This window comes from Lygodium microphyllum, chromosome 15 (genome assembly GCF_053477565.2).
Source record: "Lygodium microphyllum isolate KBCC chromosome 15, Lygodium_microphyllum_v1.1.10, whole genome shotgun sequence".
Classification (NCBI taxonomy): Eukaryota; Viridiplantae; Streptophyta; class Polypodiopsida; order Schizaeales; family Lygodiaceae; genus Lygodium; species Lygodium microphyllum.
Window position 1 is genome coordinate 110,051,068 of NC_141149.1, and position 72,089 is coordinate 110,123,156.

Here is a 72,089-nt window from a genome sequence, read left to right on the forward strand (position 1 = left end):
GTTTCTGAGAGCACATCGGTAAAGATGAGAATCTTCGACGTTCTAAGGGTGTTATAAAGGGTCGGGACTAATCACGTGGTGGAAAGATAAAGCTCCCATTTTATTCTCACACTTCTACCGCTCGCTCGTCACGGGTGCAATAAGAAATTTTCATTGTCTCGACTCTCGCCCTTCGAATCTGGCATGTTCAATGATGAATCGTATAAAGCGAGTATGATGAGTACATTTTAACGAACCAGTAGCATTCAAGAGCCAAGCACTAGCCCTTACGCCCATAAAAGTTGGAATTTGGATAGGAGGGTTGAAAAAACGCACCCCCTCGAGAAAAATTGAGCTTTCGGACCAGGAGAGCCGAAATTTTTGATTTGAAGGGCTTTCCTAAAAGTTAAAACCTTAGTTTGAAGAGTGGAAGGGTACACTTCTCTTATTATCATTAGTATATCCTTCCTTTGAAGGGCAGATTTATTTCTATCCTTCTCGTGAAGGAGAAATTCCCCCTTGGAAAATTATTGTGGAATGTTTAGAGCAGCCATCTAGACATCTATGTGGGTTGCTTGAGAAGCTAGGTTCAATTCCCGAGGATGGACTAGCATATTCAAGCGCTACCTGTATGATGGGGCATGGTGAGGGTATCTAATAACATACCAAAAATGGCATGGTGAGGGTATCTAATAACATACCAAAAATGGCATGGTGAGGGTATCTAATAACATACCAAAAATGGCATCGCATTAAAAAACTTTCAAATCTAAGCCATGCTTTGGAAGCTTGTGTGCAATATGGAGGACAAGAGGATGGTGGAGATGTAGGCTGCCCCAGGGGTGCTAGGAAGCACGAATTTTCAAGCTTGCAAAGGATATTGATTCGATGGTTTCAACTTTCAAATCCATGTGCCTTGACATGTCAAAGACAAAAGCTTTGATGTTTAGGTTGTCAATTAAGCCCATGGCAGGATTTACATATAAAAGATTATAGCCTCAAGGAGAGAAGCTATAGTGTCCTCTCCCTGGAAGTCCGAAGAGAGTTTTAGAAGCAACTATCTATCTACCTATTAAATCTTTGTGTGCTAGATATTATGGCTTTGGTATTGTGGCATTGTTGCTCTCTTTCATGGGGTGCTTCTTGAGGAAAACAGAATTCAAAGAATTGGAAAGTTGCAATCTATGAGGCTCGCTATGGTTTGGTGGATTACAAATTCATTGGAATGGGATTCTTTGAGGTGAGGATGAGACAATCTACATAACAAAAATAAAGTGTGGTTGATAATAAGGACGAGCCGAGTGATCAAGCAACCTCTACAACATGAAGATGTGAAGAAAAAGGACTTTCATGATTTTACAAAACAAAGAAAACATTTATCTATTGCTAAGTTTTCCAAGGAAAATATTCCTCTTGATGGGGCTTCTTCTTCCACAAATGACAGTGAAGTAGGAACAATCAAGCTCCCTCTAAAATAAACTTCATAGGAAATCTTAAGGTTTTACCAGCTTCATTGGGAAACTTCTTTTCTTCATTGAGAAGGGATTGTATAACACTTGGAAAGGTGAGATTTGGAACATTCTTCAATGTAGTTACAAGGGTGGGGTAAACATTTTTTTATAGCTTTAACTACGATTGCTATCGAATCTTCTTCATTAACTGCACCATTTACCAAAGTAAGTTGTACCATTAACCCCTTCATATATGATATGAACGCACTAAGAGAAGTCCCTTTTTCATAGTCAAGATTGAATAACTCTATCTTTAAGGAGATCTTTGAGTTCTTTCCTTCTGCATCATACAATCTAGTGAGTTCTTCCCACTTAGCTTTGGCACTTGAGAGTTTATCCACAAGCTTAGATAATGATGATTTTTGTGACTACTTTCAACATTTAAAAACACTATTTTTATACATTTTTAAACCTAGAGAAGGGTGTCATATAAAGGATTCACTTACAAATTGAATTTTAAAGTGTTGTTTTTTATTCAAGAAAAACTCACAAATTTAATTGCCTCCTTATACCATGTGCATCCAAAAACTTGCTAAAGTTATTTGAGATGAATTCATCCCTACCATTTGATGTCAAACATTTGATCTATTACCTATTTCATTCTCCACAAGCCCCTCGAAGCACTTAAAGTTTTCAAATATTTAACTTTTTGATTTCATGAAATACATCTAACATCTACACTTTTCTACTATGAATAAATATCATTTAGTAATTTTGGCATGCAATCTATACTAATATGTCTCTATACATCAAAATGCACCAAGTCACACATTTTATTGTCATGGAAATGCATGTATTGATTGCTTTCTATATTTGACATGCACTACACAATATTAAATTTCATGAACGTTCGAATATGATAGACCTATGGCAATATTCTTTGAATGCATCTTTTCTAGTTATTGTGCATTTACATGACTAGTGTGTTATACCAAATATCCATGTTTGTAATCAATTTGTGGCACTTTCATACATTGGAAAATATTTTAGTACATATGCACATCTAATGTGAACATTTTTTTAATAGTTTTGCATTTTTCTACAATTCTTTGTAATTGTTGATGCTTGTAATACATTCGCTATATACTTTGACTTCCTATCATGTATGGACAAGAAAACTTTGACAATATGTGTAATAGGATGGATTGAATTGTCCCCTATTTTCACATAGCTTGGTTCTTTGGGCCCATGCATCTTATTTAACCAAATTTTAAAGGGAAATTTGAGCTAAAAAGAGGCATGTAAGGATGTGGATTAAATATTTAATCACATATCAACTAGATTAAAATAGACAAGGAAGGACACTTCATTAATTGCTTGATTTTTGCTATTTAAGGATTGAATTCATGTTAAGGGCGGCAACTCTCTCTTTTCTTTCTCTTAATTTTACTTTCATGTTTAATAATCTAACTCCCCAAGATTTCCTCGAAAACAACATCTCATCTCCTAATAAATTTGACTATGACCTCTAGATGCCGACTTGAATTCTAATCACCTTTTGATTTTCATCTTAACTTTCTCAAATCTCTATTTTCTAACTTCCTTTTTTTTTGCTTTTCTCTCTTCTTCATTCTCTTTCTATGTGTTCTATGCATATATTATCATTAGAAGAAGCCTTCTTTATCTTACAGTTGCACCATGGAAAAAGCTTGAGGTACTACTTTTATTGCAAGTGGCAAAAATTTGCCATGGTATTTCTTTCAATACCAAGAGCACACATGATTTTTTTTATTGGCATTTGAAAGAGATTTTAGAAATTTTTGCATTCTATGTATTTATGTTTGTCTTTTATTTTTCTTACCCAATTGCTATTATTCTTTTGATGTACTTGTATGCCCTACTAGAAAGAGCTTGCATTTCAAACAAGAATCTTGTCAAGGGTAATTAAAATGTTAATTAAAAAAATTTCATCGTCTTTGTATATGGATGCATTAGCTTGTCAAGAATATGCTCTAGAATGCTTTTTCTCCTTTCTTTCTCATTATTACACTTTCTTCTTCTACATATCAATTTATGCAATGGAAAGAAACTTGGCACATTGGTTTAAGTTAATTACTATGATAATGCCTAAATCTTCCATTGTATTTACACTTGCATTAGTTTGAGAAGTCACTTATAAAAATAAGTTTGAATGTTGTATGTCATTCTTTATCTCTCTTTTCATTTCAAGAAATGTGGGTTAAGCTCCAACAAACAAAAAGAGTCATATCCTTATAGTGGTGGAAGAACCTTATTTGACATGGAGAGGAATGAATCACAAAATCATTAACAACCCAATTGAAGCCAAAAGGTTAAGAGAAAAAAGCAAGAATCACATTGAATCATGGATAAATGGAGGGTTTTATTGCAACAAACCCATAAGTAGGTCAACCACCTAGATTTCAGACACTCTATAATACAATTAGGTTTATTGGGGATGGATAAAATGGGTTATTAGGATATTGCAATTGTTTGCATTTTAATCATGAAGACCATGTTCATAGTATGAGGCAAATGATTCATTAACAACCACTATTCATGAGAGGAAAAATAACAAGCAAATACATTGGCTAAGGTAAATGTGAAGTTGAAATCAGTGAAGATGACATTGGAGAAGCTAAAAGAGGAGAATCAATTGCAACAGGAATAAGTAGGTAAATTGAAAGTACCATTGATGTCTATAGGTATTAGATTTTTAAAAAGGTAAATTAAAAGACTTCATAATTTAGCACCAAAGAGTATGGGCTTCAAGTGATGAATGAAAAAGAACATATTGAAGTTCTCAAAAAGATGTTACTTTGAGAGGTGTAACAGTACACAAAAATAGAAAATACATTATCAACTTATTTAAGGATTCAACTTCAAAGTCTCTATGTAGAGATGTGTGAAATAAGTAATAACTATCAAAATATAGTTCATCTTGTTGGTGTAAAGACCAATGGCCAATAACCGGCACCCCTTGTATATATACACATTCTATAGTGACATATAAGTGAAGAGAACAAAGAATAAGGGTATCATTCATTCTATACCGACATAACTCTCTTGTGCTCTTCTCTTTCTCAACCCTCTTTCACTCCATAACTTCCACCTCACATTCCACCATTGCTTCTCTCTCAACCGATACTAGAGTGTTATTCGACATTCTTGAGAACTCATGCTTAGAGTGAGGAGCACAAGGAGTAAAGCTTTATCTACGAAGGTTAAGGATTCAATCTTCTTTGATATTGATGCTTGATGAAGTCCCCCCTGTTGCCACCAATTGCATCAAGAAATGGAGCATGAGGTTAATGTGACCCTTCTTAGGCAATGGCAAGATGAAGGCATTGGGCCATTGCCTGGGGAGTCTACCTATAAGAAGTCATCTATATAACGTGCGTTCAAAGGATATTAAGAAATACCCTTTCTTTACATGCTATAAGGCCTTAAAATGACCCCTTTTACTTTACTAAACTTACGGATTTTTTTCAAATTGTAATTAAAAAAAACCATTTTTATCAATATAATCCTATAAATTTTATTAAATATAATACCCTTTCTTTTGAACTCACGTGGTATCTTACATGTTCTATAAGGTGAACTCCCCGGGGACCATTGCTTGCAAGCTAGTGAATTGGCATAGGATATGTCATCCATGCTATTCCAAGCTTCTCTTTATCTATTACGCACTCCCCTCTTTATCTCTCATCATCATCATCATTTTCTTCTTCTTCTTCTTTATTCCAAGCTTCTCTTTATCTATTACACACTCCCCTCTTTATACCTCCTCCTCCTCCTCCTCTTGTGTGTATGTGTGTGTGTGTGTGTGTGTGTGGGCACAATAAATGGCATGTGGTGCACACAAAATGAGTTGCAAAATTATGTCACCAGACTCATCATGAGTCTTTTGTTTGAATGCCACAAAAGAGACTTGTGACTCATCTTTCAAACTTCGAATAACACCTGGAGGCTGGTGATCACAACTTTTACAATGCACCATTGTTTCTAGAAAGTTGGAATCCTTATTCATGTTACCTCTTATCACCCAGTGGAAATTTTTAACATATTAACTAGGTGAGGCATGACATTCCCTTGAACAGTTGAAGCAACACATCCATTCCCCCATACAGTTGAAGCAAGATATCCATTCCAAAGTAAATTTCCCCCAAATAGTTGAAGTAATACATCCATTCCAAAGCATATGCTTTAGGGATTTAGGTTCATTGCAACTACATCTCCCATTATACATACCTACTTTTTCTAGTTTAACTCATGTCAAGAAACTATAAGGCTCAATGAAGCTTTTACTTGGTTTGACAACACACAAGGAGGGGAGGAGGAGACTCAATAGCACATAGATTTTCAAAAGGGGCGAGGGGGGGGGGGGGAGACAAGATGACATGCCTTCACCAAGCCAAGTGCCTTAACCAAGCTTCATGTAACAAATCAAGAAATGATCATGTTTACATATTATAGCCCATATATCACTCTTTTAATTGCCTTGTCAATGAAAATATCTTGTCTTGATGTAGTGTTGAAATGCCAATGATGCAAGGAAAATCCTCCATGACTAGAACAACATTTCAAACTCTTTTCTTTCAAATTTACTTTTTATAAATCACCCTCCAAACCATTGTTCGTACCCTAGGGCCTAATAACTCAAGTAAGAGGAGATTTGCCCCATGCAATAATCCAAGATTTGGTGTAGCATGCTACTAGTCATATCTTGACCTATGAAACCACTATCATAATCATCCTTTAGCATTCACAACAAACCCACACTACCAAAAATTTTTACCAAAACTAAGCACATTTGTTAATTGCACAAGAGTTTCCATGTAATCTCAAATCGTACTTAATCATAAGCCATTCATTCCCTAACCTGGAGAAATCTCTACCTAATTATTAGATGTAGAGTTATCCATTGTGATCTTATCTTACTAATTATAGTGCACACCATATGTTTCTCACCTAAGTTTGGTCTTTGTTCAAAGTTCTTCTTATAACTACTCATAAGGAGCCCATGGAAACAAGTCAAAGCATCATCATCTCCCAACTATTTAAGTGATTCTCATTGTCCTTAAATAAGAACTGTTCTGAATATCAACCATTTTTTGAGCCTATCATCCAATCTTTAACCAAGGAGGATGATTTAGTACCAATTGAGGAAGATCTGAATCAATTTCTCACAAAAATGGTGCCATCCATGCAAAACAAAGGGTAAGAGGTAAATATTTTTAACTTTTTTTTTTGCTTCTCTATTGTGGATATGATAGGATTTGTTTTGACTACCAAATAGTTTTAAGGGGACATTCTTACAAGAAAAGGATAAATAGTCTTAAGGGGATACACAAAAAAAGTCCAAGCAAGGTACATTCGCTATTGATGGGCACAACAACATACTACAACTACAATGACTTTACATGTTTCCCTTTTTCCATGGAAGTAGACTTCCTAGATAGGAAAGAGCTAAAGAAAATTGTTATTTATTTAAAATGTCTACAAAAGCTCCTATTTCAAGGGTGTACTTGGCTAATCTCATCTGACATATAAGCACAGGAGGGGATCTATGAATTTCTTGGGTACACTAATCAAACTCACAATGTATGTGGTTGGGGCAGCAATGTCATGCTCAATATATGATCATTCATGAGTATCCCTCATGACACTTTGGCTAGCACATTTGCGGAGCTAGTATTTCATCCTATGAACTAATTTATAATTATTTGTAGCATGAGAGCATTGCAGATAATAGCTATATGTGAGACAAAAGAGGAGGATTATAAATCTCGTGTTATTTTGGAAGAATCTAAACAAATGCGGCATGACCCTCCCAGACTTTTCTAGTTTCATGGAGGATGAGGTAGGAAAAAGTTGGTTGGCTATAAGGATGGTGTATAGTGGGGGGGCTCATAGTGTAATGGAAGGGAGAGAATAGTCTTGGCCTTTTCACTATATTTTTCATTGGGAGCAAAGCCTTCAAAAACATGCCAAGAAATTAGTCCCTTTAGATAAGTGGAGACATCATATAGACTTGTGCAAAGCATCTAGGTATGCAAAGACCACTCAACAAACTACTTAATAGGAAAATGAAATAAAAAACTAGTGGGTTAGTAATGCAAGTTTGGAAATCTTGAAACCCCTACAAAGATGCTTAAAATGGTGGGAGCAACAATTTGCATATTGGGTGGGGAGGCATTGATTTGGATATAGGTTTGTGTGTTAAGATTTCATGTTATATTCAATGTGCAAAGTGGTTGGGGTGCATGACACGGAGGTTTATTGAATTCATTCCTTCTATGGAGTCAATACTATCTAGGGCAAGTAGGCGGAAAACATTAAGCCCTACCAGTTTTGCAAGGGCCATGCAAGGATTGGTTGGCAGGAACCACAATGTATGATGAGCCAATTATGCATGGAGATAAGGAGACCATGCAAAGGAATAAAAGAGGTTATGTAGAAGCTTTGAGTTCGCCGAATGAAGTAGAGGGTCAATCAACATGGAGACTAGTGTAGAAAGAGGGAAAACAACACAATGTGTGGAAGAGGTCCCCATGACCAATTGACACTATGCAAGATGCTGGTGTTAGAGTGCAATGAATGTGGAAGCATATGGACAAGACTGAAAGAAAATGAACATGAGAGAAAGGGAATGAGAAAAGAGCTAGAGAAATGAAAAAATCTATAGTCAATGAATGATGAAATAAAGAGGATCTATATACAGGGGTTGTTGACATATCTCTTTGAGTTGTAACTCTCCCACACCAGCACCCTAAAAAGAAATTGAAGAGGGCAAATTGCCAACTAGGCCTATATATGAGGAAATAATGCAGATGGCCAAGAAAACTAGTTGAACTAATAAAAAATCTATCGATTGTTGCACAAATGAATAAAATAATCAGTGGTTAGTCCTCTAGCTACCATGTGGCATCATCTTCACCTGCTTGAAAAACTATCCATACATTGTAACTACAGGTGGGCATACCCACAAACTAACAGAGGTAATGAATAATGCCATCTGAGAGTACCTCAGAGAGAATTGACTACACCAACGGTAACTTGAGAATGCCAGTGTAGGGGATAATTAATCTCTGACACCCCCCTCTTAGATCCTGGGGGCATAGTATAAGGCTCAAGGATCTAGAGTGCTATAAAAAAAAAAGCTGAGAAAGTGCCTTTGTAAACAAGTCTACAAGATTATCCTCCATCTTGCACTAAACCACATCAATGGTCTCATCCAAGATCTTCTCCCAGATGAAATAGTACCATTGTGCTTCGACACCTTGCATGAAACATTGGGTCTTGTGCCAAAGCAATGAAACTCTCATTGTCATAATCAAGTGTCGTAGGACCTATTTGAGGATAGCCAAGCTCTCCTAGTAACCTCTAAAGCCATACCATCTCATAGCTAGTAGTAGAAGATGCTGCTCAATACTCTGTAATATTTCGTTGCAGTACGTCGTCCCCCCCGTTTTATCCTGTCACCATCACTGTCATTTCCCCCCCCCCTTATATATATATATATATATCTAAACAAAATTTTTCATCGCACGCGACCTGGTGGGTGGAGGGAGGGGGAGTTCAACTGCACATTGATGAGGGTGAGGGAGGAGGCACCTATGAGATGACCAGAGATGGCGGCAGCAATGATGAAAAGACAATGAACGGCGATAGGGAGGGATGGGGCTCCGTGTCAATACCCCTCCATGATACCCTTCCTCCCTCCCTATAAAAATCCCCCCTTCCCTTAACAAGGGGAATAATCATCTTCCTTTCAACCCCTTAATCATCACCATCCCTCCTTAAATCATTTTCCTCCCCTTTTCTTTTAGGAGACCCGTTATCCTTCTTTCCCCCCCCCCCCTTCCCCTTTTTGCCACCAAGATTGTGAGAAAGAGAAGGAGAGGGAGAGGTAGTGAAGGAGAGAATGAGAGATAGAGGAGAGGGAAGGGAAATCTAGAGTAAAGGAGAGTAAGAGAGGGAGAGAATTGGTTCAAGAATAACTCCCTTATTGCGCAAAGGCTCAAGTACCTCTTCTCCTCACTACAAGTCCCGTAGTCACTCCATTGACTGCCTCTAGACTGTGAAAGTCAAGGCAAGTATAGGGAACTCCAGCACCAAGGAATTCTTCAAAAGAAGTAAAGGTCACTTTCCAACTCCAAAATGGCCCCAAAGCGTAATCTCTCCTAAGTAACCGGAAAAGCCGCGACTACGGGAGAAGGATCGGGCAAAGACGTCACCATCAACAAGAACGGTTTATTAGGCGAGAACGCTAACTTGACACTCCAAAACTAGATGTAGAAACAAATAGAAGAGTTTCTTTTAGTACTTGTTATCGTATCTAGAAAATTGAAATCGAATATTTAAGCATGGGCATCATTAGGGAAAAATTCATACCTTGCATCGGGTAATTTGCATGTTTTGAAAGGTAGCTGAAAAGGGTTTAATAATCATGAGTTGTCAGAAATAGATTGAGTATCTACGGTTATAGTGAAAAAAAATCAAGTATTAGGATCTAACTTTCGCAGATGCATCATTAATTGCCGGGGTACATAAATAGTCCGTATGGGTCAATTGCACTCTGTAGACCATCGTAGAGAGTTAACTTGCATTTACAAGGAATGCATGTACACTCGCATTTGAATAATTAGGTCATGCCTTTTGAGTTGCATAAATGTACTAGAAGGGACTTTCTTATGAACAGGGTTATCGCATTGCATCGACAACTCAGGGAAGACTTGCATTGAGAATTGCATGGCATCATGAATAGCCTCAATTCCACCACATAATGGGATATGCATTTTAAAAAAAGGTAGATTAAGATGCACATGTGAAATGTCAAGCTTAATTGAAAGGAATGGTTTAGTAAATGAAGTCCTGGTCGATAAGCGAAGCTAAGTTTTAGCTCCACCCAACTAGGAGCTTAGTCGCAAATAGATCTATTTGTCCTTACGACCATATTTTGACCTGGAGTCAACATGCTCTTTGGTCTCTACCCCAATAGCCAACCGCAATGGATCTAAAAACACTCTTAGTTATATCATTTTCAAGATATGAAACATCTTGAAGCTAACACAAGGAAGCTTGAATGTAGTACCCACAAGGAGAATGACTATTCGCCAAACTACATTCGATGCTCGTAACCATTTCGGAATAGTAAATAGACTTGGTTTATGCTTGACTTGCAAGAGGAGTAAATACAAGTTCATGTTATCTTGAAGGGAGGAGACCCTAGGGTGAACTTAGAATTCGATAGAGTTCTAAGATGGAGAAGATGATTACCATTTGACGAAACAAAACCCTAGACACTAAGATCTTAAGATAGGGACCAAAGGAGAGTAACCCAAGGGAGCTGTCACCTGAAACTATAGTGAAATTGCTCTACCCTAGTACATAGTAGTGTGGTCAGAAAGAGGGTATTCTCTATCCCTTGGGAAATAATGGAAAATGATGCCTAGGCAGGAAAGACCAAGAAGGGTGATGCCAGCGTCAAAGATGAGGATTTCATCTTAGCAGATGTCATGAGTACTCGCCTTCATTGATTGTTTGTGCTTGTAAATCTAGACTCAATGTCTGCAAAAGGAATATATGACTCAAGCTCACAAAAGAAAATTTGATTAATGATTTAGGTTGAATTCAAGGAGGGCACACCAAGCTATCCCGAGTTGGCCGCTGACCCTAGCCAAGGGCGGGGGGTTTTGGTCATAAATTCCTTGCCTCCGGGTCCTACTCAAATGATCTACGTGACTCCAGATGGATTCTCGAGGCCCTATTACTAGTACAAGGGTGGATACTTGGAGGAAATAAGATGCATCCCCACGGATTGTGGAATCCGTCCTTTTTGGATGGGACTTGTATTTCAGTTATGATGATAACATAAAGTTCACTTCCAAAGAACTTGCCTGGATTGTTTTTGTGTTAGTGCCATAAGTTACGCAAACGAAACCTATTTCCTAAAAGGCTTAAGCAAGGAAGCTGCTTTTAAATGTCCCATATAAATGTGATAGGACCTAATTAGGTAACTTAAGAACGCCATTGAGGGAAGTGGGTGGGCGGAGCCCCTCACGGGTCCGTCCTATGGCAAGGTGGTCCGAGAGGACTGGGAGGCTTCTCATAAGATTCTACCGGCATTCGACCTTTAGGAATCGTTAAGTTAGAACTTGATTCACGCCGTTTTATGGTACCGGAATGGGACTGTGCCCTACGGGCAGAGAGGTTGAGCAACGCATCCCTCTCGTTCCCATTCTCTTTGAACCAAGTGCGACATGGGCCTTCTTTGGCTTGGGTATCTCTGTGTAAAGCAAGGTGTCCCCAGGGTACGACACTAGAATGCTATTGGGAGACCTTGGCCTCTAGGAACCTAGATTTCAGGTTGATCCTAGTGGGTTCGGTCGCGAACGTTCCACTGCGAAGAGGACTCAGGGAACCCTAGGCGACAAACCCCAGAACATCCCATGGGAGTGCCGAGAAACGATGCATAGATTCGTTTCTCGATGGGCCACTAAAATCGTGCCTAGACATAGGCGGGCACATTACAGTTGGTATCAGAGCCAACCAATGAATAAAACAATCTGGATATGGATAAATTGGGAAGGGAGAAGTGATGTTTTCATTAGAAAAATAATTTTTTCTATTACTCATTTGTGGATTGTTGCTACTTCTAGACTTACGAGGCATGGAGCAAGTTCCTCGTATTTCACATCACGTTCAAGATGGCTATGAACTCTTCAAGTTATTGCTGACGATCTGACATGATGGGGATCCTGGATCAACTATACAACCCTTTGCCGCTATATGTGGAAAGCATTGGATTTGGAGCGCGAGATACTGCTATATAGATGCCAACCAACTCGCCTATCTGTCACTAAATTTATTCCTTATTATGCATTCTCTATTTAATAAATTCATGTCAATAAATTAATGACTCACTTTTCTTTAAGTGTTGATGATGATCTAGCATGGCCATGAGACCATTTAGAAACCAGTATTCCTAGTGCATCACTTAATGGGGTGATTAGAGCAATGTAACGAGGATATCTGGTACATGAAGTACAAGTTATGAAGGGGGAAAGAAGTGTCTACCAAGTGTAAGAGTGTACACAAGAACCAAGGAGGACATAAATGAAAATGGATTGAGTTCTAAGAAGAGGAAGTGCATTAGCATCGAGTATATGTATTTATGTGTGCATCCAAGGACGCTTGGGAATGTTTACTTGTGTGTAATGAGCATTTCATTCATTTGGGGTCATCCTCTTCCCTAAAAGTCAAGATTTAGGGTCTTTTCTTTCATTAAGAAAGACAAGAGATGGAATTCTCTCACTAAGAAAGACGAGAGACGTGATCCTTTGGAAGTGAGGAGAGAAGTGATTTCCTCTTTCTAAGGTCTAAAATGACACAAGCTTTTATGCGGAATTCAATATTAAGGTTGAGGCCCAAGGCAATCTAATGAAATCTCCTTATCTATGACTCAAGATGGTTGCATAGACCACAAGTTAAGAGTATATTTTAAAAAGTTGTTTTTTGGAAAATCCATTTTTAAAGTATCTCGCAATAGAAAAACGATCTCTACAAATAGGCTGCGTGGGTTATCGAAAACAACCAGATCTACAACTTTCGTATTGGACGTTTTTTCATCCAAGCAACGCACAAAGAGATATCTCAAAATTAGTGCTGCAGAGTGGAACAACCACATCTTGCATGAAGATCAACTCAACTCTCTCTCCAAGAAGAGAAGATCTTGAAAGCTTATAAAAGAGGAGGCTCTCCTTGGGTGTAAGGGAGAGGTGAAGGAAGCATCATTTTGCATGTATCCAAGAGGAGAAGAGAAGGTGCAAGTGTTGCCGAAGCCCTGCTGAAATCAAGTGTTGCAGAAGCTCTGCTGAAATCAAGTTCCAAGAGGAGAAGAGAAGGCGCAAGTGCTATGGAAGCTCTACCAAAATCAAGTTCCAAGAAGAGAAAAAAAGGTGCAAGAGCTATAGAAGCTCCAAGCGCCAAGAGGAGAGCCCTACACATATTATGTAGAAGAGAAGGAGACTCAATAAGGATCAAAAGGTGCCAACTTCCAAGTTGTGCAAGTGTTAGCCGGTTGTATACCATGCAAGGAACTGTGATCTTGTTTCCAAGATCTATAAGTAAGAACTGGCTTATGTGTAATGGAGGAGCTTGCTCCTTGTCAATAATATAACTCCACAAGGGGGGGGACTGGCCCATCTTCTAGTCCCTAGTGTGTTGTCAATCTCTCTATCTCTCTCTCTCTCTCTACATCTTTCTTCTCTCTCATATGTTCTCTCTCTATGCTGGTATAATATTTACCATATATCTTTTAAGTATATAAGAAAGTCGAGCGTGTATCTCAGATTCTATAAAAACAGTGGTATCGGAGCAGGTCTCTTTGCTTTTCTCAAAGTAAAGGCGATCCTTGCAACAAGAAGGTAAAGATGGCAACTGAAGAAACACCTACAAGTGAGGCATTACAGGCTCAATTGACAGAGTATCATAGCTTGTTGGAGATTCCCGAAGTACATCAATTGATTGGCAGCTTAAGGGCAAGGAAAGAAGCTACTTATGAAGGGCGGAATCCTCCAAAAGATGGTGATACTGGAGGAAACACCATTGCACCAATTGATAGTGAAGATGCAAAGCATCGAATTACTGAGAAGCTTCCTAGAAGGAAGAAGGATTCTCCAGTCAAGAAGAGTAAAAAGACCTCACCTTGAGTGAGGCGGATAAGGAGGGAGTCATCTCCCTCAGCAACCAGCTACTCCCTTGATTACTCAAGTTCCTCCTCCTCCTCATCATCTTCTAGTTTCTACTCTCTTGGTTCTAAGTCTCGTGCAATCCACAAATAGACAAAGAGGGACCATAAGAGGAGAAAGCTTAAGAAGACTAAGACTTTCAAGTCTGGGGATAAGGACATAAAGTTTGAATCTTACTCCGGTAAGAGAGATCCTACTAAGGTGTTAGCCTTTGTCAAGCAATTTGAAGTTGCTTTCTCTGATCGTGGTTTCTCATAATAGTCCAAGCTCAGGCATGTAGGCATGCACTTGAAAGACACTGCTAGCAATTGGCGGTTAACTCTCATTTTGGAGGGAAGGAAACCTACGACTTGGGAAAAGTTCAAGAAGAAGTTTTATGCTCAGTTCTTGCCTCCTGATTTTGAAAATGATGTCAAGAAGGAGTGGGATTGGCTAGGCCAGAAAGAGCATGAAAAGGTCACTAGTTATGTGGACAAGTTTTGGTCTACTCTTCTCAAGGTTACTCCTTTTATGGAGATCAGCGATGAAGAGAAGAAAAGGAAGTTTGAAGCTAGCGTACTACCTCATTTACATAGAACCATGAAGGTTTATCCACATGAAACCTTATCTCGCATGATGGAGTCTGCCATCATAGCTGAGAGTTTGCATACACCTAGTACATCTCGAAAGTTGGAGATGAGTTCTTATAGAGCTAGACAAGAGCAGCTCTATGATCAACCAAGAGACATGACTAATCGAAGAAGACCTACCTTTACCCATGACCAATATTCAAAGCTAGAGGGTAGCAAGAAGAAGCGCAAGTATCTCTCACCCTCTGAGATACAAAAGTACAAAGAGGAAGGGAGCTGCTTTCTTTGTGGTGAGTTAGGGCATATGAAGCCTGATTGTCCTCACCAAATGAAGGAAGTAAATGTGGGTAAAGATTCTCCTATGCCATCCTCAAATTCTGTTTCGGATGTGCAAGCTAACACTCATTCAAATGAGAAGAAAAGACAACTCTTAAAGGGTTGGGGGACACTCCAACAATCAAGAGTTTTGATACTCTTTGATCTAGGGTCCACAGATAATTGTGTCAGCAGATACTATTGAAAGGCTACAAATTCCACTGGATCTATTGGGAACACCAATTGGATCAGGTTCGGCATTTGAAGGACTTACAACCAATTCTACTCATATTCAAGGGAAGTTGAATCTTAGAATTGGGGATTACCGCGACGAAGAATCTTTTCTACTTGCACCCATAGGTAACTGTGATGTTATCTTAGGCATGCCTTGGCATTACAAGATTAGAACTCTTCTTGATTTTGTTAAGAAGACCCTTGCATTTCAATTCAAGGTTTGGAACATAGTATGCATTGCTGATGCTAGAGATTGGCCTGTGCCAATGGTTAGTCATGTTAGCATTTCTAAAGAAATGAAGAAAGCTATTTCGGTATGCATGATTTTTGTGAGAGAGTCAAAATAAACTAATGATTCAAGGGCACTTGGTGCCTCTAACGAACACACAATACCAACTAATGCTTCGAAGTGTCAGACTTTAAAAGAACCCCTCTCTTTAATTGATCACGCTAGATATGATTTTGTTAAACAATATGAAGATTGTTTTAGTGATTCACTCCCAGGAGAGTTACCTCCTAAGTGCCCGGAAGATCACACAATTGATCTTATCCCAGGTAGTTCACCACCTAACCAACCACCTTACCGAGTAAGTGCAAGTCAAGAAGAGAAGATCCTAACACAAGTAAATGAAATGTTGGAAAAAGGGTTAGTTCAATCTAGCTCTTCTCCATATTGCTCTCTAGTCTTACTTGTTCAAAAGAAAGACGGTTCTTTCCATATGTGCATAGACTACATATCTTTGAACAAGATCACAATCAAGAATCGTTTTCCTATCCCAAGGATAGATTATATCTTGGATAAGTTGCAAGGGGCTAGTATCTTTAGTCGCATTGATCTCAAGAGCGGCAATCACCAGATACGGATAGCACCTGAAGATGTTCATAAGATAGCTTTTCGTACAACATTTGGACTATATGAGTTCTTAGTCATGCCATTTGGTTTGACTAATGCACCCACCACATTCAATCGAATGATGGAGAGAATTTTCATACCTCACTCAAAGTTCACAGGTGTCTACTTTGATGACATTCTAATATTTTCACGGTCTGAAGAAGAGCATAGAAAACATATATTTATTTATTTTAAGAGCTTCGCAAGCATAGACTACAGGTCAATGCTAAGAAGAGTGAAATTTTCATTTCACAAATTCATTACTTAGGCCATAATATTTGTCCAATTTGGTGAGAGTGGATCGAGAGAAGATTCGAGCCATTGTTGAATGCCCTACACCTACTTCTGTTCATGAAGTTAGAAGTTTCTTGGGCCTATGTTTATACTATAGAAGGTTCATACGAGGTTTTGCGTATGTTGCATCTCCTCTACATGACCTTACTAAGAAGCGAATGTCTTTTTGCTGGGGATCAAGGCAACTACAAGCCTTTGAAAGAATTAAGTTTCTTTTGACTCAAGAACTAGTTCTCATAGTTCCGGATCTTCAAAAACCTTTTGAAGTTCACTATGATGCTTCTGGTGATTGCATTGGAGCTGTGCTTAACCAAGAGCATCATGCAATAGCATTTGAGAGCCGACGCCTTAAGGACCATGAGCTACATGCTCTAGTGTATGAGAAAGATCTTATGGCGGTGGTACATGCTCTTCAAGTATGGAAACACTATTTACTTGGTGCAAATTTTGTTATTAAAACAAATCACCAAAGTCTAAGATACTTCCTCACTCAGAAGGATGGTTATTTGTATCATACTCAAGCAATTTGTGTAGCATTACCATTGCGACACAAGGTAATGGATGAAGCATATGCATCTCCATATGCTGGACATAGGGGTATTCTACCCACTACTCAAGCATTGGAAAGATATTTCTTTTGGCCTACTCTTAGAGCTGACATTGAAAGATATGTCTGTGAGTGCAAGATATGCCAAAAAGTAAAGTATGACAAGCATTAACCACCTGGTCTACTAAAGCCATTACCTATTCCCAGTGAGCCTTGGGAAAGTATAGCCATGGACTTTATCATGGAGCTTCCTCGCAGACAAGCATGCAATGATGCAATCTGGACTATCATTGATAGATTCAATAAGCAAGCTCACTTTATACCTATGCGAAAGACAATCAAAGCCAATCATATGGCTAAGATATTCATTGCTCATATTTTCAAGCATCATGGCATGCCTAAGTCCATTATAAGTGATCGAGATCCCCACATGACCAGCCTCTTTTGGCAAGCTCTCTTCGAGAACCTCGAGACAAAGATAAAGTTTTCATCCTCAAATGGATGTGCAGAGTGAAAGTGCTAATTCTAGTGTTTTTGAACCTTTTGAAATCCTATGTCTCTGATAATCAAAGAGAATGGAAAAAGTATTTGCCTTTAGTAGAGTTTGCATAGAATAATACAGTGCACTCTAGTACTGGGAAGGCACCCTTTGAGATCATCTATGGTAAGCCTCATTTACCACCCATTCTTCTTACGAAGGATAAGATATTTGCAGTAGATGAGTTTGTTAGAGACATTGATACAACTTTCACTCAAGTAAAAGCTGCTATCCAAAGGACATAAGAGAAGCATTAACGTGAAGCAAATAAGCATCGATCTCAAGTTGGGATAGTATGTTCTTCTTAAGTTTGAGAAGGCTCACTTGAAAAGTAGAAAGGTCAAAAGGGTAAAGTGGTTAATCTTTCTAATCACTGTTATGGCCCTTTCAAGATCACAGATAAGATAAATGATGTGACTTTTTGTTTGGATCTACCAAGTCATTGGAACATTCATAATGCTTTCCATATAAGTTTGCTATGTCCCTATATTGGAGAACCTCCAATGGAACCAATCAAGGAAGATTTATCTGACATAGAAGAAACAGAAGAGTTCCTTGTGCCTGAAAGAATTTTACACCATCAGGACAATACTCTAAGGTCAGGTAAGGTATTAAGGAATTATATGGTTAAGTTTAAGAATTATTTCCCATTGGATGCTCAGTTTATGATTGAGAGAGAACTACAAGACTTTTCAGATCTTCTTAAGGACTATGTATCCCCTCTACAATTGAGTTCAACTGTTTAGAAGCCAGAGGGATGTCATTAAATTGATTGCTTATTACACATTCTCTATTTAATAAATTCATGTCAATAAATTAATGACTCACTTTTCTTTAAGTGTTGATGATGATCTAGCATGGCCATGAGACGGGGATATCTAGTACAGGAAGTACAAGTTATGTTGATAAATACAACATATCCTAAGACATACCCTATGGATGTATGTATCTAAAATAGAAGCATATGTAAAGTGTCCTTAAGTTGGGGGTATCTATCTTTGGAGGATACCACTTGTGGTAGTTGACTTTGAGAATGAAGAAGAATAGAGGAGAAGATAACATGTAGCTCCTGACCTCTGATTTGCTCCATCTCTTGGACTCCCTCCACTTTAGTTTATCATTTGGTATCAGAGCATTATAGAGAAGTACCATCTAGGAAAAGAGCTCGGCAGGGGTGAATTTGGCATCATGTATCTCTTGGAAGGTGTGTATGAAGATGACAATGCAGTACATCTAGTGATGGAGCTCTATGAGAGAGGATATATTTTTTGATCGAATTGTAGCTCTAAGAGAGCTTAGTATGTACAATGACACGGGGAACGCCTGCAGAGTCGTTGTCATTGCGATTCCTGGGAATCAGAGGGGCCTCTTTTATGAGTTTGATCCCTTCTGATCCACAGCAATTTCCCATGGTTCAATGTTGGCAATCATTAACGACCTCCGGACAAGCAGAAAAAGTCTATTGGTGAAGGCAATTGTGGCATAGGTAGTAGCCACTCCCAAGGGATCTGATGTGTTGACTATTGCGATGTTGTTTACTGATGCCATCGCTCCATAGTAGAGATGCAGCGGCTCCTATTCTAACACTGACAATGATTCACAGAATCAAGCCCTTCTCTCTCTAGGAAAGAGGTCTCATGGGGTTTTTTGAGGAAGTTACTAGTTCAGAAAATCTTAACTCAAAAGCAAATAAGGCTGCCACTGCTCAACGTGATATATCAACTTGCAGGGCCAATAGATGGCATCCTACTATTCATATTAACAAAGGTGCTCGAGGGCATGAGAGTATACAGTCTGATGGAGTTGGAAAAAAGTCCATGAAATGTTTTCACCTTGGCACAAACAAATCTGAAAGTGGCAATGTTTGTGGACTGGCCGATATGGGGACAGGTACCAAAACTGAGAAGAATGCATTTTCTCAACAACTGAATAAGAAGGGGCAGATTTTGGAATACATAAATGCACACTCTACAAAGAAACTTCCTAGTGTAGCAACCATGGCCATTGTGGGAACAGCTGCAAGACAATCCTACTCAACACAGTCTCAATGGAAGGGCCTTCAGTGTTCTTGGGTGTTTGCAGCATTGTACAGGGTTATGTTTTGCTCAAGGGAAGTTGTACTGCATTACTATCTTGCAGAGTTGAACTAGTTATTTGGAGGCCGTTTTTTGCTCAAAAAATTATGGGAAATTTTATCTAGCTTCATTTTGATATGTACTTCCAGTTTGGCACAAAAAAAACTGCAGAAAATTTGCAGGAAGATGGTCAATTTTAGACCCATGTTTTGATGCATTTTGGGTCATACAGACATCGTTTGGGATCCGAATTGGATGTTTCTTGTTGGGAACTGAATGTATGACTTGTGGGCATCATGGATGGATGTATATGATATTTTTTGGACACATGTATGACAATCATATTGCTGGAAGCTATTTTTACATGCATTTTTGGACTATTTTTTATGCTTTTTGGTCTTAGATTGGACCATTGATGTTTCGGATTGGGGCATGCTGCTAAATATCATTTGTGGATAGTTTGTATTGCTATTTTTTTGTAAATTTGCAGCAGCCATAATGTATAACATGGCACAGATCACTCAAATTGTGGGAGACAAATTGATCAAAGACAATTATAGTGTTTGGTCTTACAAGATAGAGAAATTTTTTATGGGTAGAGGTCTATGGGACCTCATAACAGGTGATGATGAATGTCCAGAAGTTCTTGAACATCCAACTGAAGAGCAAAAGAAAGCGTACAAGGATTGGACAGGGAAGAACAGGAAGATTTTACATTGGATCTCCATATGTATTTCAGAAACATTGATTCCTCGTATAAAAAAGGCAAGTACTTGTAAGGAGGCATGGGAAATCATAGAAAAAATGTATGGAACATGTATAGAGGCTCGTAAGATACAACTCAAGTAGAGATTACATGGTGCATGGAGAGGCAATCGCAGTATCAGTGACTATGTGGCAAAAATCAAGCAAATTGCAGAAGACCTTGCATCCATTAATGCACCTGTTGATGATGATGATCTAGTGTCAGTAACACTAAATGGACTTGGACCATCTTTCAAATCTTTGGATGCCTCTATTTCAGAGGAGGCTCTATGCCTGACTTTGAGGAGCTTATTGGATTGCTACTTATGGAAGAAATCAAGTTGGGATTGAATGCATCTAGCAGTGGCAAAAATGCAGGAGGAGATAGTGTTTTCTATCACCAGAGAGGTCGTGGCAGCTCATCTAAAGGTAGAGGCTCTTCACTTGGTCGTGGTAATTATGGTTTTTCTTGTGGAAGAGGTAACTTTGGTCGTGGTGACTACATGCATAGAGGCAAGGGGAGATCTTTCCCCTAGAGATACAGGACGGTCTAGTCCTTCTTCACATAGAGATGGCACTTGTCATTATTGTGGGCAGTTTGGTCACTTTGAGAGAGATTGTTATCAGAAATAGAATGCCATGTCTAGGGATCGTGGAAGGACCCAATATGGTCACTATGCAGGCACTTATGGTGGTATAGGTTATGGACCTAGAGGTGGATCGCCTAGAGGTCACCTATTTGCTATGGAGCATGTGCTTGGGAGCATGACTCACCCTCTTTGTGAGAATGACTAGTTTTTGGATTCAGGAGCTACAAACCACATGACTCATCATGCTAAGTGGTTTGATAGCAAGGAGCAAATGCAGAATGAGGAATATGTTGCCACTAATGATGATACTTTACATAAAATTACTCATATTGGTAGTGTGCCACTTGTTACTAAAGATGGGATTGAGAACAATTTTGGTGATGTACTTTATGTGCCCACAATAACTAAGAACTTAGCATTAGTTGGTCAAATGACAACAAGGATTGCAGGTGAGATTCAATAAGTTTGGATGTTTCATTGAGGAGTTCCATAATGGAAGAACTGGCAGGGTAATTGCTCTTGGTAGAAAGAAAGGGAGATTATTTGCTTTGGATGCAGGTACTCCAGTGATTCAAAACTCTATGTATGTTGAGAGAGGACATGGGCAAGATAAGGAAGTGCAATTATGGCATATAAGGATTGGTCATATCAATTTGCAAAGATTGAAGCAAATGCAATTGAGATAGATAGTCCGTGGTCTATCAGATTTTGGATATGTGAATTTTGATAATGTATATGAGGCTTGTCAATTTGGCAAGCAGTCCAAATTGCCATTTCCAAAGAGGGGGAGAATAAGCAGCTATCCTTTGGAAATAATACACTCAGATATTTGGGGCCCATGTTGGAATGTTTCCATGAGCACAAGATGTAGATTCTATATCACTTTCATTGATGATTTTAGCAGAATGACTTGGGTGTACTTTATGCAGCATAAAAGTGAAGCATTTGAAAAGTTCTTGGAATTTAAATCTATGACTGAAAAGTAATTTGGATGCTACATAAAATGTTTGAGGTCAGATAATGGTGGAGAGTACATGTCATATGAGTTTTGTGACTTCTTGAGAGATCATGGTATCAAAAGAAAATTGACATGCAGGTACACACCTCAGCAAAATGGTGTGGCTGAAAGGAAGAATCGGATTATTATAGAGGTTGCAAGGGCAATGATGAACCAAATGAACATGCCATTGTCATATTGGGCAGAAGCAGTGCATACTGCAGTTCACATTATGAATAGAACACCTACAGCCTTGACTCATAATATGTCACCATATGAGAGAATGTATGGCAGGACACCCACCGTTGCATACCTTAGAGTCTTTAGATGCGTTTGTTATGTTCATGTTCCAGATGATTTGAGAAAGAAGATGGAACAAAAGGCTATAAAATGCATTTTCCTTGGATAATACCCTGCGTACTTCTTCCATTTCAAAAATCTTTCTTTCGTATCATTCATAAAACTTTTAGTATTATCTTCTCAATCGTGGGTATGATCGAAAATCGATCCTAATGAGAAGAAGGGATAAAATGCTATGATCTAGTGAGTAAGGAAGTATACATAAGCAGGGATGTCAGATTCAGTGAATACGAATCATGGTACAAGCCCAAAATTGCAGTGGATGTTGATTCCTATGAAAGCAATGATGATGATGTCTATGAAAGGAAAATTTCATCAAACAACAAGGCTGAAAATCAGCATGTGAAAGATGCTTCACGACCTCAAGAGAATGTGGAAAGCAGTGGCAGCTACAGTCCATGGAGTGGTAGATTGAGAAATGCACAAAGGAGTGCAGAAGTTGCAAAAGGAAAGAGACCTCTGAAAGTTCAGAAGATGAATCTATAGATGACGAGTATGGCATTCTGCATGTTAAAACACCTAGCACTAGAAGTGCATGAAAGTATGTTCCACTACATGCTAGATCAGATGAGACACATGGTAGTGCACCTCAATTGAGAAGGTCAGAAAGGGTAAGGTATTCGGTTGATAGATTGACTTATAATGGGTTCATGAAGATGCATTATGCATACATGGTTTCTTATGTATAACATGTGGAGCCTACTTGCTTTGAAGAAGCAATAGAGACAAAGAGTGGAGACAAGCAATGGATGAAGAGATGGATGCACTAAGGAAAAACAAGACTTGGGATTTGGTGAAATCACCTCATGGCAAGAAATCCATTGGATGTAAATGGGTTTATAAGGTCAAATGTAAGTTGAATGGCTCTCTTGAGAGGTATAAAGCAAGGCTAGTCGCAAAAGGATATGCACAAACTTATGGTTTGGACTATGAAGAAACATTCAGTCCAGTAGCTAAAATGATGACAATGAGATCAGTAATTGCTTTGGCTTCTATCTATGGTTGGAAGCTTTATCAAATGGGTGTGAAAAATGCATTTTTGAATGGCAACTTAGAAGAGAAAGTGTACATGGATCAACCAGAGGGCTATGTAGATCCAAAATACCCACATTATGTATGCAAGTTGAAGAAGGCTTTATATGGACTAAAGCAAGCACCAAGTGCATGGTGTGATAGGATCAGCAAATTCTTATGCAGTATGGGATTCAGCAAAGCAAAGCTGACTATTCACTTTATGTGAGGCATACAAAAGATGGTATGCTTGTTGTTGTCATCTATGTTGATGACCTCATTACTACACGTACATTTGAGAAGGAGATTGTTGAGATCAAGCATGGGTTACATAAAGAGTTTGATATAAATGACCTTGGTTTGTTGAGATACTTCTTGGGTATTGAGGTTATTGACGCACCTCATGGTATATGGCTGATACAAAGGAAATATGCATTGGAGATGTTGGAAAAATATGGCATGACAGGATGCAAACCGGTTGATACATCATTGGATCAAAATGTTAAGTTGATGGATGATGGATCTTATGTTGAGGATGTCACTATGTTCAGAAAGATGGTTGGCAGTCTTATCTACTTGACCATTACAAGACCAGACTTGAGTTATGATGTTGGATTGATAAGTCAATTTATGCAGAAACTATGCAAATCACATTTGGATGTAGTGAGAAGAGTTCTTAGGTATGTGAAGAAGACAGCTAGATTTGGCTTGTTTTATGAAAAATGAATCAAGCCTACATTGTTTGGATACTCAGATGCATACTGGGCAGGTAGCTCTATAGATAGAAGATCTACTAGTGGCTATGCATTCTCATTTGGATTAGCCATGGTAAGTTAGAGCATTAAGAAGCAACCTATAGTTGCTCTATCAAGCACTGAAGCAAAGTATAGAGGCATTGCATTGGCAGCATGTGAGTAGACATGGCTAAGATTGATCTTATATGACATGGGTATAGAGATTGATGGTGGAGTCATTATGTATTGTGACAATGTTAGCAGTATTATGTTGGCAAAGAACCCAATCTACCATGCAAGGACAAAACACATAGAAGTGCACTATCATTTCATTAGAGAAAAAGTCATTGATGGAGAGATTGACTTGGTCTATGTGAAAATAAATGACAAGTTACTGATATCTTTACCAAAGCATTAGGTATAAAGATAAGTTTGAGTACTTCAGGAGTGCACTTGGAGTCTTATGTGTGCAAGCTCATTCTGAGCTTGAGGGGGAGTGTTGATAAATACGACATATCCTAAGCCATACCCTATGGATGTATGTATCTAAAATAGAAGCATATGTAAAGTGTCCTTAAGTTGGGGATATCTATCTTCGAAGGATACCACTTGTGGTAGTTGACTCTCAGAATGATCTCTGATTTGCTCCATCTCTCGGACTCCCTCCACTTCAGTTTATCAAGTTATGAAGGGGGAAAGAAGTGTTTGCCAAGTGTAAGAGTAGGAGTTACACATAAATGAAAATGGATTGAGTTCTAAGAAGAGGAAGTGCATTAGCATTGAGTATATGTATTTATGTGTGCATCCAAGGATGCTTGGGAATGTTTACTTGTGTGTAATGAGAATTTCATTCATTTGGGGTCATCCTTTTCCCTACAAGTCAAGATTTAGGGTCTTTTCTTTCATTAAGAAAGACGAGAGATGGAATTCTCTCACTAAGAAAGACGAGAGACGTGATTCTTTGGAAGTGAGGAGAGAAGTGATTTTCTCTTTCTAAGGTCTAAAATGACACAAGCTTTTGTGTGGAATTCAATATCAAGGTTGAGGCCCAAGGCAATCTAATGAACTCTCCTTATCTATGACTCAAGGTGGTTGCATGGACTAAGAGTACAATTTAAAAAGCTATTTTTTGGAAAATCCATTTTTAAAGTGTCTTGCAATAGAAAAATGATCTCTAAAAACGAGCCGCATGGGTTATCAAAAACAACAAGATCTACAACTTTTGTGTTGGACGTTTTTTCATCCAAACAACGCACAAAGAGATATCTCGAAATTAATGCTGTAGAGTGGAACAACCACATCTTGCATGAAGATCAACTCAACTCTCTCTCCAAGAAGAGAAGCTCTTGAAAGCCTATAAAAGAGGAGGCTCTCCTTGGGTGTAAGGGAGAGGTGAAGGAAGCATCACTTTGCATGTATCCAAGAGGAGAAGAGAAGGTGCAAGTGCTGCGAAAGCCCTACTGAAATCAAGTGCTACAGAAGCTCTGCTGAAATCAAGTCCCAAGAGGAGAAGAGAATGTGTAAGTGCTATGGAAGCTCTGCCGAAATCAAGTTCCAAGAGGAGAAGAGAAGGTGCAAGTGCTGCGGAAGCTTTGCTAAAATCAAGCGCCAAGAGGAGAGCCCTACACATATTATGTAGGAGAGAAGGAGACTCAAGAAGGATCAAAAGGTGCCAACTTCCAAGTTGTGCAAGTGTTAGCCGGTTGTATACCGTGCAAGGAACCGTGATCTTGTTTCCAAGATCTACAAGTAAGAGCTAGCTTATGTATAATGGAGGAGCTTGCTCCTTGTCAATAATATAACTCCACAAGGGGGGGGGACTGACCCATCTTCTAGTCCCTAGTGTGTTGTCAATATCTCTATCTCTCTCTCTCTCTCTCTACATCTTTCTTTTCTCTCATATGTTCTCTCTCTGTGCTGGTATAATATTTACCATATATCTTTTGAAGTGTATAAGAAAGTCGAGCGTGTATCTTGGATTCTATAACACTGTCTTCAAAACAATCTAAAGAGGCTAAAATCGTTGGAGGACTTGAAGGTCATCAAGTTATTTATCTTCCATGATGCCCATGTAAATTCAATCCTACACATCAGATGCCAGCAAGTAGAACAAAATCGCTATATCTATGACGAGGTCATCAAAAGCTGACAGAATTAAAGTAATGGGGTGAAACGAATGTCATGGCTACCAAAAATGGGGACTTTCTAAGCTTTCCATGACTTACCGCTTTCTGAGAATCCGTTCTCCCAATCCATTTTACTATTTTGTCCATGTAGCTGAATCCAATAGGGAATATTAACTTGGCGTTGATGTATCTATTGAAAAAAAAAATCATTCTAGTCAATGTCTATCTATTCTCGAATAATTGTACTCGATGCTTATGCTTCTTTATGAACAAATAAGAATTTTATGTTCATTTGAATTGTTGTATAGTATCGATGAAAAATAATTTTGCGCATTGATTCAAGAGGTGTAGAGAAATGTAAATGTTATCTTAACATGAAGGTTTTAATATAAAACCAGACACAACCCCAAGCGCAGAACCAGAGCCTTGTGTCCACACTAAGCCCAGCAGAGGCACAATAGAAAAAGTTTCTTCTCAAAAAGATTAAACCACCAGAAATCGACAAAAAGGGGAAGACTATTGAAGCTGATGCTGAAGTATGGATTGAACCCATGGAAGATTACTTCAGTGCAGCAAGAATAACACTTGTGAACCAGGCCATGATTGCCAAGCTCAAACTTACCGAAGAAGCTAGGCTTTGGTGGAAGCAAAGCTGTAAGGACCAAATAGTCTCTGAAAACATGATAACTTGGGATAAGCTAAAGGAGGCCGTTCAAGAAAGATACATGCCATCTGCATACAAAACTCAGAAGATGAACGAGTTCTTCAAATTGAAACAATTGGGCCTATCACTAGAGGCGTACTACTCGAGATTTGTCTCCTTGCTAAAATACGCTCCGTCCCAACAAGTTTCGAAGTTCTGTGATGGGCAGAACCCACCATTGAACAATCGGTTGGAATCAATGCGTCCTTCGGATTTGCAAGATGCATTGATAAGAGCAGGACCTATTGCCCAAGAAGTCCCAGGAATAATAGACCATGGTCTTACAAGGACCAGAATCGAGGAATGTTGAAAGCTCAATTTTAAGAGGGCTCAAGGAAAAAGTCAAGGCCAACAGAAGAAGCCAAGGGCAAATCCAATCAGTAACTTTGTCCCCACTCAAAGAAGCGTTCAAAGCATGTGATGTTTCCATTGTAATGAACCTGGACAATTCAAAAGGGAATGTCCCAAACTTGGCAGAGAGCATCGCCAAGGGAAATTCAGTGGCTAAGCCAGAGCTCCCGTGGCTGCGACTATGCATCAATGCGAAGGGCAAAACCTTCCAATATCTCCACTAAGGGAATCAATGAAGAAGAAGACCCGTCCATGGAAGCTGATATTGAGAGGGCATCCATTCATGCTGCTCTCCATAAAAAGGGCCCAAACTACCAATTCTCAGTGATCCAAACACCATCAAATTACCAAGGTAAGAAATTCAAAACCCTCATTGATTGTGGCAGCGCTCATTGTTTCATTTCACCAGCTTCTACTAGAAGATTAGGAATGGCCACTATAGCTACACCTACCTTGCTTATTGAACTAGCAAATGGGTGAGAAATCACTTGCACTAGACAAACTGCTAAGGTGGAATTCCTACTCAGAGACGAGCCCACATATGTTAAATTCAAGGTAATGAGTTTAGGAGTCCATGAGTGCCTACTTGGGATGGATTGGCTAATCCCCAATGATGCCCACATTCATTGTGGAAAAGGACAAGTCTCCTTTCGTAATCCTAAAGGTGAGCAGGTGATAACACAGGGAGAAGCATATAAACCAAAAATCCAACTAGCTAAGGCAACACGAATAGTTCAGGGGATAAGGAAAGGATTACCCATCTACCTGATCAAGCTTAAAAAATCAGAATAGGTAGAGGACACCAATGAAGAACCATCTTGGCTAAAAGAGTATGTGGATGGGTTTCCAGAAGAGTTGACTGAATTACCACCACCTAAGGAAGTAGATCATGAGATTAAGCTAACACCAAGAGCTGCACCGGTCATAAAAAGGCCCTATAAGATGTCCATTCTTTAAGCTATTGAGTTAAAGAAACAATTCAAATAACTATTGGACCAAGGGTACATACGGCCCAACAAATCTCCTTGGGGAGCTCCAGTCCTGTTCCAAAAGAAGAAGGATGGTACACTTCGCCTTTGCATCGATTATAGAGGCCTAAACCAAGTAACCATCAAAAATAAATATCCTATCCCAAGGATAGATGAGTTACTTGATCGATTAACAGGGAGCAAAAATATTCTCCAAGATTGATTTGAGGTCAGGATACTACTAGATCCGTGTCAAGGAAGAAGATATTCCCAAGATGACATTCAACACAAGATATGGTCATTTTGAATTCACAGTGATGTCCTTTGGATTGATTAATGCCCCTGCCGCCTTTAACAAGCTAATGCAAGACATTTTTAGACCATATCTTGATGATTTTGTGCTTGTCTTCTTTGATGATACCTTGATTTATTCCAAGGAAGAGAAGGACCATGAATCCCAAGTTTGCATCGTCCTTGAGACCATGAGAACTCATAAGCTCTATGCTAAGAAGAAAAAGTGTGCCTTCCTCAAGAGGTAGATTGAATACCTTGGATTTATTGTGTCAAATGAGGGAATCTCTATAGATCCTACAAAGGTCAAGGATGTCCAAGAGTGGCCTCCACCAACTACTATTAAAGAAGTGCGTAGCTTTCTTGGATTAACAGGTTGGTACAGGATCTTCATTAAGGACTATGCCTTAATCGCAGAACCCCTTACAAATTTGTTGAAGAAGCAGGTTTCCATAGCGTGGATGCCAACTGAACAATCGAGTTTTGATCAGCTCAAGCATAGCTTAGTGATAGCGCCGATTCTAAATCTCCCTGACTTGAGCAAGGAATTTGAAGTTGTCACGGATGCTAGTTCACTTGCATTAGGCTGTGTACTAATGCAAGAAGGTCATCCTATAGCATATTCTTTGAGGAAGCTTAAAACCCATGAAAGGAATTATGCTACCCATGACCTGGAGCTATTAGTAGTTATTCATGCTCTCAAGCTTTGGTGGCCCTATTTTCTTGGTAACAAGTTCTCTTTGGTCACATACCATAAGAGCCTTAAATGGATCTTCACCTAGACTGACCTCAATATGAGGCAATGACGTTGGACTGTGGTTCTGCAGGAATATGATTTTGAGATCGGGTATCAACCTATCAAGGAGAATGTAGTTGTTGATGCCTTAAGTCGCAAAGCATTCCTCAACTCTCTTATTGTGAAGGAACCCTCAATGGTAGAATCACTAGCAACTATGGTATCAATGCCTAGCAACCCTATCATTAAATTAGAAAAGGGGGAAGCTAGCCATGACCCAAAAAATCTAAAGATGATGAAAGAGATTTTGAAAAAGGACCAAAACCCCAAATTTAAGGTCAAGTATCAAGAATTTTCTATCAATGAGGGACTTGTCTACTTTAGGACAAGATTATGCATACCCTCAAGCATGAAACTCAAACAGAGAATCCTTTGGGAAGCACATGATTCCCCCTTTATAGGTCTTCTTGGATATGTCAAGACCCTCAACATGGTCATAAAGAGCTACTATTGGGAAAGGATTAAGGGAGATGTGCTCAAATATGTCACGGAATGTTTATCTTGCTAGCACATTAAAGCAGAACATGTCAAGATGCCTGGAAAGTTGCAACCTCTTGACATTCCCCAAATGAAGTGGGAATTTATCAACATGGACTTTGTTGTTGGATTGCCTTCAGTCCAAGATGGTTATAGTAGACATGCTCACCAAGGTTGCACACCTCATTCCAGTCAAGACAAACTATAAAGCTTTAGACATTGTTAGATTGTTCATCAAGGAGATATTCAAACTCCATGGGTTACCTAGAAGGATCGTTAATGACTGTGATTCCCTCTTCACATCTCACTTTTGGAGAGGGATATTTGAGGCCATTGGGAATCAACTTTGCTTCAGTACAACCTATCACCCTCAAACTAATGGCCAAATGGAGAGAGTCAACCAAGTCATTGAAGACATTCTTAGGGCATATTGCTGTCACGAACCCAGGAAGTGGATCCAATATCTACCATTGGTAGAGTTCACCTATAATGCTTCTTACCAATAAAGCATTCAAATGACACCTTTTCAAGCATTGTATGGACATGATTGTTGTATCCCATTGAACTTTTCAGACCCTACCATGAGAGTAGAGGCTTCCAAGAAAATGCTTGAGGAGATGGATGAGCAAGTCAAGGCCATCAAACAAGACAATAGAGCTACCACAAGGATAGGTAGAAAGCCTATGTGGATCTAAATAGACAAGAGAGACTCTTCAAGGAAGGAGATATGGTTTTTATTTGTGTACGACCCAAGGAGATTTCCCTATCATTGGGAGAATTAAAAAAACTGACTCCAAGGTATTGCGGACCCTACAAGATCCTCAAGTGTCTAGGGCCCAATGCTTAAAAACTCCAACTCCCTGAGAATGTAAAGGTTCACAATGCATTCCATGTTAGTCTACTAAAGAAATATGTACCCAATCCTAGTCACGTACTCAATGATCAATAAGTTGTAATGCCAAGCCAAAGAGTCATTGAGCTCTGGCCAGATAGAATCTAGATACTCAGGAAAAGAGATTGAGGAGTAGAACCCTCAAAGAGGACCTAATCCAGTGGAAGGACTATCCAGAAGAAGATGACACATGGGTTGACGAGAGTACTCTCAACCTAAAATACCCCCAATTCCTTTTGAGATGAGGACATCTCAATTCCTTAAGGGGGGAAGGATATAATATTTTTCCGCAATACGTCGTCCCCCCCTTTTATCCTATCGTCATCGCCCTCATTTTCTAGCCATTTTATTTTATTATATATATATATATATATATACATACATATATATATATATATATATATATATATATATATATATATTCATATATATATATATTCATATATATATATATATAAACTAAACAAATTTTTTCGTCACCTCTCCCTATCGATGCCACCTGATGGGCGAAGGGAGGGGGAGTTCAACTACACATCGATAAGGGAGGGGGAGCTAAACTTGCAATAGACGAGGGTGTGGGAGGAGGCGTCTATGAGATGACCAGAGATGGCAGCAGCAACGATGAAAAGATGACAAAGGACAATAGGGAGGGAGGGTGCCCCGTGTCAATACCCCTCCCATGATACCCTTTCTCCCTCCCTATGAAAATCCCCCCCCTTTAACACAGGGGATAATCCTCTTCCTTTCAACCCCTTAATCATCACCATCCCTCCTTAAATCATTTTCCTCCCCTTTTCTTTCAGGAGACCCATTATCCTTCTCCCTCCCCCCTTTTTGCCACCAAGATTGTGAGAAAGAGAAGGAGAGGGAGAGGTATTGAAGGAGAGAATGAGAGATAGAGGAGAGGGAAGGGAAATCTAGAGTAAAGGAGAGTAAGAGAGGGAGAGAAGTGGTTCAAGAATAACTCCCTTATTGGGCAAAGGCTTGAGTACTGCTTCTCCCCACTACAAGTCCCGTAGTCACTCCATCGACTGCCTCTAGACCACAAAAGTCAAGGCGAGCACAGGGAACTCTAGCACCAAGGAGTCCTTCAAAGGAAGTGAAGGTTGCTTTCCAACTCCAAAATGGCCTCAATTCCACCACATAATTGGATATGAATTTAAAAAAAAGGTAGATTAAGATGCACATGTGAAATGTTGAGCTTAATTGAAAGGAATGGTTTGGTAAATGAAGTCTTGGCCGATAAGCGAAGCTAAGTTTTAGCTCGCGACCTAGCTAGGACCTTAGTCACAAATACATCGATTTGTCCTTATTACGACCATATTTTGACTTGGAGTCAACACGCTCTTTGATCTCTATCCCAATAGCCAACTGCAATGGATCTAAAAACACTTAGTTATATCATTTTCAAGATATGAAATAACCCAAAGCTAACACAAGGAAGCTCGAATGTAGTACCCACAAGGAGAATGACTATTCGTCGCCAAACTATATTCGATGCTTGTAACTATTTCGGAATAGTAAATAGACTTGGTTTATGCTTGACTTGCAAGAGGAATAAATACAAGTTCATGTTATCTTGAAGGGAGGAGACCCTAGGGTGAACTTAGAATTCGATAGAGTTCTAAGATGGAAAAGATGATTACCATTTGATGAAACAAAACCCTAGACACCAAGATCTTAAGATAGGGACCAAAGGAGAGTAACCCAGGGGAGCCGTCACTTGAAACTATAGTGAAATTGCTCTACCCTAGTACATAGTAGTGAGGTCAAAAAGAGGGTATTCTCTATCCCTCGAGAAATAATGGAAAATGACGCCTAGGCAGGAAAGACCAAGAAGGGTGACGCCAACGTCAAAGATGAGGATTTCACCTTACCAGATGTCATGAGTACTTGCCTTCATTGATTGTTTGTGCTTGTAAATCTAGACTCAATGTCTGCAAAAGGAATATATGACTCAAGCTCACAAAAGAAAATTTGATTAATGATTCAGGTTGAATTCAAGGAGGGTATGCCAAGCTATCCCGAGCTGGTTGTCGACCCTAGCCAAGGGGGTTCTAAATAACTATGACTGGAATGTAGACCTAACCCGCCACGAGAGGTCTCTCCATGGGTTAGTTTGAATGTAGGAGGATGCTTGGATGCCAGGGGGCTCTGGCCGTAAATTCCCTATCTCCGAGTCCTACTTAAACGATCTATGTGACTCGATGTGGATTCTTGAGGTCCTATTACTAGTGCAAGGGCGGAAACTTGGAGGAAATAAAAATCATCCCCATGGATTGCGAAATCCGTCCTTTTTGGATGGGACTTGTATTTAAGTTAAGATGATAATATAAAGTTTACTTCCAAAGAACTTGCCTGGATTGTTTTTGTGTCAGTGCCATAAGTTACGCAAACGAAACCTATTTTCTAAAAGGCTTAATTAGGGAAGTTGTTTTTAAATGTCCCACATAAATGTGATAGGACCTAATTAGGTAACTAAAGAACACCATTGAGGGAAGCAAGTGGGTGGAGCCCTTGACGGGTCCGTACGGTAGGGTGGCGCCAAAGGACTGGGAGGCTTGTCACAGGATTCTACCGGCATTTGACCTTTAAGAATAGTTAAGTTAAAACCCGACTCACACCGTTTTTGGGGATCAGAATGGGACTGTGCCCTACGGACAGAGAGGTTGAGCAATGCATCCCTCTTGTTTCCCATTCTCTTTGAACCAAGTGCGGCATGGGCCTGCTTCAGCTTGGGTATCTCTGCGTAAAGCAGGGTGTCCAGGGTCCTGGATGCTAGAATGTTGTTAAGAGACCTTGGCCTCTAGGAACCCAAATTTTAGGTTGATCCTAGTGGGTTCGATCGCGAATGTTCCACTGCGAAGCGGACTCCGGGAACACTAGGCGACAAACCTCGGAACATCCCATGGGAGTGTCGGGTAGCGATGCTTAGATTCATTTCTCAATGGACTGCTAAAAACGTGTCTAGACAGCCGTTAGGCAGGCACGTTACATACTCTCTCTCTATGGAAGAAAGAGAAATAGTGGATTTTTTCTTGCTACTCCATGAGATAACACCTATACCCAAAGTAAAACAATATCTTATCATTGACCTCCGATGGTCAACATCTCCCACCCAATCTGAATCTATCTAGCCTATAAGGACCAAAGATGAATCTCAAGTACCTATTGTATAATGAATACCCTGATCAAGAATCCCCCAAAGAAACCACAAAATCCTCATAGTAGCTTGCCAATGTATCATCTTGGGTGCACTCATGAACTCGGCCAATAGACCTACAGGAAAACACAAATCAACCCAAGTGTTAAGAAGCCAAATCAAGGACCCAATCAACTACCTATAGTAGGTAGCACGGCACCGTAAAAAATCTGCATGGATCATAGCCTTCCAGTTCAAATCCATAGGAGTAGAAATTCCCTTACATCCCTCTATCTCAAACATGGCCAAAAGCTCTTGCACATACCACTGTTGGGAGATGAAAATTCCCCTCAAATTCCGATAAATCTTGTGGCCTAAAAAGAAATGAAGAAGGCCCATATCCATCATCTCAAGCATCTTTTCTAGTGCTGCCTTAGACTCCTTGACCTTTTGGGAATAGTCACCTGCCAAAATAAGAACATCCACATAAAGCACAAACAACACATGCCCTCTAGCAAAGGTGCACTCATACAAGTGGAAGTTAGAAGAGAAATGGTGATATCCTAGCTTCCCTTGGAGCAACAAGTCTATCTTCTCATTCTAAGGACATGGAGCCTATTTGAGGTCGTAAAGATCCTTCTTCAACATCTACAGCTATCCATCTGATGAGGAAAAGCCAAGAGGCTACTCAACATAGATCTCCTCTTCAAATCACCATTGAGGAATGCAAACTTCACATCAAGCTAATAAATTGACCATCTCCTTTGACTGGCTAAGGCAAGAATAGTTCTGATGGTAGCCATTTGAGATATAAGTGCAAAGGTGTCATGGAAATCCACCCTTGGCTGCTATGTGAAGCCCTTTGTAAGGAGCCATGCCTTGTGCTTATCTAGAGCACCATCAATGTGACATTTAGTCTTGAAGACCCATTTCATACCAATCACCTTCCTATGAGGCACAAGATCCCAAGTGTTGTTTTGCTCAATACCATCCAACTCTTGCTCCATAGCCTTCTTCCAATGCTATGAATACAAAGCCTCCTTCATAGAGGTGGGCTTCCTATCCTATATGGCACAAGTCATCAAACAATAGTTAGTGCAAACAAGCTTGATAGCATGTGTCTAGTTCCTTCAAGACCATTGTGGACTATCGCTGCCATGCCTCAGAGACTTTCTCAATCCCTGAATCACATAGTGTGTCTCGAGCCCAAGGAGGAGGAGGCTAGATCTCTCCTCAACATGCACCATCTAATAAAGTCTATAACATCCATTAGTGGTGGCTCAATTAGGGAAGTTGGTAGGGAAGTAGTACCCTCATCCAAAGAGGGAGTATCTCCATGAGGTGTAGGCTCCAAGTGTACAGTCGCGCTGATGCCCAACTATCTCTTGGATCTCTAAGCATAGGTTGCTCCTTACCCCCCTCTAAGGTAGAAACTCCATGAACCAAACATCTTGACTTGCGTAGACATCCCACTTAATGGGACCATACGATCAATAACATGTCATTGAGAAGTCACATCAAATTTATCATGTTGTGTCTTCAAGATATGGATATAGGTGTTACACCTAAAAACCTTGAAATAAGAAACATCAGGCTTAGACCCAAAAGACACCTCGTAGGGTGCCATACCAAAAACGACCAAAGTGGGGGATCAATTAAGGATATGGATTGTAGTAGCCATAGCCTTGACCCAAAGACATTGAGGTGTCTGTCTTTGCTCCATCATGGTGCGAGCCATCTCAATCACACTTGGGTTCTTCCACTCCAATATGCCATTTTCTTGAGGTGTGTTGGTGTTTGCAAACTTCTGGTGGATAAGTCTACACAGATCTATAGAAACAAGCTCCAAGGGTGTTGAAGACTACCTTGAAGACTTGCTAGGAATGGCATCACGATGCTATTTTCCACAAATGCAAGATACACATGACTACTAGCTAATCACAATGTCTAGCATACCTCAAACATGTTGTCCCTTAGAAGCCTTCCAAAGGTAATCATAATTTAGGTGGCCAAACTGAGCATGCCAAAGCTTAAATAGTGTTTGAGAGGTAAGAAGAAGATAGATCAAGGTAGTAGGAGAGCATAACTTGTAGACTTCATTCTCCTCATTACCAAAAGTAAGCACCTATCTCGATCTATGATCAAGAATCCAAAAGGAATCCTCGTCAAACTCAACCAAGAGGCCAAGGGCACAAATTTTGTGTATATGAGTACCACCCTACCCATCTGGAATAAGTTGCATACTACCCCTGCTGTGAATAGGGACAAAAGAGCTATTGCCAATGAGAATTTGTCCATGCGAAGGCTACAAATGTGCAACACCTACTACAAAAGGAGTCATGTGCCAAGAGGCACCACTGTCAACAATCCACTCAAGAGGGCGTGGGGACATCAATGCAACATCAAAAGCCCTAGGGGTCAATGCCTCAATCACCTCCAAGTGGAGGAAGGTAGTTGATAGGGAGTAGCCATTGCTCTTGAATCCTTTGAAGAATTCTCCTTCTTCTCCTTGTTGGGGCAATCCTTCTTCTAGTGACTTGTCTTGCCACAAATGTGACAGCTGGAATCATTCTCTTTGTCCTTCTTTGATTTCTCCTCCTTCTTCTTTGGTCCTTCCACTTCTTCTGGGAGGACTGACCTATCAATGCCTTTGATTTGGAAGCATTCTATCCTTTCAATTGCTCCTCTTGGTCCAAAACCATAGGAACCAACTCTTCCCAACAAAGAGTCTTTGACTACCCTGAAGCAATCAAGGTGGATTAAAATGCATTGAATTGGGGCATTAATTGAGAGAGAAGAGCTATCACCATGTCCTCTAAAGTAATTGCCTTCCGTGTGTTTTGGACCTGCATTTGCAATCACCAAATCTTATTGACATGCTTCCACATAGAAGAAGACTTGTTAGGACTTAAAATCCTCATTTCAGACTCCAAAGACACCCACTTTATCATAGTCATCCAATAGTACATTTGATGCTCCAGCTATATGACCCGAGCAACTATCAAGTGCTCGATATGAACAATGATGGTTGGATTACATGAGAGAACGAGGATAGAACGGATGTGAGCATTCAGTCTATCCCAATGTGCATGTACCTTCAGCACCTCAACTTTCTCATTTGAAGAAATCTTGGAGGCATCATACGTTGTAAGACATTCTATAGCCTCAAACATGAGCTCTGACAAATCATAAGACTCTAAGATAGCAAGCATCATTACGTGCCATATGTAGTAATTATCCCCATCAAGCATCAAAAACTTGTTGAGTGCTACATAAATGAATAAAATAATCAACGTTCAATTGTCCAACTACCATGTGGCATCATTGCCTACCCAACAAACTACCTATACATTGCGACTAATGGACATGCCCACAAAATGACAGGAATAATGAATAATGCCCTTTGAGAGTACCTTCGAGAGAACTGACTACACCAATGTTAACCTGAGAAATGCTAGTCTCAAGGATGACTAATATCTAATAGCTAGCTCATTTCATTAGGAAGTTCTTTGACATGGTAGGTAAGAAAATTTACATCAGCACACTTCAACACCATGATATAGGTGTGGTTTCACCATTTTTTTGGTCAAAATGGACATACAAGGACAAGTATATCACACAATGGTTGTGGTTTTGCAATCACAATGTATAACACACAAAGATGATGAAGAAGCAAGTGAAAGTGTCACCTCATCTACTACCTTGTGGTCTATTGCAAAGGGAACAAAAGTCTCCATTGATGAGTCATCCATTTTAAGGGAAGTTGGCTTCTAAGTTACTTGTTTTACCACATCAAAATGTACCCCACTTGCTTTTGGTAAGGGTTGTTTAAGCAGCAATAGGAGGCAAAAGTGGAGGCGTGTGATTTCAAACGAAGCATAGAAAAGAGTAGAGTCAATTACTAACATAGATGCGACATTATTTGAGAAGGTTATAAAATTACATTAGCATGTAGCATTTTGAGTACTCACAAAGAGTACATAAGTAGCATGTAGTATTTTGAGTACTCACAAAGAGTACATATGATATCCACATTAAAGAAGAGACTAGCTACACTTGTCTCAATCTTCAAAAAAGAGAGAGTGCAACAAAGCCCTTCATCGGCAAACACATGTAATATCTTTATGTGCACATTCTTGGTCTCCAGCTAAAGAAGCACATGGTCATACATTAATGAGCACTCACACCATAGACATTGCCTTTGTGATTGGATAAACATAAAATATGTACACAATTATGTGAGAAGAGAGAGTTTTCTTTTTTATATAGGCATAATATCCATGTGTCAATATGGAGCCCCAAGAGGAACACCAAGGAAAAGGGTATTCTACTGCAAGAAAATCTATCTTCATTCTTCTGATGATCAAAACAAAGAAAACAACAAATCTTCACGCAGTATCATAGTAGATATCTCCCACGGATTTGATAGAATCAACCATAATCTTCAACTTCTTCATAAAATCCATCAATTGAACAATGAACATAAAGGAATACACCATTTTTTGAATGGAAATCAATCACATAGTATTCATCTTCAATGTCTTTATAGTTTTCTCTCTCAATCTCTCATATACAGTTACACTATTTTGATAAAATTGGCTATCTCTTGCTCTCTCTCTCTCTCTCTCTCTCTCTCTCTCTCTCTCTCTCTCTCTCTCTCTCTCTCTCTCTCTCTCTCTCTCTCTCTCTCTCTCTCTCTCTCTCTCTCTCTCTCTATTAATAGTGCATCATCTCCTCACTACAATAATCTCATAATGACTCTCAATAATCCTTCTTAGGTCGTGGATGCACCTCCCAAGAGGTATGTCTGATGTGAAGAGGTACCAGAGCCACTACAGTGTCTCTTCATAGCTCACTATTGTCACTGTCACTCAGTCTTCTCTTCAGCCTTCAGCAGCTGCTTCTTCCATTTATTTTAGCCCTTTTGAACTTAGATTCATCCTTTCCAAAACTTAGAAAACTTTCCCAAAGTCACACATACATTCTATAGAACACTTATAGAAGATCCATAGAACAGTACAGTACAGGACCAGAGCAGATATAGAACATTTACAGAGCAGAGATAGAGCAGAGACAGAGCAGAGACAGTGGCTCTATAGAAGGTTTACAGAGGATTACAGAAGGTCATCAGAACCTCATAACTCATACTAAAACCATTCCAAACTATAAAAAACTATTCAATAAACCTTCAAAAGATTTCAACCTTCATCATCAATCCATGCTTCATTACAGAAGACAATCAGAACAAAACAGAAGCTATATAAAAGGTATACAGAACCAATCAGAACCTCAATAAAACCTGTCAGAACATCACAGAGCTTCATATCTCTACTGAGAATCATCATGAACTTCCAAAACATAATCAATATCATCCAAAACACTCTCAAACACTTCCATTATCAAGCATACATCACTCTAAATCCATCCAAAATCAATCATTTAGTCCTCAAAAACAACAAAAATCAATCAAAAATTCAATCGTTTTCCACTCTCAACATATCCCCACACTTAGAAAGGAAGCGTCCTCGCGACCTAAGGAAAGAAGAATATAAGTTCACTAAAGAGCTCAATTTTAATCTTTCGTAGGATTTTCAATAATCTCTCCAAACCATGACCCCAACTTATCACCTATATTTCTAGAAAAAACTTCTAAAGGAAAACTTCGTTATTCATTAACACATCGGATAAACAATTGAAAGCCATAACAAATTTATAAAGGATATAAGAGGTTCTTCTTCCGTTTTCCACCATAGGCGTTCCATCCACCATCAATAGTTTGAAAAGAGCTCTCGAACAAATTATTCAACCAACATGAACTCATCACATACAATTAATTACAACACACACTCAAAACACTAACACAACCTTTGGAATGACACCTCCAAAAAGATATATATATATAATTAAGAATCATCCAAAATACATTGCCAAGGCATCAATGAAGGTGATCCCTTTTGAAGGCTTGGTGGTTTCAAAAATGATCCATGGAGAAGGACTTATCCACAAATGTGTTGGGAGAATTTTGAAAGAACTGCAGGCAGCACATGCTTTCTAGCAAAACAAGGTATCTGCTAGGTAGACATAGGGCATGAAAATAGAGGACATCCAACTGTTGGGAATCAATGTTCACATTGACATTCATACAAAGCTTTGGAATGGCCTTTTGATCATTATGGGAATGCCTATGCATGTATGCTAGATACCAAGCAAAATGAGTTGTCAATCTCACTGAAGGATCTAGAGATTGTGAATATTGGTGAGCAAAATGGAGGTAATTCCGGTATGCTTGACTAGCAGTAGTCCAGTCCCCTGGAATTAATGGCTAGTTAATCTGTGGTCATGTGAGAGAATCATTTGAGCTCCATCCTCTTCTTCTCGGAATCTGCTAATCAAATCCTTCGTACTCACTAACCAACTGAGGGGGTTGAGAAATAGAAGTGGCAAAAGATGGAAGTGGAATAAGTAAAAGAGGATGAAGAGATGGGTAGGCAAAATCATAAAAGGAGGAATAGGCTAAAGAATGAGTGGCTGAAAATTTAAGTGAATCAGTTAGGAAAGGTGTCAATTGATAAATAGGAAAAGTAGAAGGTATATGAGTAGATGGAGAAGGGCATGGTGGAGAAGGGAAAAAAACTCGATCTTCGATGAAAGAACAATAGGTAAATATAGGAATTTGAGGAAAACCCAGAGGTTGGAAAAGAAGAGGTAAGATAGCTGCTGAATTGGTTTGATAAAGGGAAAGATAAGTATTATAGCGATGAGCCATTTGCTGGTAGTACAATAGGCTATTCAGATGGAAAACACACACACCACAACACAAACAATCACAAAGAATGCCTGCAAAACAATCAAAATAGCTATAAAAAAGAAATCAATCAAAACAAGAACACACATATAGACGTAACTAACCAATTTACCACCCCAAACAACTCACATCCTAGAAAAAATTCGGCATGACCTCTACACATATGCGACCGAAAACTTCATGCGATGCAACAAACATGCACCCAAAACCCCGTATCAAGAAAAAAAAGAAAGAAAAACTTCAAACCGCACCCATAATCGTAGCACATAAGCAAACCAGAATACCATAAAAATCTAATCAGGACCTGATCATAACTTTTGACCAACAATTTCAGCTAAGAGGACTTTACGCGCCCATCCCACGAAGCGTGTTTATTAAAAGGGGGGAAAAGTGCAGTGAGAGGAAATAGTTTTAATGAAGGGTTCATTTTAAGAAATTATTAACAATGGGTGACATTTTATTAAGTGATAAACCTTAATAAAAAAACGGCGGTTCCTTCTTAAAATTTTAATTACAAGTTATTAGGGTGAAGCGGTGCTTTAACGAAACCCGGATTGCGATTCTCAGACTGGGGTCTCTAGATGCAAATTAATTAATTAGAAATTAATGGTGATGTGGAGCGCTTTTTTACCATCGCGTGCTTTTTTGTGACGGCTGGTTCTTAAAAATTAAGGTGCCTCTTACACACCACCACACGGACGAATCGAAAGCGCGTCCTTGCGCGTGAACGCCGCTAGCACACGAACATGTGAGCGCGCAACGGAGAAATAAAGGAGGAACAGGGGCAAAGGGGCAAAAACGGGGGCTACACGGGAAAACGATGGTTAGAAGAATGGTAATGTGGTTAGGGTAGTAACCGAAGGTAATTAGGTTAGTGGAGTAACGGTGAAGTTAGTAAGGTAAATCAGTTAAGTTAAGGTAGTAATGTAAGTCAGTTAGGTTAAGTTGGTGACTTAAGTCAATGAGGTTAACTTAGTAATTGAAGTCAATTAGGTTAAGTTAGTGCCCTAAGTCAATTAGGTTAAGTTAGTGCCCTAAGTTAATTAGGTTAAGTTAGTGTGTTAAGTTAGTGATTAGGTTAGTGTTGTAAGTTAGTGAGTTAGGGAGTACTAACCAGAGGCGGGTGGCGGTGGAGAAGAGAGGAGGAGAGGAGGTGGAGGTCACGAAAGAGAGGAGGTGGAGGAGATGGAGACGGGTGGCGGTGGAGAAGAGAGGAGGAGGGGAGGTGGAGGTCGCGGAAGAGAGGAGGTGGAGGAGATGGAGGCGGGCGGCGGACCGAGAGGGCATAGGTGCAGAAGGCAGAGAGGGATGGAAAAAGTGGAGCAGGCAAGGAGGGATGGAAGAAGGGGAAGAGGCGGAGTGAGAGGAGGAGGGAGAGGCGGAGTGGGAGGAGGAGGCGAACGCGGGGGGACAGAAGAGGTGGAGAGGGTGGAGAGGAGGAGAAGGCCACAGTGGACGGGGGTTGCAGGAGTCATGCGACAAGCGGGAGAAGGATCAAGGAAGGAGAAGGACGACACGATAGGCGGGAGAAGGTAACCGTTTTTTTTTTCCCTTTTTTTGTTATTTTGTTTAAAAAATGTAGGATTGTGTGGAGATGGGTGTTTGTGGATTTTTTTTTTCATTTTTAAAGATGAATTGTTTGTTGATTGTTGTTGTTGTTGTTTTTAAAAGTTTATTGTATGAGTATTTTAATTAGTTGTTGTTTTTTGTTTTTACTTTATTTTTTTGTGTTTTTAAAATAAAATTTAATGTGCATTGTTTTGTGTTTATGTGTGTTTGGTTTTGTTCTTTTTGTTTTTTTAATAAAAATAAACTGGGTATGAGTGTGAAAAAGGAACTCCCACGCGCATGCGCGGGGCGGGAGTAAAAACATTTGCATCGGCGGGATCAGACGGGGCAGGGATGGCGATACATAAGCCATAGATGCCAGGGAGGCATCTCGAGGCACATAAAACCAAAAATAGGCGCGTTCAAGCACGATACGAGAAACACGACCACACAACAAGAAGGAAGAAAATTTAATAAAACCCAAACCGTACGTTGGATCGAAAAACTGTAAGAAGAAAAAATGTGCTGAAAGATGAGGGAAAAATAATGGAAAACTGCAACACCGGGTTCGGGGCAAAATCAGGGTGTTCACATGGGAAAAACATAAGAAACAAGCTTGAAAACACTCGAAAAAATTAATAACTAAAAATTCGATAGTCGAAAGAGGGAGAAAGAAAAAGGAAAAAGTGGGGGAAAGGCTGGCAGGACACAGCTGTCAATTGAAACTGAAATTCCGATGAAAATAGGGCAGGTTCACATGGAAAAATATGAAAAATAGGCATGAAAAAGGCCCGAAAACTCGCAAAAATTAATACGGACCAACCGTGCATCGAAATGACACGAACTAAAAAGAAAAAATATCAGGGGGAAGGGGTAGGACAGGTCTGACATATCAGATCAGGGTTCCGAGTACTAAGGTCGCATTCACATGGAAAACCGTCCATTTTACGGGAATTACTTAAAAAATTAATAACTTAAAAACCGTCTATCAAAATAGGGATTGGTAAAAAGAAAAAATGGGCAAGTTGATGGGACAAACATGGCTATAAGGTTGGATGTAATTCTCAGTGAACGTAGGGTGCGTTCATATGGAAAACTCACAAAACAAAGAATAAAGGTAAACGATCAAGAAACAACTCTGAGGACAGGGTGAAATAGAACGAAGGAGTGGGGAAGGGACCCCACCAGGGTAAAATGAATTCATGACGTAGATGCATGATCATAACAGGGTATAGGCATGGGGTTATGCAACATAGACGCGCAAGGACACGTCTCCACACTTAAGACATGACCATCAGTGAGAAACAGAAGGTGTAAGATTAGAAAAACTTGGCCCATATTACCGAGGAGTAATATCAACTATTGAGGTTGTGTCTTGTATCGTTGTCGCTGCAGGAGGTACTAAGGTGTCTTCACAGCACACGTTATGTGTGGTAGGAACCACACGGCAGCACCCAGGGAGGTAGCTGGTTGAAGGAATCGTAGGAAATTCGTCGATGACGAGGGATATTGCACTCAACTCACGATCACTCAAATGGAATGAAAGAGTAGTCACTCGTCCCATTACTAACATCACTCGAGGTAATAATGATGAAACCCAGAGCTCACACCTGGTTTAGGAATCGACAAGGAAATGGTGCAGAGAGAGTATGCCAGGGTGCACAATTGATGGTGCATTAGTGCGTCCAACCCCGTCTGGCATAAGTGCAAGGAGAAAGGCCAGGAAGCCTTGCAGTACAGTGTACAGAACAGAGTGACGTGTCGTCCTGTGCTGATGGCAGAGACCCATCCCGTGGGTGCATAGGGAAACAGAAATGTACCTGACTCCAATGGTCGTAACATCCCTCAATCCTCACCTCTCGATAATTGATTGAAGAAACACCACTCATACTCAACCCACCCTCTGTCTCACGCTCTATTGAAAGATACAGAGGGCAGCCCATTCCTGAAACCCATTGATGTAATCCTCACCGTCACTTGTGCAGAGGCCATATACCTTGTGCGCATTTGATGGTGTAACTGTGCATCCCACCCTGTGCCGGCATGCAGTGCAAGAAGGAAGGCCAGGGAGCCTTATGGTGCAGTGCACAGGAACAAATCATGCGTTGTGCATTGAGAGGCCCATCCCGTGGGTGCAACACTCCGTTCACACGTCTCACCTCTCATTTGATTTGAAGGGAAAGACTAGTCACTCACCCCATCCTCTGTCTCACGCTCTGATAGATACAGAGGGTAGCCCATACGCACATCCCCATCCTGTTAGGATGAAAGCTCGCATCACTCAAGGGGTTGGTGATGAAGATCATGTCGGTTGTTGTTGTCATCAGGATTTTGAAGACAAAGCGTACCTAGGGAGGTAGCCTACAAATCTCATACTTCAATGATTTGTAAGAAAAGGCGTCTGTTAAGAAGGACAGACGGACTGATATTACAAAGACAGCGCACGAAGGGAGGTGGCTTCAAATTACTTGCTAGAAAGATTCTGCTAGTGAGTCAACTATCCTGAATTGCGGGGTGTTACCACATTTTCCACAGTTAGCTTCTCGCCCAAGGGTGTTTCCACCTTTTCTTGGAACGAGGCCTGTTATGACAGGGAATTTCTTCCTTTTCTCCCATAACAGTTTTTTTTGTTTTGTTTTGTTTTGTTTTTTTTCTTTCTTTTCTTTTTCCTTTTTTTTTCGTTAAGAAAGAGAATGGTAGAAATACCATGTGTCAAGACTAACCTCGCCACCGTTGTTGGATCAGACGAGAAGAGAACAAGGTCGGGTTGAGATGTTTCTGCGAGGGGTTAGCAGAACGAGACCGCCTCATGAGGAGAATCATCAGGGCTATCAGAAGCACGAAGATAAGGACAGTGCGAGGCCCAAAAGGGGGAGGGTAGATCGACTGTGATTGTCAAGATCCCCAGGGAGGGAAGTACATCTTCAAGCGATAGCCATTAATCAGGAAAGGATCATTAGAAGCATCAACGGTCTGCACCTGAACAGAGCCATTAGGATTGACAGCAAGTACCTTGTATGGGCCCATCCACCATTTTTGAAGCTTGCCAGGAAACTTGCCAAATCTCGAATCATAGGCCAGGACAAGATCACCTTCTTTGAACTCCTTGTGCTTGATGAAACTGTCATGATAGGCCTTGCATCGCGCTTGAGTGGTTTCCATGCACTGCAGGGCTATCCGTCGTATCTCATCCAAGCATTCCAAGTGCAGAAGGCGACGTTGTAGTGACTCATCATCTCCCAAGCATTCTTTAACTACCACTCGCAAAGAGGACAATTCCAATTCAATTGGGAAGACTCCTTCTGTACCATACACTAGCTGGAAAGGGGTTTGTCGAAACCTGTAGCTGCCTTATGGGAGGTTCTGTAGGCCCAGAGGGCCTCTGTAAGTCGATCGTCCCAGTCATGATGATGTGCGGCAATCATTCTTCTCAGAATCAAGCAAAGGATGCGATTGGTGACTTTAACTTGGCCGTTGGCTCTAGGGTAGTAAGGAGTGGACTTGCGATAGCGGATCTTATATAGCTCCGTCAACTCCTCCATGATTTTGTTAAGGAAATGAGTACCTCTGTCACTTACCAGCTCGAGGGGACTACCAAAATGGGTGATAATATTTTCGTACATGAACAGGGCTACAATGTTACCATCGTCCCGCTTCAGGGCTTTAGCTTCACACCACTTTGTGACATAATCCGTACATACTAAGATGTATATGTTCTGCTTCCATCTGATAGGTGGATCAATGGGACCCACAAAATCAATCCCTCACTTCTTAAACGGCTTTAGGGGAAGAATAGGTTGTAGTGGCATGGCACTTGTTTTGGTGGGTTTTCCCATTCGCTGACAAGCATCACATCTCTTGCAATAGTCATATGCATCCTTGTGGAGGGTCGGCCACACCAGTATCCTGCCAATAGAGCCTTCCTAGCTGTCGCTTCTCCTGCGAAGTGTCCACCATATGGTTCGTCATGGCATGCTTTCAATACTATGCCGATTTCATCCCCTACAACACATCTTCGCACCACTTCATCTTTGCCTCTCTTGTATAGTACACCGCCTGGCAAGGTGTAGGGGGCTGATTCTAAGAGAAGCTTCTTCTTCTCACGGCTTCAGATGCCAGGAGGATACTGTTGAGTTTCCAAGAGGTTGGCTATGTCTGCATACCAACGGCTTCAGATGCTAGGAGGATACTGTTGAGTTTCCAAGAGGTTGGCTATGTCTGCATACCAGGGAGTGATTGTTTCAACTAGAAACAAAGAAGCATCAGGAAGGTCAGGATCATCCTATTCCTCTTCTTCTGTTTGAGGGATCCGTGACAGATGACCAGCTAGGACATGGGAACGGCCAGGCTTAGTGATCACTTCAAAATCGAACTCCTAGAATAGGAGCAATCATCTCATCAATCGTCCTTTAACATCTGCTTTGTTCATCAGGAAGAAGAGGGCTTCATGATCCACATAGAACTTGAAATGTGTTGACAATAAATAATGTTGAAACTTCTCCAGTGCAAACACCATTCCCAAGCACTTAAGCTCTATCACTGTGTAGTTCCATTCCCTATCAGTAACCTTTTGACTTGTATAATAAATGGATTGATCTAATTTAGAGGGGTCCTTTTGACATAGAACAGTAACTAGCTCTTCGACTGATGCATCTGTGTGTGCACATGGAACTCCTTTGTCCAATCAGGAGGTTGTAAAATAGGTGCTTGGATAATGCACTATTTTAAGGTATTAAAGGCCTCTTCACAGTCATCAGTCCAAAGAAAATCTGCATCTTTCCTTAGAAGCTTGTGCAGAGGGGCTACCTTGGTTGCAAAATGTGCAATAAATCTTCTATAGTAGCCCACATGGCCAAGAAATCCTCTCAATTGCTTGAGGTTTGTTGGTGCTGTTAAAGTGGCAATCTTTTCAATCTTTGTCGGGTTTGTTGCAATCCCTTGTGTAAAGACAATATGACCTAGAAGAACTCCTAATGAGACGCCAAAGATACATTTGTCGGGATTGAGAGAAATCCCATACTCTCGGCATCTGTCAAAACATTGCTCTAAGTGTCCCCAATGCTCAGGATTAAGGTATAGATACAAAAGTCATCAAGATACACCTCTATGAAATCATGCAGATGATTTTGGAAGGCAACCATCATTACTTGTTGGAAGGTGGCAGGAGCATTACAAAGCCCAAATGGCATCACTCTATAGGCATAGGTCCCCCATTCTGTGGTGAAGGTTGTTTTAGATTGGTCCTCTTCTGCTATTTGGACTTGGTTATATCCGTTGAATCCATCCAAGGGGGAATACATCTCATGGCCTACTATTGTGTCCAACAGTTGGTCGGTAAAAGGAATAGGGAAATGATCCTTCTTCGTCTTCAAATTGAGCTTCCAAAAGTCCACACATATTTGAATTTTCCCGTTCTTCTTGGGTACTACCACAATGGGCAAAACCCATTCACTGTTAGCCACAGGATAAATGAACTCGGCTTCAAGAAGTTTCAATAATTCAGCCTTCACTAGAGCAGAGTAATTAGGATTCATACGCCTTTGTCTTTGCCTTACAGGTTTGGCATCAGGCTCTAGGTCAATGTGATGTTGGCATACTGTGGGATCAATCCCCTTTAGATCTTTATATGACCAAGCAAACACATCTAAGTTCTCCTTTAGTAGGTCTCGCAAAACCACTAGTTCTTCTTCTCGAAGATTGAGACCCACCTTCAGGTGACGTTCAGTACCGTCAGTATCCAAGAACGTCACTTGTCTTTCACCTTTCACTTCGCATATGAATGTCCCACGGATGGCTTCTGGATAAAGGTCAGACTCTTTCAAGGAAGTAGTGTCCTCGTCTGATGTTCCACTAGAACCAGTGTCCTTCTGAACAGATGACTCATTTATCTGTTGAGGATGCTGGAAAGGTATCAGAGCTTTGTTTGCTTCTGTGTGAGTGGTAATTTCTTATGGACTTAGGTATTCATCTTCAGAGGATACATCCAGGAATGTCACATAGCACGAACCTTCTAGAATCTATGGCTTTGATAGCTCTAGCTTAGGTATTCATCTTCAGAGGATGCGTCCAGGAATGTCACATAGCACGGACCTTCTAGAATCTGTGGCCTTGATAGCTCTAGCTTCTGTTTGGCAGGGGGCATCATCATCGTCTTTTCTCTGGACTGAACGGTCAGGGAAATAGGAGCCATTGGTGAACTTAATTTTTATGCTTTTAATCCATTGCTTATACAGATTCTATATACTTTGTGGTCCATTGGCCAACTGGAACCATAGTCATTCCATACAGCACCCTGAGATCTTCGGCCTCTGAGGTCTCTGTAGGGACATCAACAAGATCATCCATTATCAGAGGAAATTCTTCATCTACAATCTCATAACCTGCTTCATTTTCTTCCTTGTCATTTTTATCCTCTTCCTCTGGAGGCTCTGTCTCTGCTTCTGTAGAGGCTCTGTAAGAGAAGAATAGATCTTCTGCCTGTGCATCTACTTCTACTTCTGTCACAGCTTCTGACTCTGCTTCTGCCTCTATCTCTGGCTCTGTGTCTATTATTGTCTCTGTGACTGTCTCTGTGTGACTGTCTCTATATCCGCTCTGTCTCTGTTTTGCCTCTGCTCTGTCTGTGCAACTGTCATGTAACAGGGAGAACAGTACATCCATGCTTCTATTTCACTATCAGAGGTAATTTCCGAAGTTAATTCTAGTTGAGGTAGGAGGTATTCTCCCATTGACAAGGATTTTACTTTCCTTGGCAATTGGCTTACAGTGCCCATTGTTAGGGACTATGCCTCTGTTTTCTTAGGAAAGATCTGCTTAATAGCCTCTTCATTTCCTGATGTACCATCTATTACCTCGTTGGAGGAATCAGTTATGACTTCAATGGATGTGGATCCATTGCCTTTTTGCGATCCATACAGCTTCAACACCACTTTGTTGGGTCCTCTGCCTAGGATTAGGGTTCCTTTGAACCAGTCTGTCCTAGATCTTACTTCAAAAAGTCAAGATCTTCCCAACAGCAGAGGGTATGAGGTCCCATAAAAATTTGGTTTGACCACCAAATATGTCAGCCAATAGTCTCTTCCTACAAGGGTTGTTTTTACGTATGGAAGGATGCCCAACGGTTTAATTCTGCTTTGGTCTGCCAATTTGATAAGCCAATGTGTAGGTTGAATTCCCTGCAACCCTAAGTCCTTCATTGTCACATCCGTCATTATGTTTACTGATGAGCCTCCATCAATCAATGCATCTGAAATAAAGCACCATTCAATCCATACACTAATCTTTGGGTTTCCAGGATCTAGGAAGACATTAGCCACATCTACTTCCTTTACAGGCTTCGGGGCCTTATTGGTCTTGATTGCTGTTGAAGGAGCGATCCTTAGTCCGCGTCTTCTTGTCAAGATGCTTTTGAATTTCTTTCGGCAGCTGGGAGACAGCATCAGCAACTGTCGGAATGTTAAGTTTGGTTTAAAAGTGTCTAGGTCTTTTACCAAGTCATAATCTTTGATAGGATCCATGGGCTTCTCCAGCCTACTGGGGAATGGGGCTACACCCATTTTCATCTTTCCTTTTTCTTATAATAATTGCAGTATCGGCACTTCCTTTATTTCTGGAGGTGATTCTGTATCATCTATCTCCTAGACCTCTGGTCTTGTTTCTAGGACTGTCTTTCTGTGGTACTACAGTGCTCTGTACTGCACTATTCTGTTCTGTACTACTCTGTCCCTCTGTTGGCAGGTTGAACTTCACAGTCTTGGCAGGAGAGTTATTTTCAATCTGAACAAGTGGTTCCTTCTCCTTGGTGTGCGTGACAGCAGCAACTTCCAACTCTACCAAATTGGAGGCAGGCTCTTGTACCTTCTATTGACTATCAATGCCATTGGCCTTTACAGGGGATGGGCTTGGACAGTCCTTTGCAGTGTGGCCGGCTACATAAGGGCTTGTAATCCATAGATCATCTAGGGTTTGGACAATTCGGGGAGATATGTCCCTTTTCTCCAACCTATAACATTTCACCTCTGATCTCTGCTAGACTGTCGTCCTCTGTAACTTTGAGAGAGAAACCTACTTGGACCAAAATTAGGACCAAATTCTCTAGGCTTTGGTCCAATATCCTGTGTTGTCATTTTGGATTCTAGCAAGTTAAATCTTGCATTTTCCTCATTTTGTCTTCGTTCATGCATCTCTTCTAGAGAGCAAATATCCTCTGTATGGTTCTTCCGCAAACAGTAGGAACAAAAGGCTCCGGGAATGGTTGGTTTTCGGGTACATTCAGTGGCTAAATATCCCGCTTGATGAAACTTTCTGCACCATGTATTAGAGCATATCACATCTCTTCCAGGCCCTGCAGGAGTGGATATATTGACAGTATTCACCTTCAACGTCTGTAGCTGCTCTGTAATCACATCCATAAGCTCTTTCTTGATACTTGCAACTGATTTGGATAAGTAGTCCTTCAGATTTTCACCTCTTGAAGTACTTGTAGTGGGATTTGGGGAAGCTTCTGTAATTACTACATACATTGGTTGGATCGATCCAGAGGGTCCTCTGTTCTGGTTCTGATTCAGAGCTCCTGTTGAAACTTGGGATTGTTGATTCCAGTTGGTAGGATTCAACTGTTGTTGAGACACCATTGGAGGAACTATTTGAGGCCACTGTTGTTGTGGTTAAACCAACATTTGAGGCACTGTCATCTAAGGCAACCACAGTGGATTAGGTGCATTATACTGCGGCACTGTTTGCATCTGGGGATAGGGGTAGGGAACTATCTCTAGGACTGCATTTGGTGGGTATACCATTCTAGGCATGGGAGGAGGTAAGACTCCTCTTCTTGGAGTCATTGACAGCATTGCTTCAACTTCGTCATACAATCTTGCACCTTCCACTGCAGCTTGCAGATTGACTGGTCTTCTCAATTCCACGAACTTGCGAACTTCTGGTTGTAGGCCTCTGAGAAAAACTCCTTTCTAGATACCTTTGTCCAAATGATGGTTAGTCCATCTCTTCAGGATGGATTCCATTCACGAGACATAAGCTTCTACTCTTTCTCCAGAGGACTGACTTAGGTTCATGAACTCCTCTCGCATCCGCTCTTCAAAACCTTCATGCCTGAATTTAGTGAGGAAGGCCAACTTTAGGTCGTCCCATGTGCCAAAAGTTCCTGCTACTTGTCTCTCATACCACTGAAACGCCGCGCCCTTGAAAGTGGCAGGGAATATCACTAACCAATGCTCAGGGGTTCTGGCATTGTTAGCCACACATGCTACCATGAACTCTGCTACATGAAGATCAGGGTCTTCATTGTACTCTCCCTTAAAAACTGGCAATGGGACTACATTTGATGGCCTGTCATCAATATTTCCAGGACGAATTTGACTAGGAAGGGGACCTTGAGTCGCCATGGGGACTTCTGAGTGCTTTTAGGGCGTCAAAGGAGGCTTCTGCTGCGAGCTCGTTCTCAGCTTTGATTTTTGCCTTCTCTCTTCTCATGTACCTCTGGACTCGTTTTAACGCTTGCCTCTTGATTGCATCATTCATCAGGGGGTTGGCTCCAACTAGTTGGTCTGTACTCAACAGGATAGTATCAGAGAGGGCTTCAGTCTCTGAGGGATTCTCTGGCCAACATCTCTTCTACTTCCTTCTTTTCAATATCTCTGAATTCAGCTTTCAAACCACTACAGAGGGGGAGATATTCCGTTCTGAATGTATCAAAACTCATTCTTCTTAGGATCGTTGTTGTGTCATTATAATAATGCAAGCTTCTGAGGGTTTCAATAGTGTATGTTGTGAAAAATACTCTATCTAGTGGGTTGCTAATTGGACAAACACAATATTATTAGTGCACCAAGTATCCCATGTATCTTGCTATTGAGCATGCATGAACAAATTCCAACTCTTTTCCTTCTTGATTTCGTGAACCTCCACAGACCATGACTCCTGAAGCTTCTTCACAATCTCCCACTTGATGATATCTGGAAGCTTCTCAATGAATGCCAAATCTTCCATGGATGGTGATTTTCTATGTTTCTGCTCTTCAGTTTGTTTCCAAACAATCTGCCACCAAGATGTAATTTTCTGCTGCTTCAACAGGAAGAGGAAACAATCCACCACATAGAGCATGCATCATGATGGTGATATGTTTCTGCCATTGTGGGATGAACTTCTTGTGGAAAGTGGCTTTGATAATGAGAATCTCTAACTCTTCAGTGGAGGAAGAAACTTTGCAAACATCCATTGAATTCTCCTCTTCTTGACAATGCCATTTCCTTCATTTTCAGCCTCTTCTGATACTTGTTGATGGCAAGTTTCCCCGACTGCACACCAAAAACATGGAGCCCCAAAAGGAACACCAAGGAAAAGGGGATTCTACTGCAAGAAAATCTATCTTGTAACATCAACAAGCTTTTATTTCATTCTTCTGATGATCAAAACAAAGAAAACAACAAATCTTCACACAGCATCATAGTAGATATCTCCCACAGATTTGATAGAATCAACCATAATCTTCAACTTCTTCATAAAATCCATCAATTGAATAATGAACATAAAGAAATACACCATTTTTTGAATGGAAATCAATCACATAGTATTCATCTTCAATGTCTTTATAGTTTTCTCTCTCAATCTCTCATATATAGTTACACTGTTTTGATAAAATTGGCTATCTCTTGCTCTCTCTCTCTCTCGATATATATATATATATATATATATATATCAATAGTACATCATATCCTCACTACAATAATCTCATAATGACTCTCAATAATCCTTCTTAGGTCATGGATGCACTTCCCAAGAGGTATGTCTGATGTGAAAAGGTACCAGAGCCACTATAGTGTCTCTTCACAGCTCACTACTGTCATTGTCACTCAGTCTTCTCTTCAGTCTTCAGCAACTGCTTCTTCCATTTGTTTTAGCTCTTTTGAACTTAGATCCATCCTTTCAAAAAGTTAGAAAAATTTTCCAAAGTCACACATACATTCTACAGAACACTTACAGAAGATCTACAAAATAGTACAGTACATGACCAAAGCAGATACAGAACAGTTACAGAGCAGAGACAAAGTAGAGACAGTGGCTCTAGAGAAGGTTTACAGAGGGTTACAGAAGGTCATCAGAACCTCATAGCTCATACTAAAACCATTCCAAACTATCAAAAACTATTCAATAAACCTTCAAAAGATTTCAACCTTCATCAATCATCAATCCATGCTTTATTATAGAAGACAATCAGAACAAAACAGAAGCTATACAGAACCAATCAGAACCTCAACAGAACCTATCAGAACATCACAGAGCTTCACATCTCTATTGATAATCATCATGAACTTCCAAAACATAATCAATATCATCCAAAACACTCTCAAACACTTCCATTATCAACCATACATCACTCTAAATCCATAAAAAATGAATCATTTAGTCCTCAAAAACAAAAAAAATCAATCAAAATTTTAGTCTTTTTCCACTTTCAACACAATACTATTGATTTATCATGTGGACTACTTATTTCTAGGAATAGATCTAGATTTGATCAATTTTGCGTCACCCTAACTTTTTTGTTCCCTCCATGTGAAAGGAAACTTTTGAAGATTATGATAGCTTTTGAGGGATTGCTACCAAAAGAGGAGTTTTTATAGGATACATCTTATCTAAAGAAGGAATTCCAATAGATCCAAGAAAGATTTTAGTAGTGTAAAAAGTTAAAGTACCAAGGAATGTACTTAAGGTAATGTGGTTTATGGGATAAATTAAGTGGCATGGAAGATATCTCATGTACTTATCTCATATTTGTACACCTTTGACAACCTTAACAAAGAAGGGAATGCATTTTTCATGGACACATGATCAAAGCAAAGATTTTAATGTACTCAAGAATATGCTAGTTGTTGCTCTAATATTGTAGCCCCCACAATGGGGCTTGCCATTTCATGTCTTTTTCAATGCATTAAATGTTATTGTAGAGGCTATTCTAATACAAGAGAAGGTACCTGGCTAGCTTACACTAGTCCACTATGCTAATAGAAGTTTATTTACGAATGACAAAAAGGAATTATAATGTAACTAAAAGAGAAGCCTTAGGAATGATATATGCTTTGCAAAAATTCAAGTATTATCTATTGTAGAATCATGTGGTGTCTCATATGGATTATCAAGCTTTACTTTATTTGGTAAATAAGCCATGTATAGGAAGATTGGCTCATTGAATGTTACTTTTATAGGAGTTTGATTAGAAGGTAATACATACACTAGGTAGGGACCATGCTATAGTAGCTAATTTCTTTAGCAGATTGGAAGGAAAGGACTCCTATGAACCTATTAATGAATTATCATATGTTAAATTGTTTGAAGCCTAAATTATTGATGCAGATTTGCACTATGATCAAATGTTGTTGTCTTGACTACATAAACCATGCCTAGTCATTTTACAAGGGATCAAGCTAGCTTTGCATAGTATATTTTTTTAGGTCATATATGGTGTCATGTATAACAAAGGCATTGACCAAGTACTCAAGAGGTACATACCTGAATTTGAAAAGTATGTAGTGCTTCAAGAAGCACATGCAAGAATTACAATGGGTCACTTTTGTAGAGAGATAATAGGTAGAAAAATACTACAAGCAGGATTATGGTGACCATCAATGCTAAAAGATGCATATGAATATGTTGAATAGTGTATTACATGTCTCAAAGAAGGATAACCACAAGCATAGAACCAAATGTGGGACATCCACTACTTCCTTTGGAACCATTTCTAAAGCGGGGAGACGATCTTATGAGATCAATTAAACCAACAGCAAAGTACACTCAAAACAAGTATATACAAAGTGGGTTGAAGCTCATGCACTACAAGATAACACAATAAATAGTGTAGCCAAATTCCTATATTCAAATATAATGACCAAATTTGGTTTTCTAATAAAGCTTTTAAGTAATCAGTGTAAACATTTCTTGAATCATCATATAATAGAGGAGTTGACTAACATGTATATGATTCTACATAAGAAATCAACCCCCTACCACCATGTAACGTGCCTATCCGAGCCACTTCTTCTTCGGCACATTCTTAATAGCCCATCAATAGATGTCCTAGAAAATGCCATCTGGGATTAGATGAAATACCTCGGAGTTTGTTATCTAGGCTCGCTTGAGTCTACCTCGTAGGGGAACTCTCGGCCGCCCCCACAAGGATTGACCGAAGGTTTGGTTTCTATAATGAGTCAAATCAACTACTAATGGTTTATAAGTGTCAACAGTTCGAGTTTTCACTTCTTATAGAACTTTCCCAACTAAAACGGACTTGCATTGCGCTTGGTTCAAAGAGAACGGGGGATGAAGGGGAGTGTGGCACTTTGATCCCTTCTGCCCATGGTGCAAAATCCCATTTCGGCCCTAAAACAATACAAGTTAGGCTTTCTGATCTCTAATGGTCATAAATTTACCCATTAAAAATGTATTTTTTATTCCTTTTTAGGAAAGCTCTCGGTTCATCAAGTCCAGCCAACCATAGCTCTAGATCCGTCGAGGGTCCATCCTCCTACTTCCCTCAAGAGAGTTTTTTTAATTACCTAATTACCTAACACCTTAGATTCAACATATAAAAACTACTTATTTGATTATCTCTTGATACAAATTCGTTACACACGTTTATTTCACGACACAAAGACAGAGTAAAGAAATTCCTTCTCAATAGTTTCTTTAAGAAAAATAACTTTTTACAATGTTTTCTGTTCTAGCTAGATATGATGTCAACCTGAAGGTATTATTCTCTCTAAGTTCAGTTCCTAAACTAGTATTGGAACTTCCAGGATACTATCTGAAATTCGAAGGTAGTTTGCAGTTTGTAAGAGTCTAAGGAGTTTATGATCAGAGCCCCCTAGTATCCTCACCTCCTCTTGCCAACTATGGTTTCCAAGTATAAGACCTTTTGTGCGATGATTGGTTATACTCACTAACGTGGAAAAAAAAAACACCTTGGAGTAGGTTTTATCCACACTGGCCTTAGGGAGGTCTAGTGCCATCAAAGAACACTGCCTCAATCAATGTTCTATGCTCACCGAAATACTGCCTTGATCGACTATCTGTACCCTATTATCCAACTTTTAGCTTGATGATTTTAGGAAAGATTAGTACCTAACTTACAATCACAAACATCTTATTTCGAATGCATTATACATAAACTTTAAACAAATCTTTTCTTTCCTAAAATAATAATATCAAGGAAAAACTTAGCATAAGTGGCATTACCTTCCAATAATCTTCTTAGAATTACCCTCCCTTGGGATCTAATTTGGATTGAATCTAAACAAGAATTCTGTTTTTGAGAATAACTTCCTTGATGGCCTTTTCTCAATGGAGTTTCATGGGTCCTTGCCCTCGATAATTCCAAAAAAATTATTGGTTAGTTTTATTATAAAAATTATTCTTTTAACAATTATCCCCATCAGAGGTTCCATTAGATATTAAACGTGCTTAATCAGTTCTAACTTACAAGCCAAGACTTCCATTTGTATGGTGATTTTTCGTGAAGGATGCCTACAGATCTTATTGGCCCTAGAAGGTGTTGGGTTACGAATTTTGGGTTATTTTATTCGAAACTTCCTCTATTTAATGGTCTAGAATTTCCCAAATCTAATTACGAGAAGTCAAGAAGATTGAAAATAAAGTCGAAATATCACATCCTCTTCCCCTTAAAGGAATCGAGATGTCCTCATCGTGAATGAAACTGGGGATAATGGTTACATAGTGATTTTTGGTCAACCCAAGTGGCATCCTCTTCAGGGTAGTCTTTCCACTAGACTAGATACTCGCTAAGGGTTTTTCTTCTTAGAGTTTTCTCCCACATGTCAAGTATCTTTTCTGGTTGAATTTTGAGGACTCCTTGACTTGGCATCACAATTTGTTGGTCGTTAAGTTCATGGTCAGGGTTAGGAACATATGCTTTCAATAGACTGACATGAAATACATTATGTACTTTCAAGTTATTAGGGAGTTGCAACTTGTAGGCATTTGGTCCTAGAAACTTTAGCACCTTATATGGTACACAATACCTGGGACTTAGCTTCTTGAATTCCCCCAAAGATAATAAAATTTTCTTTGGACAAACTCGAATGAAAACCATGTCACCTTCTTTGAAAATGTATTCTTGTCTTCATTGATTGGCATATACCTTCCATCAATCCTTAGCAGCTTGAATATCTTTCCTCATAGTCTTTACTTGCTAATCCATTTCTTCTAGCATTTGCTTAGATGCTTCTACCCATAGAGTAGGATCGGAAAAATTTAGTGGTGTAAGACAATATTGCCCACATAGTGCCTGAAAAGGAGTCATTTGGATACTTTGATGGTATGATGCATTGTAGGTGAATTCAACGAAGAGTAGGTATTGGATCCACCATTTGGGCTCCCCATTACAATAAGCTCTCAGTATGTCTTCAATAACTTGGTTGATTTGCTCTGTTTGACTATCAGTTTGAAGATGGTAAGCAGTACTGAAGTAGAGCTGGGTTCCTAAAGCTTCAAATAAACTCTTCCAAAAGTTTGATGTGGAGAGAATCATGGTCACTGATGAATCTCTTGGGTAATCCATGTAATCTGAAAATTTCCTTAATAAAAGTCTTGACAATATCGAAAGCCTTGTGATTGGTTTTCACAGGAATAAGGTGTGTAATTTTTGTTAGCATATCAATGACTACCATTATGGAGTTATATTCTCCTTGTATGTGGGGTAATCCAACTATGAAGTCATTGCTGATATGCTCTCATTTCATTTGAGGGATGTCAAGTGTTTGGGGTTTTCCTGGCAACTTGACATGTTTTTCCTTAATGTGTTGCCAGTTTAAGCATAAGGTGACATACTTAAGTACATCACCCTTGAGTCTTTCCCTTGTTCTCTTTGACTGTATTAAGAGTCTTAACATATCCAAGATGACCCAAAAATGGAGAATTGTGAGCTTCCTAGAGTATTTTCTTTTTGAGTTCCTAGCTTGCAAGGATACATAGTTTTGTCTTAAAATATGCAAGCTCCTCGTTTATGGAAATCTCTCTTAACATTTTTTGACAGCTTGGATCCTTCATTGCCTCTTCTTTAGCCATTTCTATGAGAGGGTTACTGGGCATTGAAATCATTGTAGTAAGAGTTCCTGCCCTCCTAGAGGATTCCTCTAGGATTAAAGCATTGAGAAATGATTTATGGCTTAGGGAATTCGCAATGACATAAAAAAGAGGACCTTGCTACAATGGCCGGGCATGTAAAAGTGATGGGTGCCCAAAGGGATAAGGGTTTTGTATATAAACTCAAAAGTGAATGAGAAGCTCATTCTTTGGTGTGTGACTAAAGTGGACTCTTCTTCTTCCCTTCTTCTCTCCTTCTTGCTTGCTTGTGTGTGCTTGAGAGAGGGAGTGTGAGAGTGTGAGAGAGTGAATGTGTGAGGGTGAGGGATCTTGGAGAAGAAGCTCTCCATCATCTCCTCTATTCTTCTTTTCTTCTCTTCTCTTCTATTGTCTCATGCACGGCTTTGGAGGATGGAGATTGGAGGTGGAGGCTTGAGGATACTTGAGCTCGCATCACAAAACATGGATCTATCGACTTGCTTGAAGGAGGAGGCTACTCATTTGGGCATCAAGGTAAGCTCACTACACCTTGATAGGAGCGAAGGCAGCCCGGCTAGGTGAGAGATAGCCATTTGTGATCTCTTGAAACGCTTGAAGCAATAAGAAATCCGTGGGTCTTAGTGGTTGAGCATGATCTCCCTCTACATTTTGGTTCCATTGCCAGGACCAATGGATTCAAGCTTGAGCAATTGCGTGCCTCAAATCGAGCAACGAAGTAAGGGTTTCATCCCCAAATGGAAGCTTGAGATAGGTAGGAGATTTTGGGATTTTAATCTTCGCAACAAGTAAGTATTTTGATTTTTTGATGATTAGGCAAGTAGGAGGAATCATTTCAATATTTGGGTTTTGATTCTTGTTGCATTTAGAGTAGGATAGGATTGAGAAATCAAAGCAAAAAGCTTTAGGGTTGCTATTGTAAAACAAGCCCAAATGGAGCACAAACAAGGAAGAAATGGATTAAAAAAGTGCTTAGAGGTGTTAATTTTGCAAGGGGAGTGATCAGGAAGGTAAATCCTTAGTTGAGAAAGGGTTTAAAGCCTAAGAGGTCAAGGGAAAGCTCATTTGCAACAGTAGCATTGAGAGAGAGAGAGAGAGAGAGAGAGAGAGAGAGAGAGAGCTTGGAGAGACCAAACCTTTGTAGCTGATTGATCGATTCATTTTGGAGGTTTTCGAGCATGTCAAGTATATGCAAACCTTGATCTTTGTCCATTGATCTATTCTCGAAGTGCCTCTAACAACCTAGGATGCTAGGAATTGATTGATTTGAACCAAAATCATCACCCCTGCCACCAACACAGGCCATCGCACTCGGCCTATCCGAGTCCCAGACTCGGACAACCACTATGGGTCGAGCCCCAAAATCGGCCCTCGGCCATTCGGCCCAATCACACGCTCCACTTGGTCATTCACCCTGGTCGATTCAACCTAACTACCATTCGGTCCACTCTGGCCTGCCCACTCAAACCACCATATTTGATCGGGTACTCGGCCCACCTTGCCACATGGCATTCGAACGGCCATATGTTTAGGCCTCGGACACTCAGCCTTCAGATTCAGACATGATATCATTCGGCCCTACGCCACTTGGATGGACCAAATCTGACACTTGAACCCTACAATTTGGACCAACTAGGCTAAATCTAGAATTTGTCATAATTGACATCTGTAGACCATGACTGACTTGGACCATAGCCATAGAACCCCCTAAGAGCAATACAGACAAACAAAACACCTTTTTGGTGTAAAAAACAAGAGAACCAACAAATTGCAGACCTAGAAGCAACGCCATTCACCCTACTAGCTGTCCACTTTGCTAAGAGAACCAAACTGAACCGTAGACCCTAAGTTGGACCTTGACTAAGAAAAACCACAAGTATCAGTTTCCTCTAGGATGAGTGGTAATGAGAGTGCAATGAACTTGGCTAAGCCTACTTTGCCAAGAAGTTCAGACTCCAACAATAAAGAATAATCGTGAGATGCCAATGGGACGTACTGGACTGGAGGAGGAGCTTGAGACGCCATTTAGATAGATTACACACACTACACACATATACAATCACAGTGAATGCCTGCAAAACAACAAAATATCCATCAAAAAGAGATCGACCAAAATAAGCACACACATACGTGACTGACCGACTGACCATCCCAAACACTCCACATTCTAGAAAAAATTCGGCATGACCTCTATAGATATGCGACCGAAAGCTTCATGCGATGCAAAACATACAAACACCCTAAATCCCCATATCATGTAAAAAAGAAAACTACAAACCGCACCCGTAATTGTATCATACAATCGAATCATAATACATCAATAACCCACTCAAGACATAACTAGAACTTTTGTAAGCAATGACAGCTCGAAAGACTACACGTGCCCATCCCAGGAAGCACATTTATTGAAAAGGGAAAAAACTGCAATGAGGGTAATTAGGTTAATGAATGGTTTGTTTAAAGAGATTATTTAAAAATGGGTGAAGTTTTATTAGGTTGTAAACATTAATAAGAAAACGGCGGTTTCTTCTTAAAATGTTAATTACAAATTGTTAGGGTGAAACGGTGCTTTAAACGAAACTGAGACTCTGATACCCAGACTCAGGTCTCTAAATGCATATTCATTGATTAAAAAGTAAGTGTGTTTTTAGCACTTTTTGTATAGTGCGTACACTTGTGACGGCGGGTTCATTTTTAATAAACTTAGATGTGTCTATAACGCACAAAGCGAATGCTAAGTGAATGGCTGGTTCATTTTAATTGTTTAGAAAAATGTGTGTTTGGTGCGAGTGCGCGTGGAAAAGTGGGTGATTAAAGTTCATTTGAACAATTAACCGTGGTTAAGGGGTGACCAAAAATAAATAAAGCAAGAAATATAAATACCTAGTAGGGGTGTGCATGCAAGAGATTGAGGGTGCGCGGATGGGTCCCAAGATGCAATGAGTCCAATAAAAAAATAAAAGCTACTATTGAAAAAAATGAAACACCTTATTTTTAAAAAAAAATATCAAGGTAAGGTGAGTAGGGTCATATTTGGTTTAGTTAATTTTTATTAGTGTTTGGGGGTTGTTATTATTTTTATTGTTATTTATGTGTCTTTTTTTCATTGTTTTTTTTTTTAAATTATGGTTTTTTTAAACAAATTTAATAATTAGCTTTCTGCAATCAACCCTGAGTGAGAATTGAACCATCAGGCTTCAATAATGGATCTGTATTTTTCAGCATTTTTTCAACCTGTTTTTGAAATTTAAAATGAAATTTTTAAATTTAGATAAAACATTTAGCATTTTGGCTTTAAAATAATAGTTTATCCATTGGATACAGTATTTTCAATATATAAAACATGCCAAAAATATACAAATAATTTTGTAAGATTTGTTGAATTCTTTTTGGAATTATTTCTAATATTTATTGATTTTTCATGAATTTTATTCAATTTAGAGTGAATTTTAAAAAGATTTTGAATATTCTTAATTGTTTACAATTTACTTTCTGCAATGACGACCACAAAAATAATTCAAAATTTTCAGCTACATTGTTGGGTTTTTTATTGGATTTATATTTATTTTTATAAATTGTTTAAGTATTTTTAGGTATTTTTAGATGTTTTCTTGGGTTGGAAAAATAAAAGGAGGTACTCAGGCTACTGTGAACAGTTGCATGTGAACAAACGGGCATGCACTACTACATGGACAAATCCAGACGCGTGTCATCGCACGTGAACACGTATGGACGACTCCCGGACACAACACGAGCACACACGTGACGCACACGAGCACCCACACGAACACCCACTAGGGTGGTGGGACGAGGGGGTGGGGAGGACCTGTTGGGTACACAGGCCTGGAGGTGTTGTCGGTAGCAGTGGATTGGCGGTTTTCTGCTGGTTTCGGCAGGAGTGGTGGAGGCGTTGGCAGGGGAATGCGGGAAAAGAGGGGTGTAGAAGGTGTCTGCGAAAGGTTGAGAGCGGGGGAAAAGGGGCTGAAAAAGGGGGGTTTTAGGGGGAGTGGGGTGGTGGGCAGGCAGGAAGTTAGGCACGGGGTGGACAGATGGGTTGCCGGGGGAGGGGGGAATAGCAGGTGTGGGTAGGGAGATGGTGGGAGGGGGGTAGAGGGAGGACAGGTGGCGGCAATGGGCGGCGGGCGGAGTGTGAACGGCAAGCGGCCGCCGCAGACACGGCGGGCGGCGGTAACCAGGACAGAGCAGCAAATGGCAAGCGCATGTAAGGGAGGAGGAGGAGGAGGAGGAGGAGGAGGAGGAAAGAGAAGAAGGGGAGAGAAGAAGAAGAAAGAAGAAGAGGAGAGTAGGAGCAGGGAGAGAGGGGAGAGAGAGGGAGGAGTCGGGGAGAGAGAAAAAGAAAGAAAGAGAGAAAAACAAGAGAAGAGAGAAGAGGGAGGAGGGAACCGTCGGGGAGGGGGGAAATTTAAATGTTTTTAATTTAAAAAGTTTGAAAAAAAAATAAATAAGAATAAAAAAGAAAAACAAAGGAGCCCCCTGTCCCACGCACAAGCGTTGGGCGAGGGTAAAAAAAACATTTGCAGTGGCGGGAAGCAACGGGGGCTGGGATGGTGGCACGGGTGCGGGATGACACGATAGATGCAACCTTAGGAGTAAAAATTGAAAAAACGGGCGATCATGCGCGACGCGAGAGGCACGATAGGCGTAAATAGAAGAAAAAATACAAAAAACCTAAACCGTGTGCCAAAACGAAATGCTAGAAAAAGGAAAATTGTGTCGAAAGTCTAGGGGAAGACAACGAAGAAGTGCAATGGGGTGGCTGATAACAATTCAGGGCATTCATATGGAAAAAACACAAAAATCGGGCCCGAAAACACAAACAAAAATTATTATCATAAAATCCATGGGCCAAAATGAAATGCGAGAAAAAGGAAAAATGCACAAAAATTTATGCCGGACAGGCCTATCATGTCAGAACATAGTTTCGATGAAGATAAGACCCGCTCACATGGAGAAAACCCAAAAATTAGCCCCAAAATGGGACGCGAAAAGGAATAGAAAAAGATCCGAGCACCAAAGCAAAGGGCAGTAAAAAGGAAAAATTTTCGAAGAACAATGTTTCATAGGACTGTCATGGTGGAATGCATTTTCGGGGTGGTTCACATGGAACAACGATGTTTTATAGGATTGTGATGGTGGAAGCATTTCCGGGGGGTTCACATGGAAAAAACAACAAAACGGAGCTCGAAAAATCCAATAAAAATTAATAATAAAAAAATCGAGAGGGCAAAACAGGACAAAGCAAAAAGAAAAATTATACAGGAAGGGTGGTTGGACAAGGCTAGCCAGTGAGAATTGAATTCCGAGGAGAATAGGGTATGTTCACATGAAAAAATATAAAAAATGTATGCGAAAAAGGCACGAAACCACTCAAAAATGAATAACGAACAAACTGGACGTCGGAATGACAGGCGGGTAAAAGGAAAAGTGGCCAAGGGAAGGCGAGGGACAAGGCTAGCATATCAAATCAGCATTCTGAAACAATAAAGGAGAGTTCATATGGAAAAACAGCCAATTGGCAAGAATTGCTTCAAAAATTAATAACGCAAAAACAATAAGACGGAATAGGGGGATGTAAAAAGCAAAAGTGTGTCATTGGAAGGCACGAACAGGGCTATGAGGTTGGATAGGGAGTGTGGTGAACGTAGGGTGCGTGCGCATAGAAAAGGAAAAAAATGGCACAATAAAAGCAACCGCAAGGGAAACGGCCTTGACAACAGGGGGTATGAGGATGGGTACGTGGGGAAGGGACCTCATCAAGGTAGAACTAGTACCTGGTACACACACATGATTGGATAATGACATATGCAGGGGGTATGCACAGTAGACGTATAAGGGTGCATCCCCACACTTAAGACCTTACCTATTAGAGTAGATTGATGGACAGCTTGTCAACCGAATGGATGCTGACGTCCCCACACTAAAGACATAGCATGCACTGACAAACAAAAAGGGAGGGTTAGGAACACTTGGCCCATTTCATAGATGGTTGAAGGGAACCGTCGTTGTTGATGCAGGAAGATCGGAGCCATCATCGGCAGGAGGGGCCAAGGTGCACCACAGAACACGTCCAGCAGGGCAGGGACCATGCAGCAACACCCAGGGAGATAGCTTTGTCGATAGATTCCGTCAATTCAAGTATCAATGACGAAGAATAGAATTCTCAATGCAAGCGCATGCAGGAGGATGATAGAACAATTGCTCGCCCCATGATGCACATCGCTCAATGAATAAGCATGAAATCCCATAACTCACACACGGTTTAGAATTGAACAAGGAAAAAATGATTGGGAGGGATTATGTTAGTGTGCATAATTAATGGTGCATTTGTATGTTCCACCTATCTGGCATAGGTGCAAGCAAGAAGGCCAAGGAGCCTTATCGTGCAGTGTACAGAATAAGGTGACATGGCTTGTGATGGTGGCAGAGACCCATCCCGTGGGTGCATAGGGAAACGGAAAGTGTACCCAACTCCATTGTCGTAATGTCCCTCAATCTGCACCTCTCAATGATTGTTTTGAGGACACACTAATCACGCTCTGACCCCCCTCTGACTGACACTCTGTTAGAGAATACAAGAGGGCAGCCCATTCCTTACACCCATTGATGTAAGTCTCACAGTCACTTGTGCAGAGGTTGTATGCCTTGTGCGCATTTGATGGTGCAACTCTGCATCCCGCCCTATGCCGGCATATGGTGCAAGAAGGAAGGCCATGGAGCCTTATAGTGCAGTGCACAGGAACAGATCGTGCTTTGTGCATTGAGAGGCCCAACCCATGTGTGTAACACTCCATTCACATATCACACCTCCCATTTGAATTGAAGGGAAAGGACTGGTCACTCACCCCACCCTCTATCTCACACTCACTGATAGATACAGAGGGCAGACCATACTCACATCTCCATCCGGTTAGGATGAAAGCTCGCATCGCTCAAGGGGTTGTCGATGAAGATCACTCTCTATGATTGTCACCAGGGTGTTGAAGATAAGGCGTACCCAGGGAGGCAGTCAGCACGTCTGGTACTTTGATGATTTGTATGGTTAAAGAGGGTCAGAAGGACTGATGAAGTTGTAGAGACAGCGCACCAAGGGAGGCGGCTTGAAATTGTATCTAAAGACGTTTTGTTAGTGAGTCAACTATTCGGAACTGTGGGATGTTACCAGCTTTTCCATAGCCATCTTCTCGCCCAAGGGTGTTAGTCACCTTTTCTTAAAACAAGGTCTGCTATGACAGGGAATTGCTTCCTTTTCTCCCATAGTAGTTTGTTTGTTTGTTTCTTTTCTTTTCTTCTTTCCTATGTCCGAGGGTGTTCCCACCATTTCTCAAAGAATAGGTCGGCATGACAGGAACCTAAGTCCTTTTCTCCTATGACTGATATATATTTTTTATTTTTTATTTTTTTTCGTGAATAAAGAGAATGGTAGAAATACCATATGTCAGGACCATCCACATCACCACTGCTAGATCAGACGAGAGGAGAACAAAGTAAGGATGGGAGGTGTCTAGGAGGGGCTAGCCTCATGAGAGTGCCTCTCATGAGGAAGATCATAAGGGCTATCAGAAGCACGAAGAGAAGGACAGTGCGATGTCCAAAAGGGAAAGGGTGGGTCAATTGTGATTGTCAAGATCCCTAGTGATATTGAAGTACTTCTTTAGGCGATAGCCATTAATCAGAAAGGGATCATCAAAGGCATCAACTACATGGACTTGAATGGAGCTATTCAGATTAACGGCAAGTATCTTATAGGGACCCATCCAACGGTGTTATAGCTTGCCAAGAAACTTGCCAAATCAGGAATCACAAATCAAGACAAGATCACCTTCTTTGAACTCCTTGTGCTTAATGAAGCTGTTGTAACAGGCCTTGCATCGCGCTTGGTTGAGTGGTTTTCATGCACTATAGGCCCATCCGCTGAATCTCATCCAAACATTCCAAATGCAATAGGCGGCGCTAGAGAGACTCGTCATCTCTGAGGCGACTCCAACACAACAGGGAAGACAGCTTCTGTGCCATACACCAACTGGAAAGGAGTTTGTCTTGTAGCTGCCTTATAAGAGGCTATGTATGCCCAGAGGGCCTCTGTAAGTCGATCATCCCAATCACGATGATAGGCAGCAATCGTCCTTATCAAGATCGAGTAGAGGATGGGATTGGTGACTTCAACTTGGCCGTTGGCTGTGGGGTAATAGGGGGTGGACTTGTGATGGTGGATCTTATACAGTTCTGTCAACTCTTCCATGATTTTGTTAAGGAAGGGGGTGTCTCTATCATTGACAAGCTCTAGGGGATAGCCAAAATGGGTGATGATATTCTCATACGGGAACAAGGCCACAACTATTACCATTGTCCCGCTTAAGAGCTTTAGCTTCACACCACTTGGTGACATAATCCGTACATACCAGGATGTATCTGTTTTGTTTTCGTCTGGTGGGCGGATCAATGGGACCCACAAAATCAATCCCCCACTTCTTGAATAGTTTCAGGGGAAGAATAGGCTGCAGTGGCATGGCACTAGATTTGGTAGGCTTTTCCATTTGCTGACAAGCATCACATATCTTGCAGTAGTCATAGGCATCCTTGTGGAGGGTCAGCCACCAGTATCGTGGGAGCAGAGCCTTTCTGGCTGTCACTTCTCTTGCAAAGTGTCCAACACATGGCCCGTCATGGCATGCTTTCAATACTATGCCAATTTCGTCTCCTGCAACACATCGCCGCAACACTTCATCTTTGTCGTTCTTGTACAGTGCACCGCCTAGCAAGGTGTAGGGGATGATTCCAACAGTAGCTTCTTCTTCTCACGGCTCAAGATGCTAGGGGGACTGTTGAGTTGCCAAGAGGTTGGCTATGTTTGCATACTAGGGAGTTATAGTCTCAACCAAATAAGGAAGCATCAGGGAGGTCCAGATCATCATGTTCCTCTTCTGTAGTTTGAGGGATTCGTGACAGATGATCGACTAGGATATGGGAATGGCCAGGGTTAGTGACCACTTCAAAATCAAACTCCTGGAACAAGAGCAACCATCTCATCATTTGTCCTTTGGCATTTGCTTTGTTCATTAGGAAGGATAGGGCTTCAGGGTCCACATAGAATTTGAAATGTGTTGACAGCAGATAGTGTCGAAACTTCTCCAATGCAAACACCATTGTTAAGCACTCAAGCTCTGTCACTATGTAGTTTCATTCTCTATCAGTGACCTTTCCGCTTGCATAATATATTGGTTGATTCAACTTAGAAGAACCTTTTGCATAGAACAATGCCTAGCCCTTCGACCAACGCATATGTGTGAACATGGAACTCCTTTTTCCAGTCAGGAGGCTACAGGATGGGTGCTCTGATGAGGCACTGTTTTAGGGTATTGAAAGCTTCTTCCCAGTCATCAATCCAAAGGAAATCTGCATCTTTCCTTAGGAGCTTGTGCAAAGGGGCTGCCTTGGTTACAAAATGTGCAATAATTTGTAGTAGCCCACATGGCCAAGAAATCCTCTCAATTGCTTGAGGTTTGTTGGTATTGTCAATGCTGCAATCTTCTCAATCTTGGCCAGGTATGTTGCAATCCCTTGTGCAGAGACAATATGGCCCAAAAGAACTCCTGATGAGACACCAAAGTCACATTTGTTGAGATTGAGAGAAATCACGTACTCTCGACATCTGTCAAAACATTGCTCTAGATGTTCCTAATGCTCCTGGATTAGGCTATAGACATAGAAGTCATCAAGATACACCTTAATGAAATCATGCAGATGGTTCTGGAAGGAAACCATCATTACTCGTTTGAAGGTAGCAGGAGCATTACAAAGCAAAATGGAATCACTCTATAAGCATAGATTCCCCATTTTGTTGTGAAGGTTGTTTTGAATTGGTCCTTTTCTAAGATTTGAACTTGGTTGTATCCGCTAAATCCATCCAAGAGGGAATAGAGCTCATGGCCTGCCATTGTGTCCAATAGTTGGTGGTTTGTGAATGGGATAGGAAAATGATCCTTCTTCATCTTGGAGTTCAACTTTCGAAATTCCACACATATTCAAAGTTTCCCATTCTTCTTGGGTACGACCACAATGGGCGAAACCCATTCACTGTTAGCCACGAGATAAATGAACTTTGCTTCTAGAAGTTTCAATAATTCAACCTTCACCAGAGCCAAATAATTGGGATTCATACGCCTTTATCTCTGCCTCACAGATTTGGCATCAGGCTCTAGGTCAATGTGATGTTGATAGACTGTAGGTTCAATCCCCTTCAGGTCTTTGTAGTATGACCAAGTAAACGCGTCTAAGTTCTCCTTTAGTAGGTCTCGCAGGACCACTAGTTCTTCTTCTGGAAGATTGAGACCCACTTTTGGGTGGTGTTCAATACCGTCAGCATCCAAGAACGTCAATTTCCTTTCACCTTCCACTTCACAGATAAATGTCCCATGGCTTGTTTTTAGGTAAAGATCCGACTCCTCCAAGGGAGTGGTCTCATCTTCTGATGTTCCACTAGAACTAGTGTCCTCCTTCTGAAAAAATGACTCATTTGTCTGTTGGGATTGCTGGAAGGGTATCAGAGCTTTGTTTGTTTCTGTGTGAGTGGTGATTTCTTTTGGACTTAGGGATTCATCTTCAGAGGATGCGTCCAAGAATGTCACATAGCACGGACCTTCTATAAGTCACGTCTCTAGTGGCTCTGGCTTCTCTTGACAAGGGCATCATCATCATATTTTCTCTAGAATGAATGGTCAGGGCAACAGGAGCCATTGGTGAACTTAATTTTTATACATTTGATCCATTTCTTATATAGATTCCACATGCTTTGTGATCCATCGGTCAACCCATGGCCATTCCATCCAACACCCCGAGATCCTCGATCTCTGAGGTCTTTATAGGGACATCAAGAAGATCGTCCACTATCAAAGGAACTTCTTCATCTGCACTTTCATAACCTGCTTTTTTTTCTTCCTCATCATTTTCATCCTCTTCCTTTGGAGGCTTTGTCATTGTTTCTGTACACGCTCTATAGGAGAAGAACATGTCCTCCGTCTCTGTGTCTGCTTCTGCTTCTGCCTTTATCTCTGGCTCTATCTCTACTTTTGTCTCTACTTCTGACTCAATCTCCGACTCTGTGATTGCTATGTAACAGGGAGAACAGTACATCCATGCTTCTATTTCACTGTCAAAGGTAATTTTAGAAGTCAATTCCGATTGAGGCAGGAGATATTCTCCCATGGATAAAGACTTTGCTTCCTTCGGTAGTTGGCTTACAATGCCCACTGTTAGGGACTGTGCCTCTATTTTCTTGGAAAAGATTTATTTGACAGCCTCTTTGTCTCCTAATGTACCATCTGTTACTTCATTGGAAGAGTTTGTTATGACTTTGATGAACGTAGATCCATTGCCTTTTTGCGATCCATACAATTTCAACACCACTTTATTGGGTGCTCTGCCTAGGGTTAGGGTTCCTTTGAACCGGTCCGTCCTGGCTCTTCTTCAAAAAGTTAAGGTCTTCCCAATAGTAAAGGGTATGAGGTCCCATAAGAATTTGGTTTGACCACTAAGTATGTCATCCAATAGTCTCTTCCTGCAAGGGTTGTTTTTACGTATGGGAGGATGCCCAACGATTTGATTCTGCTTTGTTCTGCCAATCCGATAAGCCACTTTATAGGTTGAATTCCTTGCAAACCTAGATCCTTTATTGTCACATCCGTCATTATGTTTACTGATGAGCCTCCATCAATCAATGCATCTAAAATAAACATCCTTCTATCCATACACTAATCTCTGGGGTTTCAAGATCTAGGAAGGCATTAGCCACATCAACTTCCTTCACAGGTTATGAGGCTTTGTTGGACTTTGTCATTGTTGGGGAAGCAATCCTTAGGCCACGTCTTCTTGTCATGATGCTTTTGAATCTTTTTTGGCAACTGGGAGACAGCATCAGCAACTGTCAAAATGTTAGGTTTAGTTTAAAGGTGTCTAAGTCTTTGACTAGCTCATACTCTTTAATAGGATCCACAGGCTTTTCCAATCAACTAGGAAATGGGGCCATGCCCACTTTTATCTTACCTTTTTCTTCTAGGAGCGGCAACATATGCACTTCTTCTTCATGAGGAGGGACTTTTACATCCTCTATTCCCTTGAGCTCTAGTCATGTCTCCGCTTTTGTCTCTGTAGCTCTCTGTGGCTCTGTAGTGCTCCGTACTTCCTTATTCTGGATTGCATTGTTCTGCTTTTCCCGAGGAAGGTTGAACTTCACAGTCTTGGTAGAAGGAACGTTCTCTTTTGGAACTATGGGTTCTCCTTTCTTTGCTCACGTTATTGTGGCCACTTCCAATTCCACCAAATTGGAAGCATGTTCTTGGGTCTTCTGTTGGATATCAGAAGTAGATTTCATAGGGGCTAGACTTGGACAATATTTTGCAGTATGGCCTTCTCCTTTGCATCGACTACATAAGGGCTTGTAATCCTGGAGTTTCAGCCTATTGCTAGGGACATGGAACATGATGGTTTTGGATCGACAATAAGAGCCTTTGGCCATCATGTAAAGTGGCGCTAAAAGATTCTTCTTGGGCACTTTCACTTAGGGTCCTCAATTACCCATCCAAGTTTCAAGGTCTTCTCCTACTAGTGGGTTTGTTCAGTTTCTTAGGTCTAAGTGAGTTCCTTGTTATTTACAAACAGCCCTCAATTTACTATCACTCAATGTGTGCTCTTTTTCGTGCACTATGTGAAATTAGGCTTTCAGTTTTTCTTCAGCTTCACTTCAAGTGTCAAAAAACAATGTGGAGTGCAATGCAAAATGGTATATACAGCTTCAGCACTCACGTATGTGTTCTTGGCCTAATAGGGCTTTAAGCTCGGTCGGCACTAGCTCCTCTCGATGGTCTCTAGGGTTTGTGTCGTGCCTTTCCACTCCATCTCAGGGTCTATGGTTTAGTTTGGCACTCTTAGCGAGGTGGACAGCTAGTAGGTTGATTGGCATTGCTTCTAGGTTTGTGACTCACAGTTCTCTCATTTCTTGCACCAGAAAGGTGTTTTGTTTGTGTGTATCGCTCTCGAGGGTTTGTTAGTATGGCTATGGTCCAGGTTAGTCATGGCCTATAGATGTCAAATCTAATAGATTCTAGATTCGGCCCAATTGGTCCAAATTGCTAGGTGTCTGAGTGTCAAATTTGGCCTATCCAAGTGGCCTAAGGCCAAATCTAAGGCTAAGTGTCTGAGGGCCGTCTGAATGCCACGTTGCAAGGTGGGCCAAATGGCTGCTCATCCAATTCAGATGGGATGAATACTGTGGTCCAAGTGGTTAGGGCCGAGTGGGCCAAATGTAAGTTAGGTTGAATCAGTCAGGTCGAATAGCTGAGTGAGGTGTCTGAAAAAGTGGCTGGGCTAAATGGCCAAGTGGGTAGATTCAAGTCGAGTTGGGCCGGTTTGGGTTGAATGTGAGCAAGCCGAGGGCAAGATTCTGGAGCTTGGCCCGAAAAGGCTATCCGAATCTGGGAGTGTCCAAATTCCAGGAATCGAACATCCAAGTGTCCAATTCTAGGAGTCAGACCCCTATGGACCATGTCCAATTTTGTCGGCACGTAAACAGCAGCAACAAAAAATCAATTTGTGGCAATGATTTTGGCCATGCCCACAAGCAAGGATCTCCAGAATCCAAGGGTAGATACACATGAAGGTTTCTACATACCTGATCCAAGTGAAAAACTCCTAGGAACACAGATTGATTCGCTGAAAGCTCGAAGTCTCACTCTCTCTCTCTCTCTCTCTCTCTCTCTCTCTC